Below are 72,089 nucleotides of genomic sequence, written 5' to 3'. Positions count from 1 at the left end.
GGTCCAGTTGGCCTAACTATCAAATTAACTACTTGCAAAATGACCCTCTCTCTGCCCTTACCTCTTTCACACACACACAGTCTATTTTTGCTTCTACAGTGTTGCTCAAGAGCTGAGCAACAATTCCAAGTTAAACTGTTGGGTAACACCCCTTAACCGCACAAAAAACCATTAACCGCATCATTTGGACGTTCAGAGATTTCATCTGAGACTTTTTGAGCATCTTGTCCCCAGAACATCTCAGCGGACTGACTGTCCGAGTGCCTATTTCAGAGCACAGAACCGCAGCTACTCTCCAATATTTGGTTTTATTTACAAGGGCTGTATAAAGTTATCTAGGAATTGCCAATATTTCTAGCCTACACACAAATGGCAAATTAATGGTAAATTAAACAAGGTTAGATGTAAACACTCCAAAACAACCAGCCAAGTAGTGGGTCATCTCTCTCTCTGCATGTGGCTACTTAACATAATGTTGCTGTTGTTATTGTTGTTGTTGTTGTTGTTGTTGTTGTTTTTTACATAAAGGGGCCTTTTAGACATGCTATGGACATGCTATGGATCAACTACTCCTGGATTTATTTTCTAAATGTTCTATTTAGTTTTATGTCATTGAAGGGGCAATCTGGGATTAGTACATCAGTGTTTGGACTTTTAAATTAATAATATATAGCCATTGATTCTTGAAGAATATAACTTATAAATGCCTCATGAGTTTAGTTCAACTGTCTTTCCCCATCAGGAACCAAAATATAAGCTTTTAAACAAACACTGTATAGCTTCGAAAGAGGTTAAAACTATCATTTTGGTCTCATGGATGGTCAGACCTTGCATCTATAGCTCTGTCTATGAATTTGGGAGTCGTTACACTTCTCCAGCCCCAGCACTCAGCTGTTTACCAAAACAAGTGACAGGTTGACCGTTTTGTTGTTGTTTGAATCCCAGATTGCTGCTTTAAACCATATCCACTTTAAGCCATACCCACATTAAGCGTTTTAGTAGGTCCCCACAAATAATGTGTCTCACAAAGTCAGTTAGTCCCTCAGAGATCCCAAAGTGCACATCCAGTCTCAGACATGTGATGGTATGAATTTGAGTTAGAAAACCTTGAGGAGATACAATTGGAATGACAGGGAATGAGAAGCAAATTCCATGACATTTCTGACTATTGCAGCGCAGACCTCCACCCAGTTCTCCTCATTGCATTAATCACCATCATCTTGACAAAAAAAAGGGTCCAAAGATCCCATACACTGGTCGGTCAAAGCGTGTCTTAATTACCACTGGCGGTCGTGGTGCTATTGATTAGCATTTTCAAAATTAGCCCGCATTGTGCCCTGGCCCTGGAGCCTGGGTTAGAGAGGAGGGAAGGGGCGGGGGCGGGGGCGGGTGCGGGTGGGGTGCCATGCCACGTTCCACACTAGTCCGCGCTGAGCAGGCTAATCCTCTCTTTACGCTGCTCCAATTCTTGGCAGGCTTTGAGGATCTAGTGCAGGGCTAGAGGGGAGCGAGAGTGAACTGATACCTGACCCAAGAGCTCCTTTCTGCTATTTAGAAGGGCAACTGAGCTCCGACACCCTTTGAGCTTCCCCCTTTGTGAGATTGGTTACTGAGGGTCGGTTCCACACGGATGATTTTTATTACAGCTGTCCATAACCACAAATGTGAAAACTCATGTCAAAAACTACTGTATGCCTTAACTGTTGAAAAATATGTGATGAAAACTAGACTAAAACTCTCTATGAACTACCTGTTTGTAATGCATTGTTAACATTAACAGTTTTCATGTACATTTCTGCATCTATATAAGCTTTTCAAAGGAGCCACGAGTTGTCATAGGTGCCAATAGCCAGCCTCGGAATACAATGAGTGTGTTGGAGTGTATTGTAAATGCACAGTTGAGAGAAGATGAATTAAGTGTTATGAGGCAAATAGCACTAAACCAATGACCTGAGGATCCAGATGGACAGTTGTTGGCACAACTGCATAAGGCATGATGTCTATTAACTGCATTGACAACATCTCTTTGGTAGAACATCAGCATACACCAAATCAATATGGGAGACTAAACTAAACAAGCGCAGACACTCATGGAATTTGATAGAGTCACAATTTCCCTTCCAATCTCAAGGCTACACTGCCTTGCAGGTACACTTTGATGCAAGGGTATCTTAGCACATTTCTCATCGGATCCCAAACAAATTGTTTCTGAATTTAGACGGACAGGCCTTTGGCAGCACGTAGTGGAAAACACCAGGCTTAGGGTGTCATCTTCCCCAATGACATAATCGGCTTACGGGAGCTAATGCTGAGGCCTGGGGCTGCGGTGCACCGACGCCAAGGAAGAGCAGAAGAGCACAGAGAGGGTATAAATAGACTAGGTGTTGGCCATTGTGATGATGAGGATAGCCACAATAGAAGTTGGATGAGAAATCATGATTTATATCATCATGATGGCGATTGTGACCTTAAAGGAAAATTCCACCAATTTGTCACCATGACTCAACAGCAACTTATTAGTGGTCTTTGTTATCTAAATAGGTAGAAAATATAAAAAGATTTGAGCAAAGAAGCGAGAAATAGCCTTTTATCAGACCAGGAAGTCATGTGTCTGAATGAAGAACTCCATGAAGGCACATCTAAGCTATGATGCACGTTAGGAAACACAAGTGATAGATGTATATCCTAGTGCAGAGCTTATGGATGTAAACAAACCAGGCAGTAACTCAGAAACCAATTCTCAAACTAGCAATACCTAGCTTTTGATCTACAGAATACATTTGGAAGCTGTTTCCACATGCCGACACGTTCGTAAGGTGATCTGGACGATTTTGAGGTAAAAAGGAATTCAGAAATTGGTAACATACAAACATAATAATAAAGCACTGTTTATAATACAACATTGTTTCATGAGTTGGATAACATTGTAATTACTCCCTTAAAAAAATTAAAACGAAACATTGCAGAATTAAAGGTTGCAGAATAACCCTTCACTATAACGTAACAGTGTAAACAATGCACTTTGGTGGGGTAAATGCTGCTAACTAGCATAGAGAAAAAAAATGAATTTCCTTCATAAAATGACAAAACTGAACTGTTTTTGTTGCGGTGACTGTACATTTTATTTTATTTTTTTTACCTCCATTTTTAGTTCACAGAGACGTAAAAATCATCTGTGGCTCAGTTGGTAGAGCATGGCCCTAGCTATGCTAAGGTTAAAGGTTTGATTCACGCTGGGACCCGAACAAAAAAACATACAAAAAACGATGCACTCACTCCACTGTAAGTCTCTTTGGATAAAAGCATCAGCTAAATGGCTTTATATATATTATATAATAAAAATCGCTAAATCTCATAAGTTGCACAAAATAATGTTCTATTTACAAGATTGCGTCATAGTGAAATAGGGTTATTAAGGGCTTTAAAAGGGCTTTAAAACAATTCTCTCTACAAGCATATGTAACATTGCAGTCTCATTTAATGAGTTTTGCATTCCTTTTGCATTGTCAAAATTGGGCCTTTTGAATAGCTGGCTGACAGATGTTCAATAACAGTTGCATTAACCGTGTCGGCACCCTGTATTATTATTTACCATTTCATGCCTTGCTTTCCTACAGTGGCATGAAACTGTATTCCTGCCGAGGGTTTGTACTCAATACACAAGAGGACGGCTACCTGTCCAAGGAAGGTCTGAAGTGGATCCAATTATAGTCAAAGGGGATTGCTTTGGCTAATTACCTCATTTTTCAAGAGTGACCTTATGGCATTAGCTTGGTAAACAAGGCACTCAATGGACTAACTTCACACCTACATACAAATGCTGAAAACTCTATGAATACAAACACTGAAACATGCCACCACTGAGCCTTGCATTAATTCTATTTGCATAATCCTGTTGAAGCTGTCTGGTGCTACTGGTTTACTCACATTCCTCTTCCATTGTCAAGACAAGAATAACCACGTCAAAATATGTGACCTGACACCTAACAAAAAACCTTGAACATGTTGAACCTTAATGATTGTGACCTTGAGGGCACCAACGTCTATGCTCACACAGAAATCTCTCTCCTATAGAATCCTTATTCCTCAATGATGCATCACTATGAAGCCATTCATCAAGGTTTCTTTCTCTTTCCCAGAGAGCTTTGCCTATGCAGGTTTGTAAAATGGACACAGCTGATGAAAGTGCTCCTACGTTGGGAACTGTTTTCAAACTGACAGGGGTTCTACAAATATAGCCAAGATAGTCTGGGATCTTCTCCATAAATAAGCCAAATAGCACCAGTGTCCATAAGTAACCACCTCTACCTACCACTAGTACAGTATGCTGTGTGGTGCCTATCACTCTAGCATGCGGGATGCTAATTGATTTTGACAAGCATAGGGCAAGTGCATGGATGGATCATCTTTGCCTTTGAATAATCAGCTTAGGTGTCTGGAGTGATAGCTTTGGTACCAAGGAAAGGAGGTTCAGAGCACAGTTCTAAGCACAGTGTCATTCCCTTAATTGTCAACACATCATATTGACTCCTCTAGATTCTTCTAGAGTCAGTGGCTCTCATTCATCAAATGTGTTATTAAATAATTGGTACATTTGCTCTTATAAAACAGTCATACGCAAATCCTATGTGAGATTCAAGGAAAATGTGTACATATACATTCGTACTTTGATCAGTCTCATTGGTTCTTTTGTGGGACGTTTGTCCATGATGAAGGTCATTACCTTACAACGCGTTTTCCCATATTTAGCACGTTTGAGTTTGCCATTGGTGGACACTTCTCCATGAAACTGCTAAATGCAAGGGTTTTTACACTGATTTTTTAAAACCAGAGTTCCAAGCAGCCATTTATTCCGTTTTGTACATTCAGCCACAGTTTTAGTTAAATTAATATGTCATGACTACATGTACCCAAAATGATGAAACTGACAGATTTTCATTCTTGTGAAAAACAACTTGTTTCAAGGGAGTGTCATGGATTACACAGGCGCAGTTTCCCACAGCTCTGAAACTTGACACCACCGCATCATTCTCCCATGGATGCTATTGGCTAGCAACCACTATGACACAGCTTACAAGCGTGATTTTCTATTGGAAAGTACAGCCAACTGTAGACCTTGTGGAGAAATGAGTGGTCTCAAGCAGTTGTAAATATTGTGCAGTCCTAAAAACAAATTAGAAATAAGAAAACATTGATAAACCTGAAATGTTCTTGAAATTAGAAAATTGGAATTGGAAGCTTATGAACAATAAACGGTCAAATGTGTGCATTCACGCATTTGATGAATGAGACCCAATGTACTGTAATCTAGTTTATTTTTTGACAGCATGAAAGTGGTGAGAGTCAAATCAACATACTTTTATGTTACTCTGTGAGGAAATTATTTTCAAATGAGTTTGCAAATGCAACAATTTCACAACTGATTCAAGCATTTTGTAACTGCACCATTACATTAAACACCAGTAAGATTGAGGGCAGAGTTCTGCTGGATATATTGATAAGAATCAAACAAAACAGAAATCGCAACAGGTACATCAAATAGAACAAGAGCACAATCCACGTTATGAACGGTGTAGATCTCCATTTCCTCATGTGTGTGTGATACGTTTTATTACACATATTTGTATGTATACATGTTTAGCTTGTTTGCATGCACATGCCATGTCTGCCTGTTAAATTAATACGTGCAGCATCTGCACCGTAGAGGCTCCACCCACCTTTGAGATGAGCTCGTCGTGGTTTGCCAGGTGTGCCCGACAGTGGATGCAGCTGTAGGTGCGGTGGCAGCTGGGCAGATAGGCCTGGAACGTCTTGGATTTGGTCATCTTCACCATGTCACTGGGGCAGGGCTCTTCGCTGGTGTCAGGGCTGGCACTGGAAGAGTTGCAGCTCTGCTGTACTTGCTGACAGAAGAAACACTGGAAGATGCAAGCAAAAGCCGTCGTTGTTCTGGAGTGGGTGTGTGGCAGGCTCCACACAAACACCACAGGAGAAAATGACACCTGTGGAAGACAGGACAAGACACCGGTTACGTTAGTGAGCAGGACATTTTTCTTTAAAACACTTGAGGTCAGTTTCCCTGACCAAGATTGAGCCCAATACTGGACAATTAAGCATTTCCATTGGATTTCTCCATTCGAAGTGAGATGTAGTGCAGGACATAATCTGTGTCCGGTACCCTGCCCCATGAAGTTTCGCTGACTGATCAATCAGAAGAACCCTTTACCCAAGCAAGTGCAGTGGCAGCATCGGTAACATGTCTGAACATTACAAATCGCTAGTATCTCCACTGGAAGTCTATCCATATAGGATAACAGTTGTGAGCAATGTTTTGATAAGATTGACTTTGTACCTGAAAAGCACAATGGATCCATGAACATGGCCTTTTCAAGTGAAATTCACAAGGAAAATAATTTTCCACAGAATGCTCTGATAAAGTATTTGTCCTATCACATAACTCAGCAAACTTGCATCTCTCCCATGTTTTTCCTTGATTAAAAGGCGTGTGTTTACCAAGAGGAAACGAGTCGAATCTCATCCAGTGTGAGGGTTCTAGGGAGGGGAGAGAGGATATGACTGCCTAGGTAACAGTCTAGAACAGTCTAGTCTTTTCCAACCAGGTAGGACTATTTGAGAGTTGTTGCCTATGCTAACATTGAAGAAAATGGAAGAAAACCTGAATTCTGTTTTTTTTGGAGCTTCACCCCAGCAAGGTATTTGATTGGTTTTATATTTGGCGAGGCGTCACTCATTTCAAATGGGTTTCCGCCATTTTGTAGCTACTTTCTGCAAAGGATTTTCTGAACGAGGAAAGCCTGATCTCAACAAGGTTAAGGAACATGCATCTCTCTTTAACAGTTTGTTTTCCCCTTTAAAACATGTGCAATGAAAGGCACTGCATCTAGTGGCAAAGAAGGAAACCCTAACCCAAACATCTGAAACAGTGAAACTGGAATGCTCGATTCAGGGACAGATAGACTACACAGGAAGATCAGTGTGCAGACTGAGACCACAAACCAATCACAAAAACAAAGGAGCTTCCGCAAGTGAACAGGAAGCAGACATGAAGCGTGCTCCACTCAACGGCAAGACAGGGTTGTGAGCATCAATGGATGCAAGGAGATTTCTTGCAAGGAGTAATTGTGACTGCACACCCAAAGTCTTAAGTGAGCCAACAATAGGTGTTCCAACACTAGCCATTACTGGTTTAAGGACGTAGGCCTATGGTGATCGAATTTACACCATTCATCATTCATAGTTGAACTAAACATCTCCAAAAAGAAAACGTTTCAAACATTCCATAGCAGCAGGTCTCTGTGCTTAAACAGCAAAATAACAAGCATTGTTTACGGTCACAATATTCTATCCTGTTGATGGTGTTCCATAGAATTGAGGAAAAGGCATCTGCCCCCTCCAAGGGGAATACATTGCAGAAACAGTCATCATGATGTTAGACAGACATTTGGATGCAAGTACTGACAGTCTGTGACGTCAACATGGGAATTTGAAGGGAATGGGGATTTGAAGCCTAGTCTACAGTGTTTGTTTATGTTACTGTTACTTGTAAACATTAGGGTTCAACAGACATGTATTTTGGGTTATGATTGGGTTGTATCATGAGAATCAGTAATATTTTCCAAGAAACAATGAGAATATATCATAAATGTATAGATCTAAAAACTAATTCACAAATTACAGATTGTGGCTTTAAGGACATGGAAAGTAGATAGCCGATAGAAACGATAGCCAAATCAATGTAAACTTTACAATGTGTAATTTTTCATGGTATTGTCTGTTCACTGTCGGTTAATCTGCTGCTATTTTGGTCAGGTCTCTCTTGTAAAAGACACTTTAAAGTAAGTTTGTCAGAAATCTGCCACCTCTGGCCACCGCAGCAAAATTCAGTTTGGAGATCCAAACAACAACATCCTCCATAATACTAATATAAACCCCACAAAATGGACTCGCAGTGTCAGACATTAGCTGTTGCACTCCGTTCTTTTCAATTTAAACCAGAGACAGAAAGGTGAAAATCAAGTCCATTCCCTTAAAACACCCCTGGCCAGTAACAACATGTTTGTATACACACCGAGTATTGGGCAGGACACTCTTCTACCGCTACTGATTAAAGGTATAAATATAACATCAAACCAGAGATTGTATATACCAGAGATATGCTACTCTTACTATTGCTATGATTTACTATTGGTTTTGGCAATTAACACACAGTTACGGATTAGCGTTACTGACAGATGCTAGGATTGTGTCTTTCTTGCACCGTTTCCCCTTGCAAAACGTGTGTATGACTAGAGTGGGAGGCCAGGACAGAGCCAAATAAAGTGTATAGCCATTTAAGCCATTACAACTTTTAATGATCAAATGACCGCATCAGTGATATAAAAAAGCGATAAGGAAACATTGCTAATCTGTATCATTCTGGTGTAAGTGGAGTTTTTCCATTTGGATATGTGGCCAGGTATCAGAATTTACGCGTGTCTAAATAAAGCTAGCCATGTGGCCAGCTAGTTATGTTTATGCCTCTCCACTTTCTTTTCTGCTCAGCAAGGACCCCCTGGACACCTCCAAGACATACAGCCTTCTAGAGCTGTTCCAGTGGTTTTTCAGTGTGCGAGTGATGCAGACCCTCTGTGCAAACACCAACGCGAATGGGGCCAGAAAGGGGTAAGAAAACATCTTGGTTGCCTGTGTCAGGCCTGTACAGTTTCCTGAGTATGGTCATCTACATGGGGCTACTGAGGACCAGCGCTGTCCGTCTCTACTGGAGCCAGCACGAGCTGTACAGGCTGGCCGAACTCCCTCAGTAATGGCCAGGACCAGGTTCAAGGCCATCAGTTAGACCATCCACATGAATGACCCCACGGAGGATGTGTTATTTCAGAGAGGTTTGGAGGGCTTTGGGACACCTGGGTCAGAGTTTATAAATAACCTAAAAAAAAACACTCAAAATAATATTTTGCTTCCTTCATGCCTATGTTGGTGATATATTCAATAAAATACTTAACATTATAAGTCGTTTTTTTTGCTTTTTCTGTCAATTGTTCTTGTTAATAACATAAGACTGCTCAGACATGGGTAGTTTTGTATTCACTAGTAACAATCAAACATTCATTACTTTTTGAAATATTGACATTTATGTAAGAATAGTAAAACCAGGTGGAAATGGCCCATAGGGGACATGGTGTGGAAAGGGTTAAAACTTACATCTGAAACTAGGGATACACCAATACCACTTTTTCATTGCAGATACCGATTCTGAGTTCTGAACTTTGAGTATTGACTGATCCGATAAAAGGCTCTTTTCTTTTCTCACACTGTGTGTGGATGTGCTATTCTTGGCATCATTCTTGTCCATCTAAAAACAGTAAACACTATGCTCAAGCTGGGAAACGTTAATATATTGATTAACTTTGCATAAGAAGAACAACATGACTAAATTATGCCATTCATATGCATTCTGCTTCTTTTTAGCACTTGCCTGAGTGAACTCGTGCTCTTTAATGATTGAATGATGATTCTTCAAGTGCTTAATTAAGTTGGTTAAATTCCGATATGCTGAGAGAAAAAGGCAATTTTCCACATAAGCAACTAACAGAAGTGTATGGAGGTGTACGCTCAATACAAATGTGTAACCTCACCGCAGGTTTGCTAGCGGCAAATATGAATTAGTCTGTCTGCCACACACTAAGGAATTAGTCTATCAGGCAAACATTAAAAACCACAAATGGCTTAAAATGGTTAATATAAACCATAAAGTGTAACAGTTTCAGGTCAAAAGGTTTGACAACTATTCCATTTAAAATTCAAGATAGTTGGGAACACATTGTTGATATCCCAATACTATGTATCATGGCATCGGGTTTATGAATATGAATTAACAAACAAAACAACAATTGACACAGCACTCCGTTCTTTTCAATTTAAACTCTTACAAAATTCTTGCTACAAAAAGAATCCTCAATAACAGCCTTGACTATATTGTTGGTCAATCTGATGGACCAGGCCCACTCATTGGGAAATATGAGTCTATTCATAGGTATAATATTTATTTTTTTAGAAAGCATGCAAGCATTGCTATCTGATAGAATTTAAAATTATATTGACACATTTTCTGCTGATAAGTTGATTTATTTATTTATTTTAAATTTTAAAGCGGGTGGTGTTGAAATGTGAAATGCTACTGTTACCCCTCGAAACACTCGCGTTGCAAATTGAGCAACAAGCTGTTTTACTGGTGTCTGTCTCAAGTGTGAAGTAAGACCGTAGACATGTTGTTATTGTTGACCACATTTCCATTGAGGCCGCGTCGCTGTGATGTCTCTGCACGTACTATACATGCTTGTTCATCACCAAACTATTAAATTGTGATCAGCTGCATACATTTAGCCGTATATGAGTGAAGGCCCAGTACACAGACTTCACTCTTTCTCCCATTTATTCTCTATAATAATACTTCTGGTACCAGCGCGTCATACCAGGTGGGTGGAGACTTCGGCTCTCTATTATCTAGCTAGCTAACTCATTGACAAATGTTTTTAGGGCGAAATTGAAGCATTGCACATGTACCAATATCTCTGCGACTATTGGGACTGGTGGGAAAATAGAATACCAAAGACATGCGCAGTGCGTGTAGAGCGAATCACGGCTCACGTGTCCCCAAAGTGTGTCACGATACAAAATTATTTATTTTATAGTTTCAAGCAACGACTGGCACCTAAAACTGAAGGAAGGTCGCTGAGTTACAGCTTTTGCGGAATTACCTAACACAAACAATGACAATGCGTAGGATGCAACGGACACTTTGTTTTCGAAATATTCAACCGATAACAGATTGATGTAGACTTACTCGAATTCAAAACAATGATGCATATTTTAGTGAAACGGCGGACGCAGACAGTGATCACTGATGTGAATTAATTAACACCCCTCCTTGTCCTACACAAGCTCGCCAGATGCGTGTGACAAACAAAGAAATATAGCAGTGTGTGATTGCGTCTCTTTTTAGACATGAATGGATGTTTGTGTAAGCTATTTGCCCTGAATACCGAGCCCCATTGCCATATATGACGGGATATAGTTGAACACTGTATTTGATTTCTTTGTCTGAGGTTCCTGTCTGAATGTTCTCCCCTTGAAGAGCATGGGAACCTGAGACTTAACTGGAGAACATGCACCAAGTGTCTCACATGGCATTCCCAAAATGTTTATGGCAATAAATGAGTATGCGAGATGATAAGAAAAATATAGTCCACGGCAAACAGGGAAGCGTCGGGGCTAATGTAGGAAATTCTAACAAAAGCGCACGCAACAACGCAGCTGTGTTCAAAACAAAGGAAGGCTACTCCGCGTGCGTCTTGGTAACCAATACAGGAAGGGAAAGATAAGAGTGGCCCAACTAGTCAGTGGGCCTAACAATAGATAGCAAACATTTTCTTCACATCTGAGCACACAAACTTATAACTAGCTGGTAAAACGTAAGTGGCCGTTGAATATATCTATATATTTAAAACATGTGAATGTATGTTTATACGGAGGGAGAGCGGGGGGGGGGGGGCAGCAGCAGCAACAGGAGACAGCTTTCACGACGACGTAGACAACAATCACAGATCACACTATGCAATTAACACTTCTTTCAGATTTCGCTCCAAATTGTGCTTGATTATCTCTTTCCTCCCAAAACAAACAAGCTAAAGCATGAATTATGGTCTCATCGTTGCTTTTGCTCAGGTTGTCAAGATAAGATATATAAAAAGTGAACATATATGTTTCAATTAACTTTGCCATGCACATTCCTTGCTTATCAATACTCACCACCTGAATCCGATCTGTTCAGAGGAAAGCTTGACATAAATTGACTGGTGTGCTTGATATTAATAATTTTCATAGCATGTAACGGTTGACCTCGTTTTATTGATTTTCACTGTGCCCAGCAGTGATGTTGACATAGATGATAGATCTACGACCCTTAAGTGTTGGTAATCATGTACATTTCCATCGTCTTTGTTGTTGTCTTTGTGTTCGAGAGGTTCCAGCCAGCCTGGTTACTTTGTGATGAAGACGTCACTGGGGGGACGAACCAATTATGATTGACACATACAGTTCCCAATACAAGAGGAAAAAAGGTGGGACTATGGCTGAGGTGGCCAGATACCCGGATGTGTAAATAAATACAAGACCATGGATATGTAATCATATGCAGTAACCTCTTATCTTATGTATATGCAATAATTACTGATGCTGCTTCATAGATTATACTTAAAACAAAAATGAATGTCATCCGATCAGAGAAAGCTAAAATGCACTCTGTGTTCACTGATATTAGCCCACATATGATAACACGCACAATGTTGACGTTAAGTGAGAGACTACATGAAGCCTTGCATTTTACATAAAATAATTTCTGACCAAACCCATTTTTAATTAGACCATCACAAACCTGTATGTGCAAGTGCCTATATATTCATGAAAAACACACTTTATTGACAGTTGCATAATCAGATGGCAGCGAATTATCGAGCCAACTCGATTACTCTCAAGGTGATCCTTATCTTGATCACATCTCTCCATGCGCACTTCTTCTAGGCCGATGCATACAATAAAGTCGCGGCAACCATGCATGAGACATCACCCTGCTCTGCTACATGTATACATTCATCGAAAGATATTGCGACCAAATTTCCCCCCATTGGCACGATCGATGCTGTGATGCTCTTGTTACTGCATGGACACGTCCGATCCATGCATGACTTGTTATGCAATTATGTTACTCAAACATATATTATATTATTATGTGTTTATATTATGGCATGTGGGAAAACTACACTTTTTGTCGTCGGATGAACTGCTGTGATAATACAACCTATTGCCAAATCATTTGTAAGAAATATGTAAGGAAAAGCAGCATGCTATGGGGGAAAGAGTTGAGCCATCCTGGTGATGTCATGTGTTTATATTCTGCGTCGATTCTGAAACGCTCTCTGAGCCACATCTCATGGCACTGCAGCTTAATATGCGAAACAGTGCACAGTGACAAGATAGATATTTAGCTGGATGAGCGCATGAAATTTGTTTTTATTGTGATTGATCAGTCAACCACCGAAGTAGCATAAACGCGATGGGACATTTGAAAGATATAGAGGCAAAACATGCCGAAGCATGAAACTTGCATCATGGGCCAAATATTTGTATAGGCTATAATTAAGACATTGGGATATAAGTGTCGAGCTCATACATCCAAGTTAATAAACTCACTATCACTAACACTAATACATAGTTTGATTAAAACTGTTTTTGTTTCTCAATTTATAGTAAGCTATGGCTACTTACCCAAAACAATTATTCCCCTTTGTGGAAGCGGAGAAAATAATTTTCTCCACTTGAGCTGTATCTCACATTCCGCTGCCACGGTCCCAAGACAGTGACGCCACTTTAATGTATTTTATTCATATTCCATGCGTTCCAGGACCCGACTTGGCAGGTAATTGAGTGAGACAGTGTCTATGGAATTTAGAATCTTGATATTGAAAAAGACAACGTCGGAAAAACAAGACCATGTGTTCCAAGCAAACTAGCTGTAAATTATCATCTCCAGCTTTATCTCTTTCAGCAAATCGTGCAGTCAGGAGAGATTATATAGAAACAGCGACCTAATACAAAAACAGGAGGTTACTAAATAAGTTGTAATTAGTTAACCAGTAGTCTGTGAGAAAAAGGTTTAAAGTCCAGAATGAAAGCTTGCACGGCTTAATTGCCAGTTTGATGATGTATATGTCCCACGTAGGTACTCGCCGACGTCAGCTGGGGTACGTTCAGCTGGTTGAACGTTTGGCAACGGTAGGCTACGCACTGAATGAGAAGGGTCTGGCTGCAGCGTCCGCTACAGCAGGGAGAGTAGTCTCGCGTAGCCATACCTCCAAATCGCGCTGTTCATCTCACGCCTCTTTTGGAGGTCTGGAATTTTAGATGAGCCGTTCTGGCTAGGTTTTAACTGGTATGGAGCGATGGGAGAATGTGCCCGCAATTTCATTGGATGTTAAATTCCAAGAACCCTCCCCCACATGGCCATGTTGTTTAGCCCCAATTAGTGACTAGACTAGACTAATTTCTGGATGCTGTAGAAGTCTAGTCACAGATTGCTAGGCACAGGGGATGCAGTGACTTAGCTTCAAAGGTAGCAGACCACTAAACGACGACTCACATCACGGATTTGAAGACATTTCTCAGAGTACAATCGCCTTGCATTATGGTTTTATCCTTTTGTTTTTACTTAGGGGACCAGTAAACTGTAAAGAATTACCTTGTCTTAGGCATTTCCCGATTTCAGTCCGGAATCTGAAAGATGGCCACTGGTAAAAAAATAAATACAAAAAAAACACTTGCATTCACGTAACCCAGCATTCACACCAGCTTCACTGTCATTAACATTATTTTTTCAAACTCATATTATTTATCGTCCTTTCAAAAATGCAATTGAATACAAGTCAGAAATGTAATAATCACAGCGCAGCAGTATGCACGGGCTGCATGAATGCAAGTGTTTTCTCCGGTCGGCATTTTTCAGAATACTGACTGAATCAGGAAATGCCTGAGACTAGGTAATTCTGTCCAGTTTACTGTACCATATTGTCCCCCTATTTCATGGCACCAAAAGTAATGGGACAGATTTATATAATGTCCAAATTAAGCACTAATAATAACATAATCCTTTGCATGCAATAACTGCTCGAAGTCTGCAACCCATTGACCCCACCAAACATTGTCTTCTCTGGCGATGCTCTGCCAGGCCTGTACTGCAGCCATCTTCAGTTGTTGTTTTATTTTGAGTTCTTTTGCCTTAAACCTTATCATCAGGAAATTAAATGCATGTTCAATTAGATTTCAATTAGATCTAAAGATTAACTTGTCCAGGCGCGAGCTTTCCAGTATTTGGTCCTATTCCCCTATTCCGTCTTTCCAATATTCATGGAGGGCACTGTAGATATAAGATTGGAAAGATAGAAGGTTAGATATATAGTATGTTAGAAGGTCATAGATAAATAGATAGATAGATAGATAGATAGATAGATAGATAGATAGATAGATAGAGTGGGTAGTATGGTGGATAGTTGGTTGGTTGAGTGGTTGAGAGTGGTAGAGTTGGTTGGTTGAGTGGTTGAGATTGGTAGAGTTGGTTGGTTAAGTGGTTGAGAGTGGTTTCAGTGGGATAGAACTGGTAGCCAAGAGAGTGCATTGTTGTGTAATCATTGTAAGAATGTGTTCTGCAGGTCTCCATGTTGTTTTTATTCAGTTGCAATAACAAGGTGGCTCTCAGAATGCTGGCCTAAATCAGCATCACACCATGTTAACCACATGAGTGGTTTTGGAATTACAAAAAGAAAAGTTGTAAGTCAGCTTTTATCTGATAAAATTCAAGAGTTTTTGGCACATTTTACAGTTGAAATGGTGTGTAATAGCTGTGAAAAGGTGTAAGAGCGTTAGTGCATCTTTTGACCTCCATGTAAAAAAGTGCACATTCATGTTTATATAGTTTAAAAAGTGTAATAGGTATCAAAACCAAAATTCATAGCAACACGAGTTAGACCTCTCTGCACGTTTTAAAGTTGGATTGGTTTGAATAGTTGAAGTAGTTTGGTCTGAAGTTGTAGGAGGAGTAGCAGGTGGAAGAATTGGAATAATAATAAGTATGTTGAAGAACAATAGTTAAACACTAATTAAGAAAAGTTAGCCAGTTCTAGTGGCAGCCATACATGCCCAAACCATAACACCCCCTCCACCATGTTTCACAGATGATGTGGTATGCTATAAATCTTAGGCAGATCCTTTTTTCTCTAAACTTTCTTCTTGCAATCGCTGTGGTACATGATAATATTCAACTCATCTGTCCACAGGACGTTTTTCCACACCTTCCAGAAGCCTCTGATGTTCAGCTGGTGATGTATTCTGCAGATGGTAGTCTCTGACACATTCACACCTACCTCCTGAAGAGTGTTCATGATCTGTGGGACTCCATTCTTTGGTCATCCACTGTAGAAGTCTTCCTTGGCCTACCACCCTGTTTGCGATTGCTGAGCTCACCAGTGTTTTTTCTTTTTCTTTTTAATGACATTCCAAACTGTTGATTTTGGCAAGCCTAAGGTTTTGGCTATATTTTAAATTCTTTTTCTTTTTTTTCAGCCTAATAATGGCTTCCTTGACATTCATTGACATCTCTTTGATCCTCATGTTGACGAACACCAATAGCAGACTCCAAAGGCAAATGCAAAGCCTTGAATCAATACTAGACATTGACAGCTCTCTTATGCCCGCACAAAGGAACATGCCTGATTAACCAGAAACACCTGTCAAGCCAATTGTCCCATTACTTTTGGTGCCCTGAAATAGGGGGACTGGTATAGAAAGTGTTGTCATTTTTAAATGGTGAAACCAATATTTACACAAATACCATAAAATAAAAAAATCTATTCTTTAACCTCATAGTAATTGTTTGATTTCAAATCCAAAGTTTTGGAGTATAGAGCCAAAAGAAGATTCCATTCACTGTCCCATTACTTATGCAGGGCACTGTATGTCATGTCGCTAGCTTTAAGAAAAAGAAAATTCTATATCAGAGTTGTTCCTGTTTGCACATGTGCACTGTGTCAACCGTTCATGAATATTCATATTGCTCTTGCCTTAGTGCTCACTGACTGGCTCCCTCATGAATACAGTTCAAACATGCAGCATCAACGACAACCCACTCTTAGTGAGAGACCTCATCTTGCATTTCCAGGAGCGGAGGTCCCCTCTAGGCGTTCTCAGCCTAGACCAGGAGAAGACCTTTAATAGGGTCATCCATGGCTTCCTGCAGAGGGTGCCTGAACTTCCCACAACACGTGCTCCACTGGACTGAACTCTGCTACAGCAACATCACAAGCAGAGTACAGGTAAACAACACCCTAACAGATCCCTTCCCCATCAGATGTACAATGAGGTGTACAATAAGGTTGCCTTTCAGCCCCTCTGCTGTACGTCATCTGCCGGGAGCCTTTTTACCAGGAGATCAGGACCACACTGAACACACTAGGCTACCAGCTCCCAGGTGCCCAGAGGGAGAGGCTCAGGGTGGTGGACAGAGATAAGAGTGAACTGTACCTATTGCAGAACTGGCAGGAGACCCTAACCACCCATCAAGCAACTGGGGGTCACCTACCAGAAAGATGGAGGGGGGAGTAGTTGGGGGGGAAACCATCCACCACATCAAACAGAAAATCCAACAGAAAAATCCTGGTCCTGAAGGAAATTGTTCTCCCCATTTTTCTATACACCGGCAGGGTGTTTACATGGAAAAGCTCAAGAGCCTTGTACAAAACAGTGGAGAATGGGGGGAAGGGGTTCCCAGACATCGTAAACATCATTAGGGCACAGGGACAACTTGGTCACCAACCTCCACAAAACAGACAGGAAAGCCAGCTACTCTGAAAGATACTTTGTCACCCCCATCCTCACACTAACAGTCGGTCTCAGCCACATTGACCACATTGTGCCCTACTTCTGATCCTGGGACACCATTACCACCCGTTAGCCAACACAGCTGTGGACTCCAAACAGGTATGGTTGAACATCAATCACAAATGCACAAACAACAAACAGAAAGAAACAGAAATCTCTTGGATGGCTGCTCATGGTTGTCTCCCCACTTGGGTTTTCATGTATAGACGGCACATAGCACGTACCGAGAACTGCCCCCAGGGATACACTGACACTGCACCTATTAACCATCTTTTCTTTGAGTGGTCCATGGCCAGGCTGGTCTGGGCACTGTTTGTTCCCTCTGTCTACCCCAACAGACTGCTGTCCCTACCCTGCTTGATGGCAGAGAACATCATGTATGGTCCTCCCATACTTTGCGCACTAGCTTATGGACATTATCCCCTTTTACTTTCTTGTTTTTAAAATTGTGGTCAACCATATTAAGAAAGATCAAATAGGAAGCATAATTAACATTAATAGGCTAATTAGGTTGGGTACACGGTCAGCCATCTTCATCGCCCCTGGAGCAATTAGAGGTTAAGTGCCTTGCTCAAGTGCGCAACAGCAGTGGTACGCATCTTAGATATGATACCAGCAACCAGCTCACATCTGGCTCTCTCCTGAGGTGGGGATTGAACCAGTGACCTACCGATTGCTGGCCAGCCTTGTATATGTCTAACCTCTAGGCTATGGTAGTATCTTTGCTGGAGAAATGCATTGGAATTGTACCACTCTATAAAGCTTAAATCAATTAAACTTAATTCACACTAGCAATGTCAGAATTCACTGTAAATAATTTTTTAAAAAAAAGGAAAAAAGAAGATGTTATCTTTAAGAAAGAATTAGAACATTTTCCTAAATGTATGCTGTTTTAGGAGACAAGACAAGATATAGAATTAAGTTTAATTGATTTTAGCTTGATATAGTGTTACAACTCCAATGCATTTCTCCAGCAAAGACACTACTTGGTCCATTTTAAGTCACCAACATTGTTATTGCTTCACAAATTATGTAAATGAGGTGTTATACACAATTGTGTTACTTGGAATCATGATCTGAAGAAAGGAAACATAAGGGGTGCAAATCCAACTTAAAAACGGATGACTGTCCCCATATCTGTCTCTGCAGTAATGTGGCTACCTTAGTAGCTAGTAAGCAGACAGATAAAATAATATGAAAAATACATTTTACATTTACAGAATAGTATTTTAAGAACAGTTTCTCATAATTTCCAAAGTATCCATATATTTCCAAAATATAGTAAATGACCATGGTTTGGTAACACTTCAGAAAATTGCAACCCCAGCTGGAAGAAAAGTAGAGCATATAGCCAGTAGCCCTCTGAATTGAGGGATTAGAAAATTACACAGTGGTCTCAAATCAATGAGTTAGGAAATGCAGTCCTCTAGTGGCCATAGTTTCTAATTGCATGTTATTATTAACTTTGGTGAAAAACTGCCCACTCTTTGCATTCTCCAGCAGGGGGTTTGCTTTTGAAATTGAGAATGAGCAATTAGCACTCATAAATTGTGTCATTCTCCACCCATTTCTTAGAACCAGCATTTTGTGTGTGGGGTAATTCAATCTAGTGATTTTCTAGTCAATGTCTGATGTCACACGTACAGTAGAAACAGGGTTGAAAAGACTGACTGGTTGCTGTTCACCGTCTCATTCACGTTCTGTCAATGGTGCTCTTGCCTCAAAAATGCCCGTAGTCAAGGCCATCCCGCTGCCACGGCAACCAGTCATCAGCTTCAGCAGCTCTCTCAGGCAAATGACTTTAAACAAATTTTCCTTTTGTTCCTTCCTCCTCCCCTTCCTCTTATTCTTCCCATTTCCCCATTTGTGCTGCTGAAAGCTTGTGGAGGACAGTTCTCCCGTTACCTTGCCAACCAAAACACTTGAATGGATTGGCGGCGGCCCTGTGTATATGGTGATATCTACAAGGGCACAGTAGCACATACTGTAACACCATCAAGGAGAAAACGTCAGACTTCAGACAAGGCAGGGCAGGGCAAGGCAAGTGTTGATACAGTGTTGAGAACTTTGCAGGGGTTCACATATTTTTTCTTTCTTGGATTGGAGCCTGGAATTCAAAAGCATTAGCCTACATTTACATTTTTCCACCAACCAATTCAGACAACATTCTCCACACTTTCAAAGTGAAAGTGTATCTTTAGAAATGCTTGAAATCAAATAAAACATTTACAATTGAGATGCGTTGTGTCAATAAATATGTGTGAACCCCTGAGTCAGGACTTTGTGAACAATTACAGCTTTGAGACTTTTCAGATAAGTCTCTGAAAAGACTAGGGAATCTTCACCCATGCGTATTGGTGAAGCCCAAGCGCTTTCAAGTTGGTTGGGGATTGTTGATGGACAGTATTTTTGTCTCCTCACACATGTTCAACTTGGTGTATGTTCTAACTGTAAATGGGACACACTACATTGAGTGAGAGGGGGATTTGCAAATACTATGATGTTATATGTGAAACCACATTCAAGAATCCTGTGCAAATTAGTCCAGTTTTCTTCGCTTTGTGTAGAGGCAGAACATATTATGTGTGTTTGTCTTTCAAATGAGACACTCCAGAGACATGAAATAGGATACAGTGTTTTTATTTTCTAGGTTACATGTCATGGTAGCGAGGCAAAATAATAAATTGCTATTGTTTTTTTTGTTTTTTTTAAATGGCAGTCAGTCTTTAACATCAGCAAATAAATGCTTTGTTCAAGTCAACTCCTTCACATGGCATAGCAAGATTAAAAGATCAATCAATTGAAACCATTTCTATGGCCTGGTTTTCCAGCTACTGATGCTAACAGAAACTCCAAAAACACAACCAAAAAGACATGAACTTGTTTTTTTTGTTTTGTTTTAGCTCATAAGTGAAATTCACAATTAAAGGTTCTACTAATCAAAACATACAAAGGACACAGTTCAATTCATGGAAACAACTCTTAAAACAAGATTAATATTCAATAGAAACATAACATTAATTTTACAATAAAAAAACATTTGCACAAAACATCAAAATAAAGAAACAAGGCAAAAAGGGGGGAGGGGGTAAAGCAAAAAATATAAATTTCAGTCTTCATCTTTTTGATACAGAATCACAATCACAAAGCTGCGGCAAAGTAACTTATTGTAAAATCACGTAACCATGAGAGTAAAGAGAAGAACGTGATTCAACGTGCTTATTTTTCATCATTTCTTAAGAATATACTGCAATCACAACTGATCCCCAACTAAACAAAGCTGCACATCAAATCTTGGAATTGAAGACTATTAAGAAAGGCACGAAAACACCAGACATGTTGCACATGGACTCTGCAGAAGCTCATCTTCCAAGGTTTTTGTGGTAGGTTTTCTGGCACGGTGCCCCCTCCCTCCCCACCTTCCTGGCTGCCCTTTAGTCGCCATCTACAGGTAAGTTAAGGCCCTGCAGGCACCTGATCCTGGGCTAACTTATGTCCGATGATGGCATTATAAGCAATATAAAAGCAAGTGCATAAAACCTTTGTCAAAATAGGATGTCAACTGACTTACTCCACGTGAAGTTTTCTCTGAGCATCTCAAGCAATGATCAAGTAGTCCAAGCACTAACTAATGAGTTGCCATTAAGCTAAACATACATCCATCGGGGCCAGTTAGTTTGCTTTGTTCATTTTTATGTTTTCCTTTTCACTCCCATAATAAATGATCTATAGTACATGTTTCCAGGGGATGCTGCAGTACACAGGTATGTCTGGTTAGTTGTATGAACAAGATAACCACTTTAGACATTGAAAACAGCTATGGCCACTGATGAACAAATCAACGAGGACTACTGAGATTGCAGCAGTAAGAAGCTGGCAGATATGGGAGTTGCAAACATATTGTGATGCAAACAGTGCCTCGCTTCTTTTGTTTGGGAAAAGTGCTGAAAAAACGCACAGACATTTTGTCACTTTTCGCTTTCTCATTAATCCAACTGTTGATCCCTTTGAGGGGTATACACATACACACTGTTACAGTATAAACCTCCATACAATTGAAACAGTTCCAGTGGACTGAATCTATAAATGTCTATAATTAAGTAAATATTCAACTCAGGCTCAGCAAAGTTGTCCATATAAACTGCTGAAGCACGCATGTATATGCTATGAGATTTTGGCTTCAATTTGAGACAAAATGTAGTTTATAAGACCAAGAATATTTTATCTTGTATAGGTGTGTTGAGGTTTAAAAAAAGTTGATCTGGCAAAAATGACCATATTCCTGCATAACCATTAAGTGCGTATCTCAATTGGTTCAATAATTTTTCTGGACCAATGGTCATGCATAAAAAGGAGCAAATTGTGTTTCTTGAGGCAATGAGATATCTTTCTTCTCCTAACGCAACAGTATGACAAGAGGTTTTAGCATGCAACAGAAACCTGTCTTGAAATCTCTGATCAAAAGAAGAGAAAACAAAACTGAAAAGACAAAAGCACACGCAAAAAACCCCAAAGCAAACCAAAAACATAGATTATAAGCACCCTCTGATTGAGAAGTGAGAGACCACTAAGGTAGAATAAGAAGAGCCCAGGCTTCCCAGGTGGAAGGCCCAGCTGAGTGGCACTTACATAGTCTTTGTATACAGAGCTTTTAACAGTCATGCAAAGGGCACAGTCTTATTGTTACAAGGCAAAAGACAGACCGACAGAGACAGAAAAATAGATAGATACCACAGAGGAAGAAAAGGAGGCACTGCACTTTTTTTTTTTTTCAGACATAACAAGGTTTCACGGTAATCAACTCATTAATGTCCCTAGATGGTGATATTCATTTGATAACAAACGTTATTTTGTGTCGTTTCTTACCACTGAGGAGAAACTGATGGGGAAGTCACCCGTATCGTAGAGGACTGACGTTTTCAATTTGGCAGGGAGTGGGCCACTGACTGACCTCAAAAACAAAACTCTCCCACTTACTAAAGTTCCCCACTATGTTAAATGATAATGAACATATCCTTTCCTGCCATCCCATTCATCAATTGATAAATAGTTCAATATGTCAATCCATCCATTTATCTTACCCTTCATTCCTCCATCAATTACCACATGTTAACAATCAGCTGTGATGGTGGACATACTCATGAGAGAGCCCTCATGTTGCGTCTGAGGCATTTGTGAGTGTGTGTGTGTGTGTGCGTGTGCGTGTGTGTGTATGTGTGTGTTAAGGTTTTGAAAAAGCCCACAAAAGGCTTCTTGATAGAACAGAGCTCTAACAGTGTTTATGCTTATGAAAAACCGTTGGAGGGCATTCTTCCCTGTGTAGTCCGTGAATGATTGTGTGCATTCATTGCATAAATGAGTTGATTTAATTGCGGGGTCTTCCAGAGTTCACACCTGATCATGATCATGTCCCTGATCATAGCTTGGCTTAAGTTAGAGAATAAAACGAGCTATAAAGATAATTCACATAAGCCGTTCACTCCAAAACAATCGTCTACCGTTGCTTACGCAGGGTAGGAATAATGATAACCATAACAACAATTGCACTAAAAACACAACAGCAAAATCTATCACTGTTATTTGACTTGAGAGACAAAGGTCTGATTGAACAGGAATCGCCAGAGCCAAAGCCTTTGAGACACAAAAACCTTTTGTTTATCTTGGCTTAAAACACACAAGCACCTCCACACTTATAAGCCAACATGTGACTCCTTCACCCCATAGGCATAAAGGGGGGAAGGTGACATATATATAGAAGAGCACGCGCGCCCGAGAGAGACAGAGAGACAGAGAGACAGAGAGAGAGAGAGAGAGAGAGAGAGAGAGAGAGATTGATTCCTGACGCCATTCCTGAGCAATGTGGACTGACGGGAGAGCCAGGGAATACAGGCGATGCGCCAAAGACAGAGAAAACCACAGCAACACAGTGGAGGCAGAGAACAGCAGTGGCGGAGCAGAGGCGAGTCCAGAGAACAATCTGGGGGAGAGAGGAAAGCACCGTGAAAGACCATCAACAGGGAAAGAAAGATCACGAACAGTTTTAATTTAATTGCTCTTAGTAGTCTATTACTTGTTCCATTTGTATAATAAAAGCTGCTCAACTCCATATTTAAACAATATGCTGGAAAAGGTTGATGTTTCAGCATATCCAGGACATTGGACCAATACAGCTCTTCAGGAAGATGTATCTGCTTCTATAAAAACATTAGAAGCACTGCTAAATCAATGTTGCTCTTGCTAAAGGTAAGTTTAATCCCAAAGAAAGCGTCCAGTTTCATTGTTTACATGTATCCATTCCAGGAAACTGTACATTTCATTACATTCCAGCGATAAGTTGGGCCCCTAGAGTTGGCGGCAGATTCATCTCTAAGCAAAGGATGACTGTGGCCGAACCACTTCAAAGTAAATTCCAACTAAGTCAGAGAGTTCATTTTAGTTGATTTGGCCATGCAATTTAGAAATAAGATGTTAATGAACCATATGACTATAAGGTGTCAAATAGTGAACTTTCCCTTTAAATGACCATGGATTTACCTGTGTGGGAGGTTAGGATCTGAAGGCTTGTTGGAAGCGTGCAGTTTCTTGAAAGATCAGATCTTTCAGTGTCTCTTTGGGTAGATCATCCAGCTCCATGTCAAACTTGAACGGAGCCTCAGCTACAGGCTACAGGATCATCGAGAGAGGGCATTTTAATGTCAGCACACCTGAATTCAGTTCATTGAAATGTTCAATTTAATAACCACAGATCATAACATTCAACATAGATCATTTGTGAGAGAAATCAAAACATTAACTCAAACGAAGAGGAAAAACTTGGAAAACGTAACGTTTTGCACATGCATTGTTACACAGAGAAGTCATGCGACACAAGGAGACCTTCAGAATGGGAATGTGTTGAGTTTTAGACACAGGCTCTTTGATGAGACTCTAACCCTGTGGAATGGACCATAACATTTCCACTGGTGGAGGACTCACCTCATCTGTAGGGTCGTAATACTGTTCCAGGTAGGGGTGAGCCAGGGCCTCCTCCACCTCAATCCTCTTGTGGGGGTTGAAGGTCAACATCTTATCCAATAGGTCCAGCGCTGAAACACAAACATGGACAGGAGGTGGTGTTAGGATTGTGAGGAGTGAGAGGGGTGACTACTTAAGATTAAGATAAGTGCTGACTGACAAAAGAATCATCCCTAGTAGCCAAGACCTGACTAATTGCTGCTTTGAGATGACATCTACAACTAGACTAGCTGACAATGTTAAAGATTTTTAAACAGATTTTTAGAAATGTCAGTACATTTATTAAAATTGAAATACAGAAATACATCATGTACAAAAGTATTCAGACCCTTTGCTATGACACTCTCAAAATGAGTTAAAATGCAAAAATGCCATCAACAAATCACTCAATAAGTTGAATTGAGTCCATCTTAATGCAAGGATAGTTCATGTAATTTTGAAATTAATATCTTTGTTTTTATAGGGTCTCTGATTTGCATAGGAATCAATTACACACTGTGTATTTGATTAACATGCATTAAATGCATTAACACGCATCCTGTGACTGAATCAGGCATGCATGATCTGATAACAGTCAGATTTGGCCAGTTCGCATCTAAACCTTGCATGAAAATGTGGTTAACGACCTCTGTGTCCAGATTGCATTTACAATCTGCGATTCGGCTACAATGCGACCTTGTCCACCTTTCGCAGTGTGTCTTTTTTCCATTGACACCTGACTTTTCCTGTGGACACAAATCAGGATACGGACAGTATCTGGATACAGGATGCATTTTAATACAAGGTGTAAGTGGGGTCGAAGTGACAAAAGTTCAACATCCCTTTAAGGATTATTCATAGTCATCAGCACACGGCATGTTTTATTAGTTTCTCCTGAAGACCTGCAGCTTCAGATAACTTTGCATAAAACTTGTGGAAGAAAATAAAAGGACAGTGACAACTTCTTTGTTTAAGGAATCATTTACTTGTATCAGGCAGCAGAGCAAGTCCATACTCTGGGTCCAGCAGTGTGGTCTGAACCAAGAACTGAGTTTTACATCAGCTCTTGTAGTGTCTTAGACTTTGATACTGAAGTAGTATACAGAGCATTAACATCTTCATGCCATATCAACCTGTATGTTGTTTGGTTTGATAGTTCTTGTCACACTTAACTTGATCGCTCACCATCACAGGATGTTGTGAAAACCAGTTCCAAATGGTTGGCCTGATTAGCATGTCTCCTAACAGTCTAAATCTTACACTTCCCACCTAACAGTGAGAAAATTAAGAGTTGACCTCTCACCTTTGGGGTCAGCGTTGGGGAAGAGGCGGTTCCAGGGCACTTTGCAGCGCAGTGGGAGGGACAACAGGTAGTTCCTGGCCTTGATGTTGATGATACAGTTCAGGTCCTCCTGGGAAGGGGAACCCAGGATACCTGAGACAGACAGACAGACAGTCAGAGAGAGAGAGAGGGAGGGAGGGAGAACACAGAATGCGTGTGTGTGTGTGTGTGTGTGTATGTGAGAGAGAGAGAGAAAAGACAAGAGTTTGTGTGAGAGAGTGAGTGAATGTTTTACAATCGTGTTTAAACATTGATCTCTAATTCATCAATTCTAAAACGTGTATACCATCAGCAACAGTAGTATCTGAACATACAATTACAATTTCTAATAACGGCAATGACAGGTACAGTGTAACTTCTACTCGAATATGCACTACGTACCACTATGTACACTTTGAAACACATTGGCAGGAGCAGACCAGTATGTGTCAAGTGGCTGTTTCGAGGTTTCATCATATCAGTAATATCTCTGACTCAACATCTGACTGACAGGATACAGTTGCGGGTAAGTCAGCACTTTAAGTTTGATTAACATCGATGGAGGAGATATGGTTTAGAAGAGTTGTGATATATTGACCCTTTATGGTGGGAAATCGCTAAACATTTAGCATCAAAGTTGAAATATGTCGCTTTCCCCCATTGAAGATGTCACTAAATAACCATGCTCAATCATTACATATGATGCATCGGCAGTTTGTTACAGTGCGTGCACCTGCCAAGACCCTGTCCTTCTGTTTGAATTTGCTTTTCCAGAATGTTTGGGATGTTTCTGGGCATCTACTGTACCACTTGCCGTGGGCATGTAACCTGCAACTTGCATATTGGCTACCTGCTGGCTGAGATGCAAGCAGGCATTTGTCAGTGCTGGAAGCCAACCAAAGCAACTGAAGCTTTGGGTGAAAAAAAATGTTTTCTGATGATTTTTCAGAGTAAATGTCCTGTTTGACATTACAGTCTTGTTTTGTTTGGGGAACGAGGGGATTCGTTTGTAAGTTTGGGTTTAGCGGAGAGAAGTTCACACAGTCAAAAGCAGATTTAAGACAGGAAGCCGCTGGCTGTCAAAGAGACCAGTATCTGATCTGATCAACCGGTAAAGTTCTCACCACAATGTGAGAAGCGTCAATGAGATAGCAACGTGTTTTCGGTAAGTTTTCCAATGCATGTGTTTACGATTGTTGCAGCAAAAGACAACAGTCATCAGCTTGAATATCTTGCATGCGTATTGGGGGTCCAACTTAGGCAAGAGGGAAGGGGTAAGGTACTACAGTATGTATATTCTAGGGACTCGGTTCAATTTACAAATCAGTATCCTCATTTGTAAATAAATAATTAAACAGTTTCAAATGTTGCATGTAAAATTGTGAATGGTGATTTACCCAGAATGTGATTGAGCTGATCCAGATAGTGTTTCCCAGGGAAGATGGGTCTGTTGGAGAGCATCTCAGCCAGGATGCAGCCTACTGACCAGATGTCAATGGACTTGGTGTAACCCTGACAGTGACAGAGACAGTGACAGTGAGAGAGAGAATTAACATGACAGAAACATCATTTTGTTTTAATTTATTTTTTCTTTCCATTTGTATCTCTGCTTTGGCAATCTCTGCTTTTTAGCTCTGCTTTGGAGGGGTGGGAGGCTTGGAGGGCGGGGAGAGTCTCAGTCAGTGGAAACGCACACCAAATACGCACAAAAGATCAATCAGATTTCAATGGAACCCACCCACCCACAAACCCACACACACACCCCTAAGAGACATCAGAAGACAGAAACTCATACAGTAAAGCACATGCGCGCGACACGCACGCAGGCACGCACGCACGCAGTAACAGATTGGATATCAATGAGCTTGATATGGCCTTGAAAGCAAAGACCCGTTGTTGCTATGGTGACAATAGCCCAGCGGATGGATGCGAGAATGCAGCCTGTGACTCACCCACCCCTTTATGTCCTATGCTATCTGGCAGCTTCCCTCATGTGCCTGATAGGGCCCGCTCAGACAGGATTTTCTTGTCAGACAAAAGCTGATTTTGTCAGTTTTGTCAAATCTATTTGTTTTCCTATGGGGTGGTCATATTGACAGATGACTGACAACCAGCCACAATTTGTTTGTCCGAATTTACATATGTGAAAAGTTGGTAGATAAACATACACAACGCAAACACATTTTTGTGCATTTCATCCATCTCTGTCTGAATGCCTGTACTGTTAGAATACAAATCCTTAAACCACAACCCATTGGGAATACCAAATCAAAGATTGCTGTAGTCAGCAAATAGTAGTGAAAAATAGGAACAACTGGCACTAGGTGTTTGTTTAGATGGGCAGAATAAATGTAGCTCACCAAAACACCAGAGTGTGTGAATACCTATTCCCTGATTGGCTTCATAGTTGGGTTAGACATCCATACAGTATGTCTAACCTAACTACTGTCAACCAGTATGTCTAACCTAACTATTGTAAACCAACTGACCACATATGACCACCATTGTATGTCTAACCAAACCATTAAAAACAAACTAGTGCCAACCAACAGACCTTAGTGTTGCAGCTTTATAAATAAAATGCAACCACTGTTTCCTATGTGAAGCAATGAGTCTGACACATAAAACATATCCAGAAGCTTCTTTGTTTAACTGTTTACTTGAAAAGTAAAAGCAATACAAAGAAATATAATTTACACAGTCAAAAACTGTGTTGCTCCATAGATTCCTTCTTGCCTGCTAAGTAAATCAATGATGTCATGGCTATACAAATTGTACAAATAGATAGAAATATTATCTTAGATTTTAACATGAAATGTTATGTACATACACAATATGTACATACACAATAATATTAACTTAGAAAATGTTTTTTTTCTGAACTTTTTTGAGCTCTTACATTTATAAAACAGTATTGTTTCACCTAACCATTAAAAAACAAGCTACTGCGTCCTATCAGTTTTCACATAAAACAATGATGCATCTGTCCAGGTTTGATCAGTGTTATTATCTGTACAGTACATGTGCAATCAATTAAATGTTTTCCTGTTGTCAGCTACTCCTTCAAGTAGGAATATAATTAGATAGGTTTAAATGATACACTTTGTTATATCGAAATTCAAGTGTCAATAACATAAACAAAAGACACTTGTAAAAGAGCAATGTTTTATCCACAAAATTAGCAGTTGATACATTTGCCCTGTTGTAACCTCCCTAGTTGTGTGACAGCACCCAGTGAGTTGACAAATAAACATCCGCCTAATTGCTGTTGCCAGGACATAAATCCCTAAAGACTTTGAGTTCCCATGATTCACGATGCTAAGTAAAAGCGCCGTCTCTGGGGGTCGTGATTACTCTGTCCCCGGGAGAAAATCAGCTTAGCATCGATTGGGCCGTCCGTGTGGCCAATCGTGGTGTGGTACTGTTCGTGACTCAAGCTTGTCCTGGCAGTGACCGTGCATTTGTTTGGTCGGTAAATTTATCCTGTGTTGTCATGGTCGTACGCCAATATCCCCAAAAGGACTTGGTCAAAATACGTGCAATTATTACACAAAGAGGTTTGCTCTCTTTCGATCTCTCTCTCCTTCTTTCTCTCTCCCACACACACACACACACACACACTATGCACTAAATCAAATATGAACATAGTATACATGACAATTTATGTACTGTCCGCCGGACTCCTGCATTTTAACGTTAGCCTACCAAAACCATGGCTTTCATTGACGATGGCGACACTATTTCAACTCCAGGCTTGAGGACTCAAAGCCTTCAAACAATCAAAGATTTTCAACAAAAACAGAAATAGAACGACTACTATTGTGGTGCTTTGGCATACTGGGTGGTGAGTTTGAGTTGAGCTTTTGGGCATTGACAGCATTAGGCACTGACACCGTTGGGCACTGACCTTGGAGTTAAGCATGATTTCAGGCGCCCGATACCAGCGTGTGGCCACATACTCCGTGAGGAAGCCAGTGTGATCGTGGTCGGGGTCCGCCACACGAGCAAGACCAAAGTCACAGATCTGTGGACAGAGAATGAGGAGAATTAGAGAACAGGGTCCACACTCACCCAACGGGGGTTAATTGGGTTAATTGTTTCATAACTTTGTTAAGATTATCTGATATTTATCATAATATTGTTTACATGGTCACAGTGACAGTTTAAATCATGATGATTGAGGTGATATTATGGTGATATTAGTTAATATCGCCCAACCCTACATTGACATTAATGGGCAACATCGCTAGCATACTTTACTAATAGTGCAGGGTTTTTCCTGCATAGAGAATCAGAGAATCTTTGGGAGGCCCGCCTTAATGTTTTTTCAGCCTGCCAAGGAAAATGGCTCAAATTTAGCTAAAAAATATATTTAAAAATGCTCCCTATTTACTCACGTAAAGACACATTTGCATGCAATGTGGTTATACAACCAGGAGGGCGTGATTGGCAGTAGAGTGCGTAGTTGGAGTGTATTTGCTCCGTAGTATTAGAAAGAACTGAAGAAGATACCTTGACAAACACTCTAGCAAACGGTAAGACACAACTGTGGTGGGTATTGAGGGGATACATTCAGAGTTGCAGTAGATAATATAAACACTATGAATCTGTGGTATGAATCTCCCGTTCTACCACATCCCAAAGGTGTTCTATTGGATTCAGATCCGGTGACTGGGAAGGCCACTGAAGAACACTGAACTCATTGTCATGTTCATGAAACCAGTTTGTGATGACTTTTGCTCTGTGACATGGTGCATTATAGCTGGAAGTAGCCTTTAGAAGATGTGTAAATTGTGGCCATGAAGGGATGCACATGGTCAGCAACAATACTCAAATAGGCTATGGCATTCCAGCGATGATCGATTATTAACGGGCCCAAAGTGTGCCAAGAAATTAGTGTATGTTAAATGCAATTACAATTATTTTGAATGTGGCACCATTAAATCACTGTAGTCAGCAGCAAGTTAGAGCTAAGCAGCAGGAAACGCACAGGCTCTGGAGGACCGACAGAACCAGAGAGAGGTAGCAGAGGAACAGCAGTCTGAGGCTGAGTCTTAGCCAAATGAGGGACGGTGGTGAGCTAGCCGGATAGCATCCTACTCTATACACTCCTATGGACAGAGAGTTGGAGACTTTGTTAGGTATTGAAATAAAAATGACGCTGATGAAAAGCAACAGTTGTAATAAAGTCCTTCTTTCACTCACTCTGATGCAAGTCAACTTCCAACTCAGGATTTAGTCAAAGTTAGCTCACTGTCTCTCTTTACTTGCTATTAAATTACTTTGCAAGATAAATTTGGCGAGCTTGATGCCCGTCAAAGGGGACAACCACTCGATGAACCATCAGAGTCCGTGAAAGAAGGATTTTATTACAAACTGTGTCTTGGCGGGGGTCATTTTTATTTTGATACATGACAAAGCTTCCGACTCTATCTGTCCATAGGAAAGAGGATAGTATAGAGGAGGATGCTATCTGGCTAGAGGTGAGCATGAGGGTTGGAATATGAATGCATGTATTGATATTCTGATTAATCAACATCAATGTTGATTTATTTTTCTTTAATCAACTAGCTGGGAAGCATAGGCCAGCTGACTACTTTTTGTATACAGTTCGGCTGGGATAGGTTATAATTCAGGTTATTAGTCATTCTTTTACAGAGATGTAAAACCAGCTTCCAGGAGGACCACCTTGTTATTGTGTTTTGAGTGTATACGAGCCAACTTCATGTCAATCAAATTGTCCTTGATTCAGGTCCAGCATCCACTTCAAGCCACCAGAATTGACCATTTAACAGCTGTCTCCTAAAAAAATCTTCACGGGACGCATGCCCCCGGACCCCCCTAGCAGCCGTGACTCCGCTCCCATGCTCCACCCCCCATCTAAGCCCTTTTTTGAGCCAGGAAAACATCATTACCCTGTAACGACGTAAAGAAATTCATAAAGTTCATGGCAATTATTATCACCTTGAGATCACAGGTGGTGTTGAGCAGCAGGTTGGAGGGCTTGAGATCTCGGTGCAGCACATTGGCTGAGTGGATGTACTTGAGGCCTCGCAGGATCTGGTACAGGAAGTAGCAGATGTGATCGTTGCTCAGGTGCTGGGTCTTCAGGAGCTTATACAGGTCTGTCTCCATAAGATCCTGGACAATGTAGCTAGACAGCCAGCAGTTAAAGCCTCATTTTGTCAAAAGCCGGGTGTAAAGTCCCCCTTCATACAGTATGTGGGGAGTTACTCTTTGTTTTAGGTCAGCCGGTTCAACTGTTATGCTGATTGGCTAATGGTGAGGGATATCATATGAAAGTAACCAACACACCTTGTAAACGAGAGGACTTGATATATTCATGAGTTGTGATGAATCTCTAGTCTTTCCTTGGTTCTTTGTGTCCTCTCTCCTCACCTACTTTTCTAAATGCATTGGAGGAGGAGGTTAGAGGGGAGATGCCTTGGTTTTTCTCCTCCAATGCATTTTGAGTAGGAGGGAAGAGGACGCAAAGAATCAAGGAAAGACTTTTGAAATTCAGCCTTGGTCATCCTCAATGTAAAAGGAAGGAGTTGCATCCTGTCTATTTTTGAATATTCCTCTCTCTCAGATTATCAATGTTCCTTTTCTGGCCCGAAGCATAGCTCAAACTCATGGAAGTGAGTTCTGCTTTAGCAACATTTACACATACACGCATCATGCCAATAAAGCCACTGAATTGAATTGATGAATCTGAATGAAAATTGGCAAGCTGTAGTGTTGTAACTGCACAAGAGAGGGTGTGTGGGGGTCAGGTAAACAGAAGACTGTCATGAAGGAAAGGATACACATCTTTCATCTGGTCGATGGTTGGTGTGCGGATGATGTCGTTGATGCCGATGATGTTCTCATGTTTGAAGCGCAGCAGGATTTTGATCTCCCTCAGGGTGCGCTGGCAGTACGTCTGGTGCTCAAATGGGCTGATCTTCTTGATGGCCACGCGTACCTTGTTGTCCCGGTTATAGGCAGAGCTGACAACACCAAACAAGAGACAAAATTAGTTGAGAGTCAATCACGGTTCAAACCAGAGATGAGATGAGGACTCTTAGCCTGTTGTATCGCGTGCACGCACGCACGCACGCACACACACACATACATACAAACAAAGAATATGTTGCTGCAGTGGAAGAGACAGAATTGCAGGGAAAAGCAGGCCAGTCTTCTGCAAGGGCGATTATGAGTGACCTTCTCTCACACTCTAATCCACTCCTCCCAGCCCTACAGAGAAGTGTGTGGGAGGAGAGAGAGAGCTCTCACTGTGCAGATTCAGGACCAGTTTGGATATTCTAGCTCACAATGGCAGAGGTTAGGAGTGCTTGGGTCAGGGCAGTTCCTGAACCTGATATGTAACTCACCCACACAAACAAGGGGGTAAGTGTGTGGTCAATCAATGAGGGTACATTACAATCCACAGTAATGAATTAAGGCGCACTGAGCACTACCACATTATGAAACTGACCTGACTTTTTCTAATGAACAATATAACACCTCAATAGCACATACCAAACCAGTAATAGATTTAAGGTGAATAAATTCCACAACATAGGCGACTTTACACTTTTGCTCACCAGAATACACAAAAGTCAGTCAGTGTATCTATCCCTTTCTGTAAATGTCATGGTCACCACCAGTATAGTACTAAATAGAGTTGCCATTAATAGTCTGACATAATTATCAGAGGCTTCTCAAGCACTGCCCATACGCAACAATGTTGTATCGTTCGTGGTCTGACCCCACGATTGATTTCAATTAATTTAAGTTTGTGTTGATTAAATAAAAATGTGATATTCTTAAAGAGGTGATTAGTGATGCAATGTGCAACCTCAAAAACAGACCCAGTGGTAGCTAAGCTGAAGAAGGGTAGATTTGACTTTCCCTCCCTTTCCAGTTCCCCTCTTACCAAGAGAGATAAAGCATTCAAACACATCCTTATGTAACAGAAGCCTCAGGCAGTCACAGCACAAACACGGTAGGAGGAGAGAAAATAGGAACTACTGTTGCAATCATGCCATCTCACCCCATTTGTTTTGCACTGCACTCTCACTTGAAGAGGATGTTTTGTAATTACGTGGGCTGCGTACTTGTCTTGAAGACGACCTCTCATTCACAGGGGGGTGTTGACAAGCAATTCTGTGCCAAGCAGACCAGGAGGTAGTTATCAAGCATAAGTGGTGTCTGTTTGCTAAATGGATAACAAACTGACTGTACAACTCAAGCCCACTGTATGAGGGGGAGAACTAAACAGCAGTACTGAGCTCCTGAAAAATGATCTGTTATCCAAAGCGACTTAAATGGTTTTCATTCCAAACTGAATTGTACTATGCTGGCTCAGATATTTTCTATTTACATTGCATTTCCGGCATGGCTTTGCTCCTGAAAGGAGAACTAAACTTGCCCAATAACATATCTGGTGTGAGCTGTTATAAGTTATATGTCAAAAGAAAGCAAATGCAGACTGGTGCTATGCTTACTGAAAGGAGCATGGTTTAGGAGAGAATGATATCAAAGACACATGGCCTATGCAAGCGTGGTAATAAAAATCACAAATTCCTGTATATTTATATATTACAACACTGAATGGCATTGATGGGGCAAAATGACACATGGGGCATCCATTCAACTCACTCTTGTTTTTAATTCTGAGGGGGAAATAACCCAGCCAGAAAGCACTGGTCGGGCCGCTGGTGGCAACAGAGTGGCTCACCAGCCAATACTGTCTTACATTTATTATTCAAAATGTTTGGCCTTAAATTGTCTTAAAGACGTCCTCCGGAGGGCAAACATTTTTTTGTTTGTCACGTGGTATACCTGCCGAAATAAACTTGTCAGGTAACTCGACATTCTAATGAATACGCAAAACAGTGGGCGACAACGACCCCCTATCCCTGGTCACTGGTCAGACTGAGATGATCCTATCTTCAACAGTGGCCTTTGTAAAATGTATTCCATCAATCAGAGGGGAGGATCAGCCTCAGGCAGAGAGAGAGAGTGTACGTTGGAGGAGTTGTGTAGCACAAAGGGAGGCGGCTCCCGCCTCTGTTCATTCATGGTTCCAGCCAAGCTTGCATGTTTTACAGCGCGCTCTGCAGTGGTCACGTTGGGTCAGGGCGATTTGATCATTGTCAGGTTGATTGGGCATCCTTTAGTAGCAGGTGTGTGACGCGTGCAGACCTCGAGTGGAATCACACTCTTGCGGAAGTAACTTTCTCGGTCAGAGGCACACACCACCGGCTTCTGCTCTCTGTCCCTCAGCAACATTGTTCATTTGTTAGCTAGCTAGCTAGTTAATTAGTTATTAGTTAGTTAGCTAGCCACCTTGATCACAAGTAACAGCAAATAAGGCCTGAAAGTGTTAAAATGGCTATGGCAACAGTTCACCAGCTACCATAGCGAGGTGAAAATTCAATGAGAAATGGTTAAAGAACGGTGTGATTGGTTGAAGCCAGTGAGGGGAGGGAGGAGTCTGTCAAAAGGTATGGCATCTGAGGTTGCTCCCTGGAACACTGACATAACATGAGACAGGCAGACTACTGTTGTCATTGTGCTTGTTGAAATTTGAATATCATTTACATTTCAGTGTTAGTATGCAAAGCTGCCTCTGTTGCATGTAAATAAACAGATATGGACAAAATGTCCCAAAACAAAATGTCCCTCAACTGTCAATTGATAGTTTCAACTCTGAAAATGTATATTTTCAATTATATTTTATATATTATATTTACTTTTTTGAGCTGTTGGCCCATTGTAAAGCCGACAGCTTTTGTTGATAGAGGCCACTACAAGCTTGCTAGCTAGGAATCAACTGACAATACGGGAAGGGCAAGAGAGGCACAACTCAAATATTACCAGACGTCTCTGCACATTTCCAATACTGTGAGTGATTGTCTGGGACTGGGTAGGGGGCCAAAAGTGCTTGGCGTCTCCTCACCTTGCGAATGTTGTGGGGGCTTTGGCTATGCCAATTAGCCTTAGTCACGCTCCAAGCTGCAATATATCTCACCATATATGCAGTGGATGCAATTATCACCTACCTAGGTAATGGCTGCCATTTAGTGACTTTTGTTTTTGGTCGTTGACTTGCTACTGATGGAACTCTACTTGTTGAATTGCACTCAAGTAAGTTGAAGTCATTTTGAGCTGAATCTGTTCTGTTCCAATCTGCATTCCCAGTTCCTCTGCCTCATGACTGCTTTATGAGCATGCTCAGTGCCCAGAAAGAGAGAGAGGGGGGGGGGCTGTTTCCATGGAAACGGACTACAAGGCTTTACATATATTGCAGCCAGTGTGGTTGGTTATACAACAGGCTGTTGCCATGCCGATGTGAAAGGGGCGGGGGGGGGGGAAAGGGGGTGAGAGGGAAAAAGCTAACTATGCCACTAAAGGCACAATCTGAGATTTGTGCTGCTGTTCAATGGTCATTTCAATTCAAGATATATACCCATTGATTTTAGAAAAATATAATTTATAAATTGTTTGGTAAAACTAAATAAGAATAATAATATTACATTTTATTTGTATAGCACTTTTCTATAACTCAAATACACTTTAGGTCAGGGAAAATAGAGAACAAGAAAATAATAAACACAAATAAACAAAGAAGGAGCAAGATAAAATAAAATATGAAAAGCTATTTTAAAAAGGTAGTGTTAAGGGAGTGTGGGAGAGTGGGAGCATCCCTAAGTTCCCTGGGGACAGCTTTTCAGAGGCGAGGAGCCACTATACAGAAGGCCCCTTCCCCGCAGGCTTTGAGCCTTGCTCTGGAAGTGGAGACCATTAGGTTGGCCTTGGCAGACCTGAGGCTGTGGCAGGAGGCTGGGTTGTGGGTTTGGAGCAGTGAGGCGAGGTAGGCTGGGGCCAGGCGGGAGGGTATGAAGGCTTTGTAGGTGGTGAGGAGGAGTGTGAAGTGCATTCTGTGCTTGATGGGTAGCCAGTGGAGTTGTTGGAGGAGAGGGGTAATGCCAGAGTTTCCTAGGCTGGTCTCCATGCGTTTGATGAGGATGGTGTGGTTGAAGGTGTCAAACACTGCACTGAGGTCAAGGAGGATGAGGATGTTGATGGCACCAGAGTCAGAGGAAAGTAGCAGGTCATTTGTGACTTGATAGGGGCTGTTTCAGCGTTTCTGTGCTCGGAAACCGGATGGAAATGGCTCATACAGGCTATTGTTGTCCAGGTGGATTTTGAGTTGTGTGGCAACAGTGCGCTCCAGTATTTTGGACAGGAATGGAAGATTAGAGATGGGTCTGTAGTTGTTGGGGATATTTGGGTCCAGTCCAGGTCGGATGAGACATGAGCAGTGGCAAGGGAGGTGTTGACACTGTGCACAATGAGGGGGCAGACGGTGGGAATGCAGACCTTGACTAGGGTGGAGGGGACCGGGTCGAGGGCATTAGTGGAGGAATTCACGCCTGAGACTAACTTTATGATAGCAGAGTTTATTTCTGTTAAGTTGGTGAAGGAATTGTTGGTTAGTGTCTGGCTCAGGTACAGTGGTTTGGGTGGTGAATGAGGCCAGTTGGTTGTAGACTTCTTCAACTTTGACGTGGAAGAATGAGAGAAGGCGTTGCATTTGTCCGCAGTGAATGAGTGAGAGGTTGAGACTGGTTGGAGGAGTTTGTTGATGGGAGTTTTTTGAAAATGTAAGGTTGTTTGTTCATAGTTTGTAAATAATGTCTGTCAACAAACAATAGCCTATGTAGTATTTAAATATGTAAAGCTATAATTTCAATATCAGGACTGTAAGTCCTTGTATCCAGAGCTCTGTCTAAGAATTTTAGAGTGGTCACATCTCCCTAGCCAGATCTCTCAACTCATCTCATACCAAAACAGGTGGCAGGCCAGCCATTTGTCTATTACAGTAGCTCCACCGTGGATGACATGTTCACCATCTCATGAAATGTCATGTAGTCTAATAATACCTACATATCCAAGCAATCATTACATATCTGACATAAGTTCTCACTTGACAGAGCAATTGAGCAGTTGAGGCTTGACACAAAAACCTAAATACAGTGCTGCTACTGCCTTGGCTTCAGATTTTTTGTAGCTATGAACATCAGACATACTGTATGGCTTGCTGATTAAAAAATGTGTCCTAATCGTATCCTCCCAATTCAAGCAGCTCCTGAATTGGGGTGAAGCCTAATAAAGCCCTCAAACGGGTTGAGCTGGACCTTCAAAAGAGGACCTGTGTGTGTGCAGCAGGGTTGTGAGCGTATGTGGTGGGTTTTTTTCCCTCTTTCCTCCCACAGATATCAGGCCGATAGTGAGGGTTCTTTTCTACCTCAAGAGACATGATGTACAGGAACATTGGGATTGCTGCCATGTAACCGAGAGCTCTCAAAGGCTTCAATGCTCAGAGCCTGAAGCTTTGCTGAATATAGAATGCAGCCATGCCACAATGTTTTCTCATACAGCCTAAGAGAACTTAATCTCTTATGGTCTCCAGTATGTGAAGGCATGCAGCGTAGTTAAGCAACAGAATCACTACAGCAATTAGCTCGGTGATATGGACAAGAAATCCACTATAATAATCTAAACAATAATCTCAATGACAACATGCTGGACAATGCGAGGAGGGTTATAGGGCTTTTGAGTAGTGTTATGAATAAACCAGGGCCATGGACACGGATTGCATTTCTAGGTAAATCTCAACTGGTTAATTTCCTGCTTTAGGCCTACACACTGAATCTCTCACGTCCACAGGGACTCTTGATCACTCACGTTATCACATCCCACGTTATCACATCCTAACTGTACTGAGGGGGAGTTCAGTTGTCCTCCAAATAACACAGAATGGTGTGGACTACATAGCTCTGGGTGGGGGGGGGGGGGGGGGGGATCAGGGATTGTTCTTTCATCCTGTTTGACTATTGTTGCAGAGTTTGCTGTGCAAACATCCATGACCTGACGAAGATCCCAGCGGGATCAAAACCTTTTCTGTTTGTGTGTCTACAATAAATCACTGGGGAACATTACAGTTATGGGCATTACTTTTTTCATTTTAGAAAAACTGACGTTGCAGTTGATGTTGTCTGTTGGTTGTATCGTTGTATATCCGTCATGTGGTTCATAGGAGCCAGTCCAGGTGAGGACAGGCATGGGGAGGGAGATGCCTCCACAGGTACAGAGGGACAGACTGCCTCTCAGGCAGGTTAACACACACACTCTCTATATCATTGTAGCTGAGACTGAAAGAGACTCGAACACTACTTGGATGTTCCACTCTAGTTACATTGCATAGTGTTCTAACACTAGTATTTGAAGTGGTACACCACCCCAGACAGTTTTTACATGCATTGATCGTATATATAAATTCTCAATTTCTGTCTCAATTTATGTCTGACTATTTCAAAAAAGTCCACAACACTCAAACTCAACTCTGAAATACTTTGTCAACAGTAATATATAATGTAAAGCCCGACAGATATCGGAACACCAATATTATCGACCGATATTGGCCTTTTACAGAAATATATGTATCGGCACATATTCCCCTGATAATGCACAGATACAACACCAAAGATGCGTGTCAGCCTCACATTCCGAAATTATAGACAATTAGTTTAATTGTTTTTTTCCAGAGCAAAATATATACATATATGGATATTTATGAATTAATGAACTTGTTTATTGGCGTTTGCTGTTACTGGAGTGCCTACTGAAGTGGCTGAATTTAGAAAAGTAACGTTAGGTCTTTGCAGTCAATTAACACAGTTGCTAACTAAAAGGATGTTGACTGAACAAGATCGGCATAAGGAGTCACATTCTAGCTAACTTGTCACAAGCAGCTTGGTGTGTAGTATCAGCATGGCTGCATGACACAGGTTTGTTTACTCAAGAAGGGAGCGTTATTTACCACTTTGATAAAGTTTGTCTTGGAGAGAGGGAGGGCTGGAATAAACCATTACTGGAAATTACAGTGGTTGGCAACCAGCAAGTCCAGGGGGTAATTTAACAGTTTTTTTTAAAGAATGCTTTTCACTGTGCAATTTTGTATGTTTTTGTAAATGACATACATTGTAACTGAGTATAACAAAAATTCTGTGGATAAAAATTCTTTGTCACAACAAGTTAGATTGAACAGCAAACCACTGATATCAATATGCAGTGCACTGAACACAAATTCTCATTTGGCATAGGAACTTTTAACATAAATAAATGTTGCTCTATTTATCAATGGAGATCATTTCAGGTCATTATTGAGATATATATTTTTGCCTAACCAGCATTAAGAGCATCTTTTTGCCATTGTCTGTAAAAAAAAAATATATATACATATCTGCAGATCAGTTATCTGCAATTTTTGGGGAACAAGTTAAAAAGTAATTCATGAACTGCAGAATTCTGAAGGAAAGGACGTTCAATTAATTGAAGTGGAATTGGCAATGGGCCTGCCTACATGTCTGCCAACATAAGGCAGACATATACCTGAACACAGATCATTTAGAAAGAAATATGGGAACTAAATGGCCATCGGGTAGTTTTTAGTGTCCTTACCCTCTCTGTACCAACCACTACTACTCACACATACAGTACTCAGCTCCAGACTCTACAACACAGCAGGGCTCCACGCTGCATTCCAGACTCCTTACATCACCACAGGACACACATATACACATATACACACACACACACACACACACACACACACACACACACACACACACACACACACACACACACACACACACACACACACACACACAGGGTTTATGAGGGTGCAGAATTGGGCCCATTGTTGATATAAGTCCATGTGAAAAAGAGGATTTCTGGGTTGGCTACCTACACACCAAAACCAACAGTTGCCCACTTTTTTCCTGTCCAAAATTTGCAGTGGGGGAAAAGGTATTTTTTCATGTGCCTGCACAGAGCATCAGAACAGCTATTGAATGATTAGGGAAAGGGAGGTGTAGTGTTTGCATAGTGAGCTGAGAGGCTGGTAAGGGCAGGCTGGAAAAGTCAGGAGAATGCCAAGTGGAGACATGTTGCTCCAGCAGCTCCATGTAAAAAGACCATGAGGACCAAAATGTGAAATTCATCAGAGCATATCAAACTGGGTATCAAATGAAAGCTAAGAGTCTATATTCAAAGGCTTTGACTTCTGGTCAAACATATGGAAAAGCGTCAAAGAAAACATCTACCAGAAAAAGTATTTAAAAAGGTGTTTAGAAAAACATCAAACCTCATTAATGTTACATTTTAGACCCCAGTCAACTAATATCAACACTTAATGTTTTTAGGAAATGGTTTGGCTTCTGTAAGTTTAAGAATCATTGCCCAGTCTATGGGTCATTCTTTTACCAAAAACCCACATCTCCCTCATGAGGAGTGAGGATAATGAAAGTTAATGAAGTATTGGTATTACCGAATACTTGTAGTGTTTTTACTGATATTGATTTACAGTGCCCTCCATAAGTATTGGAAAGAGAAAGCATTTTGTCTTCTTTTAGCTCTATACTCCTTGGATTTGAAATCAAAACAATTACTATGAGGTTAAAATAAAGATTCTCATCTTTAATTCAGTTTTCTTTTTTCAGATTGGTTTCACCATTAAGAAATTCCAACCCTTTTTATACATAGTCCCCCAGTAGTATTGGAAAATTGGCATGACATGTGTTTCTGGTTAGTCAGGTGTGTTCCATCACATAATTCGTGCAGGCATAAGAGAGTTGTCTAGTATTGATCCTAGCCTTTACGTTTTCCTTTGGAATGGGTTCCATTTAGGACTCTTTTCACAGAGGGCTCTACATGGAATCCTAAAGGGTTCTACATGGAACTTAAAAGGGGAATAAAGTAGTAGTTACGAACAACTGCATCAAAATCCTCATCTCATGCTCCAAATGGAGATTTCATTGTTGTTGAGTAGTGGTGAAAGCAAAGCCAGCAATCACACAAATATGTAGCGCAAATAACTGCCATTGAGAATAATGACATATGTTGCACACTTCTACAAAAAACACTCCATCATTAAAGAGCGCACTGACACAGTGTGGTGAATGAGAGACCACTGACAACGATAATTAATGAAGTTGCTTAACCATCTCCCATAACTACAGTGAAATATATAGTTGTATGGTCATACAATATAGCTTTTCACCACATTGAGATGACAGATGAGATGTTACAGAAGACATATTATTTTAGTGCAGCCCCAGCTTTTGAAATGTTAGTGAATAACTACACTTTCTCATAAATAGCCTAGATGGATTTGTAAACAGCATGAGGTTCTTCTATATCAGGGTAGAAGCAAAACATTTAGGATGTCACTTGGACATATTCGGCAAAAATGTCATGCTAATGCTGACTGCAATGATATTTTTCATTTTGAATACAGGAAATGACAGTTGGTGTTACTGAGAAGGACTGGAACAGCAAAACTAGCCAGCTAGAATTCATTGGTTGAGTTACTTTTAAAGCCATCTTTACACTGGTGGTCCACCATAAAAAGCCATCACAGTGCCGCTCTAATTATAAAAACATTATATTTCTGCAATTTAAGACAGCATAACATCTTTCCACACAAAAACTAACTGCGGGAAACAATGCATCTCTCGCACACACTCTGATGTAGGAAGCTGATGTTGCCAGTGGTTGAGATTGCAGTGGTTGAGGATTTGTTCTTCAAAAGGTAAACAAAAAAAGAGTCACAATACAAATTCTGGTACAAGGGGTTGAGGTGCTTCAGAGATGCCTTTTTTAGGACACCTTTTCATCTTTCCACAGAATTATATGATGGTACATGATGGTCTCTGTATATTATGTATATTACTGAGATGCCCAGAATCAGCTTCTTCAATAGTATGCTTGTAGGCTCCAACATGGAAGTGGTGGCAGACAGTAGGCAAGCGTGGACTTCATGAGTTTCATAAAATGTGAAATTCAAGTGTATGTGCAGGTATATTACTGCAACGTATGGTAAACAGGTAAAACGCATAATAGCTGTTACTTTATCAAGGAATAAAGCATGGCTTTGAATGTCTCTCGGCCAATCACAATGCTTGATCAAACCATTATAATTACTATTTTACCCTAGTGGGAGGCGTGCATGTTGAATGTGGGTGGAACACTCAGTTCTGCATTGTTTCAAAAAAACGTTAGCTTAAAGGGTGCTTAAAGCCAAGGAGAAAATCTATATTACAATACAATACCAGCACTCACTTTGTTTCAACTACTCACTATTTTAACTACATCATCATGTTACATCCCGAAATTATACATTTCTGTAGGGGACCCATCTAATCATTCTGATACCGTCATTCTATTACCAGATGTAAATCCACTTCACTTACTGTAGTTCAACACCCCACTCTTTCTGCAGACATATTTGAAACTTAATTTGGAGCAAATATTTTTTTCAGTTGAAATTGTTAAAAGTAGTCCTTGTGCATAGAGTTTGTTAAACTTTGCTATCAAGGGTTTTTGTTTGGCATACGTTTGAAAGTGAAAAATCTTGTCATTTTGTTACCGTGGAATTGCCCATTAGCAACCCACACTTGCCTATAGTAGACCACTCAGCCAGTCTGGCTATGAATAAGACATAGCAGTCCAACAATCGAAGGAATTAGAGACTTAAAAAATTAAATAGTGGACATACAATTCAGAGAGGCATACTAGTGTGTTACAAGTTGGATTGGCATGTTTGTAAGTTGTTTACTACAGTATATTAAGAGAACTAGGCTAAATATCCAAATGCGATCTTGGGAAATAGACCACAGCCGAGGTACTTAGGTGATATCATGTTCGTTTGTATTTTGAGTAAACTACCCCTTGTAAAATGTATGACTTTGTGGATTTTTGTATACTGAATGTCATCCATAATGGATTAAATAGATTGCATTCAGTATACAAAAATATCAAGTTGTGTTTCATGGCTACTTGGCTTGTGTCTTGTGAGGGGGAGTGCAAGAAGTGATCTCTAATTTCCATCAACAAAATCGGTGGCAATGTCCTGTATAGGCTATACATGTGCTTGCATTGCCCTGTTGTGCACAACCAGAGATGTTATTTCACAACCTTGCTTCAGCAACCGCACCCACGCAAAGAGTGTGTCAGTGCCACACACTCACTCTCACTATCACCAAGCAGTCACTATATATTTGAACAAGACAGCTATACTATGCTATTTTGTAGTAGTTTGACTTACGAAAGGTAGCCCAACATCTGGAGCCATGTTAATACTTTTATTTTTGCATGGTTTCTAGGCCTAATTGTTATTGGTACACAATAATTGTTACTGAAACAATTGAATGGAGTATAATTTTTCCAGTCACCAGGCAGTAGACATAATTCACTCAATTGACATCAGGGTAACATAGCCTACTCTACTGCACATGATTCAGTGAGAAACGATAGAGCAACAAACAAATATGATCAACACACAGGAATATCAGTCAAATCTATCCATCATAACCCAATAAGGACTTACAGCATTGTTTATGTTTTTGTTGTTATCGGAGATTTTGTAAACTGCTGTATATGTATGCTGTATAAGCGGTATATGCTGCTCTTATGGAATGTAATTAATTGAGTATAACATTTTCCCTATTGTTTACATTTGTTGCTGACCCTGCATACCGAAATCAGTAATGGCTATAAGGACTTGACCCAGGCTGAGCTGGCCTAGCATAACAGGTGAAAACTAACATCAGTAAACATAAAAAGTTGTAGGAAAAAACAAAAATCACTGAGTCAAATGGACGTTGTTTTTGCCAAATATAATATTTGCGCGTGGACTACGTTGAAATGCATACACTGTCTACTCAAATTCCCAAAAGATCAACAAGTATCCACGTAATGTTAACAAGTGCCTTAACTGTGAACTACATGGCAGACGTCAAATCACCAGCCAAACAATTTCGGGTTACAATGTAACAGTGCCGGAGACGTAACCAACGTCAACCTTCTGCAGCAGTGACCATATTCCAACACTATAGTGATTACTTACCACACCATTCCATAAGCGCCCTCTCCAATATATGAAAGGTTGCTGTAACGAGGCCCAACGTCGAAGGCCTGTCCGCGGACCAACTCAGCACCCGAACCGGGGTTGGGGCCGCAGCCAGCAGTGGCAGATACCGCAGCTGTCGCCATTGTGAAAACTCCACAACGATAAAGACAATTACGAATAGGCAGACACCACACTTACACCACGTTATAAAATAATGTAAGGCTTTCTTAATTTAAATGACGCCTTCAATTATGGCTAAAGCGGTCAGGGAAAGCGAGTGGGCGATACGAAAATTACTTCCAGTTTCCTCGCCCCTGTGTATAAACTGGCCACAATGACTGCAATATTCTACAGCAAAAGCAAGTAGTAGGCTACTGCAGGAAGCTCCGTTCTGGCAGCAGCCCGAAATTATGCTGGCAGCAATAACTCTTCCGGTTGCCTTCAAAATAAAATGTCATATGCAACCACAAACTAATGGGAATTGCAAGTCAGTATTTGAGTGATTCTACTGCAGTGATAGTGCAAACATTTTGGGGAAAGACTACTTTGAAACATATTTTTCTTCCTATCTTCCTATCTATCTTTCTTTCTCATTATAGCATTAAAACTCACATTTAGTTGAGACGCTTTGTGGGCCTATTGCTGACACTTGGACTAAAGTTTATAGATAATATTTTATTCAATATATGCTTACATGTAGGCAATTGTACATATTATACATTAAACATATTTGTTTATTTGATTAGATTAGATCCGTCAAGCTGTTATTTTTTCTTTCAAAAAGTTTTATTGTCACAATATCAGTTTTACAAGCCATCATTCAGATAAAAACACAGTTACATTTCTATGCGCATTATTTACCATCCATAAAACCATTCTTCAATTAAAAAGTATCTGAAACCATGAATAAGTGCAATAAAATGTTTTGGAATGTTTTAAAAGGATACAAATAAAATGGTTACAATGATAAAAGGGTTGGATTAGTTAAAACAGCATAAAATTTGCGCAGTCAGGGCTGGACCTCTAGCCCCCCAGGGTCTCGACGGCCGCAGCTACCACTGCCTGGGGGGTGGTCTCCACGTGCTGCAGGAGGTCCATAGCGCTTCCTTGAAGCATGTCAGGGTGAGCAAGAGTCTGGCAAAGTCGGCCGGTGGTATGTTCCTCCGGCTCACCCCGTAGAGCACCAGTTGGGCATTCAGGACCTCCTCTGCTGGCAGGCACGGGTATAGTAGGGGGCCAGCAAGTGCCCACAGGTGACACACTGACTCAGGGGCACCACATCCTGGCTGGGGCAGGTGGGGGACGCCAACATGCCCCGGGAGTGCATGACGGCCCGGACTACCATCCACGACAAGTTCAGGTGTCTGTTCAGGAGAGCAGGGTGGGCTACACTGCGCCAAACAGTGGAGGGCTTGCCAAATGCGAGCCCGCGCACTGGGCTCACTGATTCCCGTTGTTGCACAAGAGAGAGAAGAGAGCGGTGGTTAGTTAAAATAGATACGTCCTCATTCTCCACATTAAAGCACTTTAAAATTCCCTGATAAAAGTGTATGCTGGGGGAAGATTAAAAGACACAGGTGCTTCCAGGTCAATAGGTACAATTTTCAGCCATCTCAGGTAGGACCCCATCCAGAATCGTGCCGTGGGGCCAAGGCGTATGTTATGTGCAGTGTTGTATATCGGCTGCCTAAAAACAGGTGGAGATCTGGGAGTCCTTTCCCTCCATTCACTGGGGCTCTGTACCCCCTCACAACCTCCTTGTCTTCGAGGAGGGAACAGTTCAGTTTCCACAGACCTCTTCCTACAGTCACACCCGAAGAAAGTGACAGGGTGCATGTAAGCATTGTGTGGTCGGAAAAGAAAACAGGGGCTAATCTAGCATCAGTTGGCGGGCAGTCCCAGGGAGAGGCTTTGGTGCCATCACCATTGAACCAGGTGAAGCCATCCTCTCTTGGATGCACATTTTTTAAAACAGTCGGTGAGATTAAAATCCCTACATAAACTGTAATACAACCGCTGTCTTGTCACCTTAAAACCTTCCCCTGCTCCTTTCCTGTCTTTCATAAATAAAGTTCACAGTTAAAATCCCCTCCTACCACTAGGGGAGCCCTACCTAGCATGTGGGACTGCAAGTCCTGTAAAAGGTCATACCTGTTGTTTTTGTCATTAAAACCATACACATTAAGTACATTCAAATATTTTCCTAAATATGTCAAGTGTGCTAAAAGTGCCCGACTGTCAGTCACCACAGTGCTGCCCTTCACCAGCACCTGAGGGTTTACACCAGGATGGCCACTCTATCGGAGCGGTTGTTGTTGGACCCGCTCCAGATGGAGGGTCCATGGGGCCACTTTTTTTCCCACTCCTGGTAAGATTTAAAAAAAGGTAAGGCACATTCTTGTAATAAAAACACATCTGACACATATGTACATAAAAAGGTTAAAACAGTTTGGGCCCTCACAGCCGACCTCACGCTCCTTACATTTAGGGTGGAAACTGTGAAGGCCATTAAGAATGATAAAAACAACAGGTAACACGTTAAAAGTAGTTTAAAAGCTACAATATTACAATTCCTATGATCTGGCCTCTTCTAGGATTGTAGTCATATGCCTCCTAGGAGCTTTCTCTCTAGGAGTTGATGTTAGTTGTAGGTTCAAAAAGGAAGTCTGATTGGGTGAACTAGAGGAGAAGACTCTCATCTAAGGATGTCTCAAATGGCCGGTCAGCTCTTATCAGTTCTCATCAGCTTCGGGAGAGAATTTTGCAGTTCTCTTCTTTCTTTGTGGCTGGACGCTAGGGAGGAAGGGGCTCTCAGATTCACTCTCTGTCCTCACTCACTGACCCTAAAATATCATTCTGTCCTGTCTCTGCACTCTCACTCACTTCCTGGCTGTTGTTTTCTCCTTTCTTTCCACTCTCTTCCTGATTTCCACTCTCTCCCCGACTCCACCCCGTACCTCAACTGGCTCCCGCCTCTCCCCTGTCCCTCCTGTTCCTTCCTCTGCTTTTTCACCCTTTCTTTCTTGTTAGTTTTAAGTTTGTTAGCAAAGGATTGTGGGCAATCTCTGAAGAGATTACACTTTCTGCCATTGGTGAAGTTCTTGGCAAGCTTTCGCCAGGTGCCTATGCTTTCTACACTTGTGGCATAGCTTGGCCTGACCCTGTTAGTGAATGTAGCCCCTGTTCTCACCAAGGACAAACATGGATGGCAGTTGTTTCAGGCCCTGGAAGCCCTGGGGATCCTCCAGTTGTTGGATGGGGACCCGCCAGGAGCAATTCCAAATAGCATCTTCATCTGTAACCTTCATATCTATGCTGACCCTTTCATTGAACATTCTGAAAATGTCAATTTTTGTGGAATTGTCAGTAAACTTCTCAACAGTGAACATAGAACGCTGTGTGCCATGACTAATTCATATTCACACTGGCAGTGTGGGTAAAAAGCATGTTATGGAAAATACATTGATAGAACTGTTTGAAGAACATAGACTTCCATATGACTGATACAACTTATGTAAATACTGTGATTTCTTCCTTTTTTCCTTTCTTACCACACCTCTAAAGTTCTATAGCCATTGTTTTGAGAAACACGATATGATTACCAGATGGATAGCTGTGGTTCCGGAGTGAAGGAGGAGAGAGAACAAAAGGACAGACACATATTGCCGACAGGAAGGAGGATAGGTGTGAAATGTTGAACGCTGATTGATCAATAGGATATGATAGGAAGTCTCCCCATTGTTCTTTCTCTCCCGTTACCTTTTGTGTAAGCACAAACCAGCCAGGTGATAGACTTTGTGGCACCCACCATTGTTGTTTCATCTCAATAGAAGATAAACTTGAGAATTGCCTCTTCAGACTTGCGCTAAACATTCCCTCGGATTTACACTGGGCTGCTGTTACGCTCTTGTCTCTCGTTTGCAAGCAATAATTAATACTGGACTCAGATATTGTGGCTACCCAGGTCTTTATTTCTTGAATCACATCTCTGAAGTATAGAGTGGTAAAATTGAAGTGGTAAGAATAGGAATTACTTCTCACTTGACCAAATCGATTTGGAGGCAACACTCCAGGATCCCCGCTTGACAGATCTCGGCGGGTTCAAGGTTCGGTTCCCAGCACCTTTTCTTCACAGATTAGCAGTCTCATGTGAGACTATCAAAAATTGTCAAAGACAACTGTATTTCAAGTCATCCCGACGGGGTATTGGGTTAAGTTTTCAACTAGCAATAATCACACCTCAGGTAGACTTCATAGGTTACGATATTGCCTCTGCGAAAGGATGACTAAACGGCGTATCACCATTTTGAGGTCAATTCCCAGCAAGGCGGCATGGCTAACGGTGTTCTTTTAAGGTTTCGCGTATCTAGTAGAATGTTCCTTGAGTTTTTCAGTTGGCTTTTGCTTGCAAAATGATACAGAATTCCAAGAAAGGTGTGAAGAAATGAAGGCAGAGTACAGTGCAAGTTTTCAGGGGTCACGACTAATTCATATTCACACTGGCATTGCAAAGCACTGTGGGTAAAAAGCACCACTAATCCCAGCCGTGGGAAACTGAAAGGGTTCGAGGCCCATGCCATCATCGCCTGGTCGAATCCCACTTGACAGAGACTAGGAATTCCTTCTCACTTGACCATATGGATTTGGAGGCAACGCTCCAGGATCCCCGCTTGACAGATCTCGGCGGGTTCAAGGTTCGGTTCCCAGCACCTTTTCTTCACAGATTAGCAGTCTCATGTGAGACTATCAAAAATTGTCAAAGACAACTGTATTTCAAGTCATCCCGACGGGGTATTGGGTTAAGTTTTCAACTAGCAATAATCACACCTCAGGTAGACTTCATAGGTTACGATATTGCCTCTGCGAAAGGATGACTAAACGGCGTATCACCATTTTGAGGTCAATTCCCAGCAAGGCGGCATGGCTAACGGTGTTCTTTTAAGGTTTCGCGTATCTAGTAGAATGTTCCTTGAGTTTTTCAGTTGGCTTTTGCTTGCAAAATGATACAGAATTCCAAGAAAGGTGTGAAGAAATGAAGGCAGAGTACAGTGCAAGTTTTCAGGGGTCACGACTAATTCATATTCACACTGGCATTGCAAAGCACTGTGGGTAAAAAGCACCACTAATCCCAGCGGTGGGAAACTGAAAGGGTTCGAGGCCCATGCCATCATCGCCTGGTCGAATCCCACTTGACAGAGACTAGGAATTCCTTCTCACTTGACCATATGGATTTGGAGGCAACGCTCCAGGATCCCCGCTTGACAGATCTCGGCGGGTTCAAGGTTCGGTTCCCAGCACCTTTTCTTCACAGATTAGCAGTCTCATGTGAGACTATCAAAAATTGTCAAAGACAACTGTATTTCAAGTCATCCCGACGGGGTATTGGGTTAAGTTTTCAACTAGCAATAATCACACCTCAGGTAGACTTCATAGGTTACGATATTGCCTCTGCGAAAGGATGACTAAACGGCGTATCACCATTTTGAGGTCAATTCCCAGCAAGGCGGCATGGCTAACGGTGTTCTTTTAAGGTTTCGCGTATCTAGTAGAATGTTCCTTGAGTTTTTCAGTTGGCTTTTGCTTGCAAAATGATACAGAATTCCAAGAAAGGTGTGAAGAAATGAAGGCAGAGTACAGTGCAAGTTTTCAGGGGTCACGACTAATTCATATTCACACTGGCATTGCAAAGCACTGTGGGTAAAAAGCACCACTAATCCCAGCGGTGGGAAACTGAAAGGGTTCGAGGCCCATGCCATCATCGCCTGGTCGAATCCCACTTGACAGAGACTAGGAATTCCTTCTCACTTGACCATATGGATTTGGAGGCAACGCTCCAGGATCCCCGCTTGACAGATCTCGGCGGGTTCAAGGTTCGGTTCCCAGCACCTTTTCTTCACAGATTAGCAGTCTCATGTGAGACTATCAAAAATTGTCAAAGACAACTGTATTTCAAGTCATCCCGACGGGGTATTGGGTTAAGTTTTCAACTAGCAATAATCACACCTCAGGTAGACTTCATAGGTTACGATATTGCCTCTGCGAAAGGATGACTAAACGGCGTATCACCATTTTGAGGTCAATTCCCAGCAAGGCGGCATGGCTAACGGTGTTCTTTTAAGGTTTCGCGTATCTAGTAGAATGTTCCTTGAGTTTTTCAGTTGGCTTTTGCTTGCAAAATGATACAGAATTCCAAGAAAGGTGTGAAGAAATGAAGGCAGAGTACAGTGCAAGTTTTCAGGGGTCACGACTAATTCATATTCACACTGGCATTGCAAAGCACTGTGGGTAAAAAGCACCACTAATCCCAGCGGTGGGAAACTGAAAGGGTTCGAGGCCCATGCCATCATCGCCTGGTCGAATCCCACTTGACAGAGACTAGGAATTCCTTCTCACTTGACCATATGGATTTGGAGGCAACGCTCCAGGATCCCCGCTTGACAGATCTCGGCGGGTTCAAGGTTCGGTTCCCAGCACCTTTTCTTCACAGATTAGCAGTCTCATGTGAGACTATCAAAAATTGTCAAAGACAACTGTATTTCAAGTCATCCCGACGGGGTATTGGGTTAAGTTTTCAACTAGCAATAATCACACCTCAGGTAGACTTCATAGGTTACGATATTGCCTCTGCGAAAGGATGACTAAACGGCGTATCACCATTTTGAGGTCAATTCCCAGCAAGGCGGCATGGCTAACGGTGTTCTTTTAAGGTTTCGCGTATCTAGTAGAATGTTCCTTGAGTTTTTCAGTTGGCTTTTGCTTGCAAAATGATACAGAATTCCAAGAAAGGTGTGAAGAAATGAAGGCAGAGTACAGTGCAAGTTTTCAGGGGTCACGACTAATTCATATTCACACTGGCATTGCAAAGCACTGTGGGTAAAAAGCACCACTAATCCCAGCGGTGGGAAACTGAAAGGGTTCGAGGCCCATGCCATCATCGCCTGGTCGAATCCCACTTGACAGAGACTAGGAATTCCTTCTCACTTGACCATATGGATTTGGAGGCAACGCTCCAGGATCCCCGCTTGACAGATCTCGGCGGGTTCAAGGTTCGGTTCCCAGCACCTTTTCTTCACAGATTAGCAGTCTCATGTGAGACTATCAAAAATTGTCAAAGACAACTGTATTTCAAGTCATCCCGACGGGGTATTGGGTTAAGTTTTCAACTAGCAATAATCACACCTCAGGTAGACTTCATAGGTTACGATATTGCCTCTGCGAAAGGATGACTAAACGGCGTATCACCATTTTGAGGTCAATTCCCAGCAAGGCGGCATGGCTAACGGTGTTCTTTTAAGGTTTCGCGTATCTAGTAGAATGTTCCTTGAGTTTTTCAGTTGGCTTTTGCTTGCAAAATGATACAGAATTCCAAGAAAGGTGTGAAGAAATGAAGGCAGAGTACAGTGCAAGTTTTCAGGGGTCACAACTAATTCATATTCACACTGGCATTGCAAAGCACTGTGGGTAAAAAGCACCACTAATCCCAGCGGTGGGAAACTGAAAGGGTTCGAGGCCCATGCCATCATCGCCTGGTCGAATCCCACTTGACAGAGACTAGGAATTCCTTCTCACTTGACCATATGGATTTGGAGGCAACGCTCCAGGATCCCCGCTTGACAGATCTCGGCGGGTTCAAGGTTCGGTTCCCAGCACCTTTTCTTCACAGATTAGCAGTCTCATGTGAGACTATCAAAAATTGTCAAAGACAACTGTATTTCAAGTCATCCCGACGGGGTATTGGGTTAAGTTTTCAACTAGCAATAATCACACCTCAGGTAGACTTCATAGGTTACGATATTGCCTCTGCGAAAGGATGACTAAACGGCGTATCACCATTTTGAGGTCAATTCCCAGCAAGGCGGCATGGCTAACGGTGTTCTTTTAAGGTTTCGCGTATCTAGTAGAATGTTCCTTGAGTTTTTCAGTTGGCTTTTGCTTGCAAAATGATACAGAATTCCAAGAAAGGTGTGAAGAAATGAAGGCAGAGTACAGTGCAAGTTTTCAGGGGTCACGACTAATTCATATTCACACTGGCATTGCAAAGCACTGTGGGTAAAAAGCACCACTAATCCCAGCGGTGGGAAACTGAAAGGGTTCGAGGCCCATGCCATCATCGCCTGGTCGAATCCCACTTGACAGAGACTAGGAATTCCTTCTCACTTGACCATATGGATTTGGAGGCAACGCTCCAGGATCCCCGCTTGACAGATCTCGGCGGGTTCAAGGTTCGGTTCCCAGCACCTTTTCTTCACAGATTAGCAGTCTCATGTGAGACTATCAAAAATTGTCAAAGACAACTGTATTTCAAGTCATCCCGACGGGGTATTGGGTTAAGTTTTCAACTAGCAATAATCACACCTCAGGTAGACTTCATAGGTTACGATATTGCCTCTGCGAAAGGATGACTAAACGGCGTATCACCATTTTGAGGTCAATTCCCAGCAAGGCGGCATGGCTAACGGTGTTCTTTTAAGGTTTCGCGTATCTAGTAGAATGTTCCTTGAGTTTTTCAGTTGGCTTTTGCTTGCAAAATGATACAGAATTCCAAGAAAGGTGTGAAGAAATGAAGGCAGAGTACAGTGCAAGTTTTCAGGGGTCACGACTAATTCATATTCACACTGGCATTGCAAAGCACTGTGGGTAAAAAGCACCACTAATCCCAGCGGTGGGAAACTGAAAGGGTTCGAGGCCCATGCCATCATCGCCTGGTCGAATCCCACTTGACAGAGACTAGGAATTCCTTCTCACTTGACCATATGGATTTGGAGGCAACGCTCCAGGATCCCCGCTTGACAGATCTCGGCGGGTTCAAGGTTCGGTTCCCAGCACCTTTTCTTCACAGATTAGCAGTCTCATGTGAGACTATCAAAAATTGTCAAAGACAACTGTATTTCAAGTCATCCCGACGGGGTATTGGGTTAAGTTTTCAACTAGCAATAATCACACCTCAGGTAGACTTCATAGGTTACGATATTGCCTCTGCGAAAGGATGACTAAACGGCGTATCACCATTTTGAGGTCAATTCCCAGCAAGGCGGCATGGCTAACGGTGTTCTTTTAAGGTTTCGCGTATCTAGTAGAATGTTCCTTGAGTTTTTCAGTTGGCTTTTGCTTGCAAAATGATACAGAATTCCAAGAAAGGTGTGAAGAAATGAAGGCAGAGTACAGTGCAAGTTTTCAGGGGTCACGACTAATTCATATTCACACTGGCATTGCAAAGCACTGTGGGTAAAAAGCACCACTAATCCCAGCGGTGGGAAACTGAAAGGGTTCGAGGCCCATGCCATCATCGCCTGGTCGAATCCCACTTGACAGAGACTAGGAATTCCTTCTCACTTGACCATATGGATTTGGAGGCAACGCTCCAGGATCCCCGCTTGACAGATCTCGGCGGGTTCAAGGTTCGGTTCCCAGCACCTTTTCTTCACAGATTAGCAGTCTCATGTGAGACTATCAAAAATTGTCAAAGACAACTGTATTTCAAGTCATCCCGACGGGGTATTGGGTTAAGTTTTCAACTAGCAATAATCACACCTCAGGTAGACTTCATAGGTTACGATATTGCCTCTGCGAAAGGATGACTAAACGGCGTATCACCATTTTGAGGTCAATTCCCAGCAAGGCGGCATGGCTAACGGTGTTCTTTTAAGGTTTCGCGTATCTAGTAGAATGTTCCTTGAGTTTTTCAGTTGGCTTTTGCTTGCAAAATGATACAGAATTCCAAGAAAGGTGTGAAGAAATGAAGGCAGAGTACAGTGCAAGTTTTCAGGGGTCACGACTAATTCATATTCACACTGGCATTGCAAAGCACTGTGGGTAAAAAGCACCACTAATCCCAGCGGTGGGAAACTGAAAGGGTTCGAGGCCCATGCCATCATCGCCTGGTCGAATCCCACTTGACAGAGACTAGGAATTCCTTCTCACTTGACCATATGGATTTGGAGGCAACGCTCCAGGATCCCCGCTTGACAGATCTCGGCGGGTTCAAGGTTCGGTTCCCAGCACCTTTTCTTCACAGATTAGCAGTCTCATGTGAGACTATCAAAAATTGTCAAAGACAACTGTATTTCAAGTCATCCCGACGGGGTATTGGGTTAAGTTTTCAACTAGCAATAATCACACCTCAGGTAGACTTCATAGGTTACGATATTGCCTCTGCGAAAGGATGACTAAACGGCGTATCACCATTTTGAGGTCAATTCCCAGCAAGGCGGCATGGCTAACGGTGTTCTTTTAAGGTTTCGCGTATCTAGTAGAATGTTCCTTGAGTTTTTCAGTTGGCTTTTGCTTGCAAAATGATACAGAATTCCAAGAAAGGTGTGAAGAAATGAAGGCAGAGTACAGTGCAAGTTTTCAGGGGTCACGACTAATTCATATTCACACTGGCATTGCAAAGCACTGTGGGTAAAAAGCACCACTAATCCCAGCGGTGGGAAACTGAAAGGGTTCGAGGCCCATGCCATCATCGCCTGGTCGAATCCCACTTGACAGAGACTAGGAATTCCTTCTCACTTGACCATATGGATTTGGAGGCAACGCTCCAGGATCCCCGCTTGACAGATCTCGGCGGGTTCAAGGTTCGGTTCCCAGCACCTTTTCTTCACAGATTAGCAGTCTCATGTGAGACTATCAAAAATTGTCAAAGACAACTGTATTTCAAGTCATCCCGACGGGGTATTGGGTTAAGTTTTCAACTAGCAATAATCACACCTCAGGTAGACTTCATAGGTTACGATATTGCCTCTGCAAAAGGATGACTAAACGGCGTATCACCATTTTGAGGTCAATTCCCAGCAAGGCGGCATGGCTAACGGTGTTCTTTTAAGGTTTCGCGTATCTAGTAGAATGTTCCTTGAGTTTTTCAGTTGGCTTTTGCTTGCAAAATGATACAGAATTCCAAGAAAGGTGTGAAGAAATGAAGGCAGAGTACAGTGCAAGTTTTCAGGGGTCACGACTAATTCATATTCACACTGGCATTGCAAAGCACTGTGGGTAAAAAGCACCACTAATCCCAGCGGTGGGAAACTGAAAGGGTTCGAGGCCCATGCCATCATCGCCTGGTCGAATCCCACTTGACAGAGACTAGGAATTCCTTCTCACTTGACCATATGGATTTGGAGGCAACGCTCCAGGATCCCCGCTTGACAGATCTCGGCGGGTTCAAGGTTCGGTTCCCAGCACCTTTTCTTCACAGATTAGCAGTCTCATGTGAGACTATCAAAAATTGTCAAAGACAACTGTATTTCAAGTCATCCCGACGGGGTATTGGGTTAAGTTTTCAACTAGCAATAATCACACCTCAGGTAGACTTCATAGGTTACGATATTGCCTCTGCGAAAGGATGACTAAACGGCGTATCACCATTTTGAGGTCAATTCCCAGCAAGGCGGCATGGCTAACGGTGTTCTTTTAAGGTTTCGCGTATCTAGTAGAATGTTCCTTGAGTTTTTCAGTTGGCTTTTGCTTGCAAAATGATACAGAATTCCAAGAAAGGTGTGAAGAAATGAAGGCAGAGTACAGTGCAAGTTTTCAGGGGTCACGACTAATTCATATTCACACTGGCATTGCAAAGCACTGTGGGTAAAAAGCACCACTAATCCCAGCGGTGGGAAACTGAAAGGGTTCGAGGCCCATGCCATCATCGCCTGGTCGAATCCCACTTGACAGAGACTAGGAATTCCTTCTCACTTGACCATATGGATTTGGAGGCAACGCTCCAGGATCCCCGCTTGACAGATCTCGGCGGGTTCAAGGTTCGGTTCCCAGCACCTTTTCTTCACAGATTAGCAGTCTCATGTGAGACTATCAAAAATTGTCAAAGACAACTGTATTTCAAGTCATCCCGACGGGGTATTGGGTTAAGTTTTCAACTAGCAATAATCACACCTCAGGTAGACTTCATAGGTTACGATATTGCCTCTGCGAAAGGATGACTAAACGGCGTATCACCATTTTGAGGTCAATTCCCAGCAAGGCGGCATGGCTAACGGTGTTCTTTTAAGGTTTCGCGTATCTAGTAGAATGTTCCTTGAGTTTTTCAGTTGGCTTTTGCTTGCAAAATGATACAGAATTCCAAGAAAGGTGTGAAGAAATGAAGGCAGAGTACAGTGCAAGTTTTCAGGGGTCACGACTAATTCATATTCACACTGGCATTGCAAAGCACTGTGGGTAAAAAGCACCACTAATCCCAGCGGTGGGAAACTGAAAGGGTTCGAGGCCCATGCCATCATCGCCTGGTCGAATCCCACTTGACAGAGACTAGGAATTCCTTCTCACTTGACCATATGGATTTGGAGGCAACGCTCCAGGATCCCCGCTTGACAGATCTCGGCGGGTTCAAGGTTCGGTTCCCAGCACCTTTTCTTCACAGATTAGCAGTCTCATGTGAGACTATCAAAAATTGTCAAAGACAACTGTATTTCAAGTCATCCCGACGGGGTATTGGGTTAAGTTTTCAACTAGCAATAATCACACCTCAGGTAGACTTCATAGGTTACGATATTGCCTCTGCGAAAGGATGACTAAACGGCGTATCACCATTTTGAGGTCAATTCCCAGCAAGGCGGCATGGCTAACGGTGTTCTTTTAAGGTTTCGCGTATCTAGTAGAATGTTCCTTGAGTTTTTCAGTTGGCTTTTGCTTGCAAAATGATACAGAATTCCAAGAAAGGTGTGAAGAAATGAAGGCAGAGTACAGTGCAAGTTTTCAGGGGTCACGACTAATTCATATTCACACTGGCATTGCAAAGCACTGTGGGTAAAAAGCACCACTAATCCCAGCGGTGGGAAACTGAAAGGGTTCGAGGCCCATGCCATCATCGCCTGGTCGAATCCCACTTGACAGAGACTAGGAATTCCTTCTCACTTGACCATATGGATTTGGAGGCAACGCTCCAGGATCCCCGCTTGACAGATCTCGGCGGGTTCAAGGTTCGGTTCCCAGCACCTTTTCTTCACAGATTAGCAGTCTCATGTGAGACTATCAAAAATTGTCAAAGACAACTGTATTTCAAGTCATCCCGACGGGGTATTGGGTTAAGTTTTCAACTAGCAATAATCACACCTCAGGTAGACTTCATAGGTTACGATATTGCCTCTGCGAAAGGATGACTGAACGGCGTATCACCATTTTGAGGTCAATTCCCAGCAAGGCGGCATGGCTAACGGTGTTCTTTTAAGGTTTCGCGTATCTAGTAGAATGTTCCTTGAGTTTTTCAGTTGGCTTTTGCTTGCAAAATGATACAGAATTCCAAGAAAGGTGTGAAGAAATGAAGGCAGAGTACAGTGCAAGTTTTCAGGGGTCACGACTAATTCATATTCACACTGGCATTGCAAAGCACTGTGGGTAAAAAGCACCACTAATCCCAGCGGTGGGAAACTGAAAGGGTTCGAGGCCCATGCCATCATCGCCTGGTCGAATCCCACTTGACAGAGACTAGGAATTCCTTCTCACTTGACCATATGGATTTGGAGGCAACGCTCCAGGATCCCCGCTTGACAGATCTCGGCGGGTTCAAGGTTCGGTTCCCAGCACCTTTTCTTCACAGATTAGCAGTCTCATGTGAGACTATCAAAAATTGTCAAAGACAACTGTATTTCAAGTCATCCCGACGGGGTATTGGGTTAAGTTTTCAACTAGCAATAATCACACCTCAGGTAGACTTCATAGGTTACGATATTGCCTCTGCGAAAGGATGACTAAACGGCGTATCACCATTTTGAGGTCAATTCCCAGCAAGGCGGCATGGCTAACGGTGTTCTTTTAAGGTTTCGCGTATCTAGTAGAATGTTCCTTGAGTTTTTCAGTTGGCTTTTGCTTGCAAAATGATACAGAATTCCAAGAAAGGTGTGAAGAAATGAAGGCAGAGTACAGTGCAAGTTTTCAGGGGTCACGACTAATTCATATTCACACTGGCATTGCAAAGCACTGTGGGTAAAAAGCACCACTAATCCCAGCGGTGGGAAACTGAAAGGGTTCGAGGCCCATGCCATCATCGCCTGGTCGAATCCCACTTGACAGAGACTAGGAATTCCTTCTCACTTGACCATATGGATTTGGAGGCAACGCTCCAGGATCCCCGCTTGACAGATCTCGGCGGGTTCAAGGTTCGGTTCCCAGCACCTTTTCTTCACAGATTAGCAGTCTCATGTGAGACTATCAAAAATTGTCAAAGACAACTGTATTTCAAGTCATCCCGACGGGGTATTGGGTTAAGTTTTCAACTAGCAATAATCACACCTCAGGTAGACTTCATAGGTTACGATATTGCCTCTGCGAAAGGATGACTAAACGGCGTATCACCATTTTGAGGTCAATTCCCAGCAAGGCGGCATGGCTAACGGTGTTCTTTTAAGGTTTCGCGTATCTAGTAGAATGTTCCTTGAGTTTTTCAGTTGGCTTTTGCTTGCAAAATGATACAGAATTCCAAGAAAGGTGTGAAGAAATGAAGGCAGAGTACAGTGCAAGTTTTCAGGGGTCACGACTAATTCATATTCACACTGGCATTGCAAAGCACTGTGGGTAAAAAGCACCACTAATCCCAGCGGTGGGAAACTGAAAGGGTTCGAGGCCCATGCCATCATCGCCTGGTCGAATCCCACTTGACAGAGACTAGGAATTCCTTCTCACTTGACCATATGGATTTGGAGGCAACGCTCCAGGATCCCCGCTTGACAGATCTCGGCGGGTTCAAGGTTCGGTTCCCAGCACCTTTTCTTCACAGATTAGCAGTCTCATGTGAGACTATCAAAAATTGTCAAAGACAACTGTATTTCAAGTCATCCCGACGGGGTATTGGGTTAAGTTTTCAACTAGCAATAATCACACCTCAGGTAGACTTCATAGGTTACGATATTGCCTCTGCGAAAGGATGACTAAACGGCGTATCACCATTTTGAGGTCAATTCCCAGCAAGGCGGCATGGCTAACGGTGTTCTTTTAAGGTTTCGCGTATCTAGTAGAATGTTCCTTGAGTTTTTCAGTTGGCTTTTGCTTGCAAAATGATACAGAATTCCAAGAAAGGTGTGAAGAAATGAAGGCAGAGTACAGTGCAAGTTTTCAGGGGTCACGACTAATTCATATTCACACTGGCATTGCAAAGCACTGTGGGTAAAAAGCACCACTAATCCCAGCGGTGGGAAACTGAAAGGGTTCGAGGCCCATGCCATCATCGCCTGGTCGAATCCCACTTGACAGAGACTAGGAATTCCTTCTCACTTGACCATATGGATTTGGAGGCAACGCTCCAGGATCCCCGCTTGACAGATCTCGGCGGGTTCAAGGTTCGGTTCCCAGCACCTTTTCTTCACAGATTAGCAGTCTCATGTGAGACTATCAAAAATTGTCAAAGACAACTGTATTTCAAGTCATCCCGACGGGGTATTGGGTTAAGTTTTCAACTAGCAATAATCACACCTCAGGTAGACTTCATAGGTTACGATATTGCCTCTGCGAAAGGATGACTGAACGGCGTATCACCATTTTGAGGTCAATTCCCAGCAAGGCGGCATGGCTAACGGTGTTCTTTTAAGGTTTCGCGTATCTAGTAGAATGTTCCTTGAGTTTTTCAGTTGGCTTTTGCTTGCAAAATGATACAGAATTCCAAGAAAGGTGTGAAGAAATGAAGGCAGAGTACAGTGCAAGTTTTCAGGGGTCACGACTAATTCATATTCACACTGGCATTGCAAAGCACTGTGGGTAAAAAGCACCACTAATCCCAGCGGTGGGAAACTGAAAGGGTTCGAGGCCCATGCCATCATCGCCTGGTCGAATCCCACTTGACAGAGACTAGGAATTCCTTCTCACTTGACCATATGGATTTGGAGGCAACGCTCCAGGATCCCCGCTTGACAGATCTCGGCGGGTTCAAGGTTCGGTTCCCAGCACCTTTTCTTCACAGATTAGCAGTCTCATGTGAGACTATCAAAAATTGTCAAAGACAACTGTATTTCAAGTCATCCCGACGGGGTATTGGGTTAAGTTTTCAACTAGCAATAATCACACCTCAGGTAGACTTCATAGGTTACGATATTGCCTCTGCGAAAGGATGACTAAACGGCGTATCACCATTTTGAGGTCAATTCCCAGCAAGGCGGCATGGCTAACGGTGTTCTTTTAAGGTTTCGCGTATCTAGTAGAATGTTCCTTGAGTTTTTCAGTTGGCTTTTGCTTGCAAAATGATACAGAATTCCAAGAAAGGTGTGAAGAAATGAAGGCAGAGTACAGTGCAAGTTTTCAGGGGTCACGACTAATTCATATTCACACTGGCATTGCAAAGCACTGTGGGTAAAAAGCACCACTAATCCCAGCGGTGGGAAACTGAAAGGGTTCGAGGCCCATGCCATCATCGCCTGGTCGAATCCCACTTGACAGAGACTAGGAATTCCTTCTCACTTGACCATATGGATTTGGAGGCAACGCTCCAGGATCCCCGCTTGACAGATCTCGGCGGGTTCAAGGTTCGGTTCCCAGCACCTTTTCTTCACAGATTAGCAGTCTCATGTGAGACTATCAAAAATTGTCAAAGACAACTGTATTTCAAGTCATCCCGACGGGGTATTGGGTTAAGTTTTCAACTAGCAATAATCACACCTCAGGTAGACTTCATAGGTTACGATATTGCCTCTGCGAAAGGATGACTAAACGGCGTATCACCATTTTGAGGTCAATTCCCAGCAAGGCGGCATGGCTAACGGTGTTCTTTTAAGGTTTCGCGTATCTAGTAGAATGTTCCTTGAGTTTTTCAGTTGGCTTTTGCTTGCAAAATGATACAGAATTCCAAGAAAGGTGTGAAGAAATGAAGGCAGAGTACAGTGCAAGTTTTCAGGGGTCACGACTAATTCATATTCACACTGGCATTGCAAAGCACTGTGGGTAAAAAGCACCACTAATCCCAGCGGTGGGAAACTGAAAGGGTTCGAGGCCCATGCCATCATCGCCTGGTCGAATCCCACTTGACAGAGACTAGGAATTCCTTCTCACTTGACCATATGGATTTGGAGGCAACGCTCCAGGATCCCCGCTTGACAGATCTCGGCGGGTTCAAGGTTCGGTTCCCAGCACCTTTTCTTCACAGATTAGCAGTCTCATGTGAGACTATCAAAAATTGTCAAAGACAACTGTATTTCAAGTCATCCCGACGGGGTATTGGGTTAAGTTTTCAACTAGCAATAATCACACCTCAGGTAGACTTCATAGGTTACGATATTGCCTCTGCGAAAGGATGACTAAACGGCGTATCACCATTTTGAGGTCAATTCCCAGCAAGGCGGCATGGCTAACGGTGTTCTTTTAAGGTTTCGCGTATCTAGTAGAATGTTCCTTGAGTTTTTCAGTTGGCTTTTGCTTGCAAAATGATACAGAATTCCAAGAAAGGTGTGAAGAAATGAAGGCAGAGTACAGTGCAAGTTTTCAGGGGTCACGACTAATTCATATTCACACTGGCATTGCAAAGCACTGTGGGTAAAAAGCACCACTAATCCCAGCGGTGGGAAACTGAAAGGGTTCGAGGCCCATGCCATCATCGCCTGGTCGAATCCCACTTGACAGAGACTAGGAATTCCTTCTCACTTGACCATATGGATTTGGAGGCAACGCTCCAGGATCCCCGCTTGACAGATCTCGGCGGGTTCAAGGTTCGGTTCCCAGCACCTTTTCTTCACAGATTAGCAGTCTCATGTGAGACTATCAAAAATTGTCAAAGACAACTGTATTTCAAGTCATCCCGACGGGGTATTGGGTTAAGTTTTCAACTAGCAATAATCACACCTCAGGTAGACTTCATAGGTTACGATATTGCCTCTGCGAAAGGATGACTAAACGGCGTATCACCATTTTGAGGTCAATTCCCAGCAAGGCGGCATGGCTAACGGTGTTCTTTTAAGGTTTCGCGTATCTAGTAGAATGTTCCTTGAGTTTTTCAGTTGGCTTTTGCTTGCAAAATGATACAGAATTCCAAGAAAGGTGTGAAGAAATGAAGGCAGAGTACAGTGCAAGTTTTCAGGGGTCACGACTAATTCATATTCACACTGGCATTGCAAAGCACTGTGGGTAAAAAGCACCACTAATCCCAGCGGTGGGAAACTGAAAGGGTTCGAGGCCCATGCCATCATCGCCTGGTCGAATCCCACTTGACAGAGACTAGGAATTCCTTCTCACTTGACCATATGGATTTGGAGGCAACGCTCCAGGATCCCCGCTTGACAGATCTCGGCGGGTTCAAGGTTCGGTTCCCAGCACCTTTTCTTCACAGATTAGCAGTCTCATGTGAGACTATCAAAAATTGTCAAAGACAACTGTATTTCAAGTCATCCCGACGGGGTATTGGGTTAAGTTTTCAACTAGCAATAATCACACCTCAGGTAGACTTCATAGGTTACGATATTGCCTCTGCGAAAGGATGACTAAACGGCGTATCACCATTTTGAGGTCAATTCCCAGCAAGGCGGCATGGCTAACGGTGTTCTTTTAAGGTTTCGCGTATCTAGTAGAATGTTCCTTGAGTTTTTCAGTTGGCTTTTGCTTGCAAAATGATACAGAATTCCAAGAAAGGTGTGAAGAAATGAAGGCAGAGTACAGTGCAAGTTTTCAGGGGTCACGACTAATTCATATTCACACTGGCATTGCAAAGCACTGTGGGTAAAAAGCACCACTAATCCCAGCGGTGGGAAACTGAAAGGGTTCGAGGCCCATGCCATCATCGCCTGGTCGAATCCCACTTGACAGAGACTAGGAATTCCTTCTCACTTGACCATATGGATTTGGAGGCAACGCTCCAGGATCCCCGCTTGACAGATCTCGGCGGGTTCAAGGTTCGGTTCCCAGCACCTTTTCTTCACAGATTAGCAGTCTCATGTGAGACTATCAAAAATTGTCAAAGACAACTGTATTTCAAGTCATCCCGACGGGGTATTGGGTTAAGTTTTCAACTAGCAATAATCACACCTCAGGTAGACTTCATAGGTTACGATATTGCCTCTGCGAAAGGATGACTAAACGGCGTATCACCATTTTGAGGTCAATTCCCAGCAAGGCGGCATGGCTAACGGTGTTCTTTTAAGGTTTCGCGTATCTAGTAGAATGTTCCTTGAGTTTTTCAGTTGGCTTTTGCTTGCAAAATGATACAGAATTCCAAGAAAGGTGTGAAGAAATGAAGGCAGAGTACAGTGCAAGTTTTCAGGGGTCACGACTAATTCATATTCACACTGGCATTGCAAAGCACTGTGGGTAAAAAGCACCACTAATCCCAGCGGTGGGAAACTGAAAGGGTTCGAGGCCCATGCCATCATCGCCTGGTCGAATCCCACTTGACAGAGACTAGGAATTCCTTCTCACTTGACCATATGGATTTGGAGGCAACGCTCCAGGATCCCCGCTTGACAGATCTCGGCGGGTTCAAGGTTCGGTTCCCAGCACCTTATCAGCTCAAGATGGCGGCGCGTGCACACGCAGCGACCACTCGCGCTCCAGAGAATGCGGTGTTTTGTTTGTTTAATAAGTGTTTGCCCGAAAGTTTGTCGTGTTCGTCTCGTCTGTCTGCGTCGAAATACAAGTACAGTCGACAGGCTCTGCTAGACATCTGCGAGAGCAAGATTTACAACGTTTTGGACACCACAACAGAGACACTCAAAGAGCTCGGATTACTTCGCCGGCCCGCGACTACTCGACCCGACCCGACTCGACTCGACTCGACTGCCAACACTCCCCCGGAAAGGAGAGGTCGGAAGCGGTGCGCGAGGAAGCAGAAGAGGGGCAAGCGCGGAGGTATCCGGGCTAGGCTAGTGGCTAGTCCAACTCGCCCAGCCATACCATCCATCATCCTGGCCAACGTACGATCCTTGGACAACAAAATGGATCATATACGACTGCTGAGGTCAGCGAATCGGACAGTGAGTAACTGCTGTGTACTTGTTTTCACTGAAACATGGCTGAACGACAACATCCCCGACTCCGCTGTACAACTTGAGCAGCTGACATGCTATCGAGCGGACAGAGCCCTCGTCAACGGAGGTAAACAGCGTGGCGGCGGAGTTTGTGTTTACATTCGTGATGCGTGGTGCCGGGACGCTGTGGTAGTATGCAGACACTGTTCACCACTGGCGGAGTTTATGATCATAAAGTGCCGTCCTTTCTATCTGCCGAGGGAGTTTACTGCGGTCTTGCTAGCCGCAGTATACATCCCTCCAACCTCCAGCAACAGTGACAGGAATGCGGCACTTTGTGAACTGTACCAGGCCATCAGTGAACAACAGACGGCACACCCAGATGGATTTACCATCCTCGCTGGAGATTTTAATCATGCTGACCTTAAGACTGTCCTACCAAAACTCCATCAGCATGTCAATTTCCCAACAAGAGGGGAAAACACCTTGGACTTGGTCTACACTTCTCACAAAGGAGCATACAAGGCCTCCCCCCTCCCCCACATCGGACTCTCTGATCACATCACTGTCATGCTAATGCCAGCATATAGGCCCAGAGTGAAAGTCGGAAAACCGGTCCGGAAAGAGATAACTGTGTGGCCGGAGGGGTCCAGGTCTGCTCTCAAGGACTGTCTTGCAACAACAGACTGGGACATGTTCAAGCAAGCAGCCACACAGAACAACCATACGGACAATGAGGAGCTCACAGACACTGTCCTCTCCTACATCCGTAAGTGCTCTGATGATGTGACCCACAAAAAGACCATCATCACTCGGGCTAACCAGAAGCCATGGCTGACAGGGGCAGTCCATCGGCTGCTGAGGGCCAGAGACAAAGCCTTCAGAGCCGGGGATGAAAATGGCCTAAGAACAGCGAGAGCCAGCCTGTCCCGTGGCATCAGGAAAGCAAAACGGGACTACACCAACAAGATTACCTGCCACTTCAAGGACAGCAGAGACACGCGGAGCCTGTGGCAGGGCATTCAGACCATAACGGACTACAAGCCCGCGCCACAGACCTGCGACAACAACATCTCTCTGCTCAACAACCTCAACAGCTTCTTTGCACGGTTTGAAGCAACAAACACAACAAGCCCACAGAAAACCCCACCCCCCCCCCACGATCAGGTCCTGTGCCTGTCTGCTGCCAGTGTGAAGAGGACACTCTCTACCATCAACCCCCGCAAAGCAACAGGCCCAGACAACATCCCAGGCCGTGTGCTGAGGGACTGCGCAGAGGAGCTTAAGGATGTCTTCACGGACATCTTTAACACTTCTTTGCGTCAAGCTGCTGTCCCATCACATTTCAAGACCTCCATCATCATACCTGTGCCAAAGAAATCCGCTCCATCCTGCTTCAATGACTATCGCCCTGTAGCACTGACCCCCATCATCATGAAGTGCTTTGAACGGCTAGTCATGTCTCACATTAAGTCCATCCTCCCCCCCACCCTGGACCCCTTTCAGTTTGCATACCGAGCAAAACGTTCCACAGAGGACGCAATCTGCTCTGCTCTCCACCCAGCCCTCACCCACCTGGAAAAAGCAGACTCATATGTGAGAATGCTTTTCATAGACTTTAGCTCAGCATTTAACACCATAATCCCGCAACAACTGATCTGTAAACTGGACCAGCTGGGGCTCAACACCTCCCTCTGCAACTGGCTGCTGGACTTCCTCAGCGAGAGACCACAAGCAGTACGAGTCGGCAACAACACCTCGAGCAGCATCACACTCAGCACAGGGGCCCCCCAAGGCTGTGTGCTCAGTCCCCTGCTCTTCACCCTGCTGACTCACGACTGCACATCAACCCACAGCACCAATCACATGGTGAAGTTTGCGGACGACACAACTCTGGTGGGTCTCATCTCCAAGAACGACGAGACCCACTATAGAAAGGAGGTCAACCTTCTGACCACGTGGTGCAGAGACAACAACCTCCTGCTGAATGTCAGCAAAACGAAGGAGATTGTGGTCGACTTCCGGAGAGGGCACACCGAACACCCACCACTGACCATCGATGGTGCTGCTGTGGAGAGAGTGAGCAGCACCAAATTCCTGGGGGTGCACATCAGTGAGGACCTCTCCTGGACCACCAACACCGCATCACTGGCGAAGACAGCCCAGCGGCGCCTCTACTTCCTCCGCAAGCTGAAGCGAGCGAAAGCTCCCACACCTATCCTGACAACATTCTACCGAGGCACCATTGAAAGCATCCTGTCCAGCTGCATCACTGTGTGGGGCGGTAGCTGCACCGAACACAGTAGGAAAGCACTGCAACGCATTGTGAACACAGCTGCTAAGATCATTGGTGCCCCACTCCCTTCCCTGCAAGAGACTTACTCCACCCGCCTCACCCGCAAAGCTACCTCGATTGTGAGCGACGCAAGCCACCCCGCACACAGTCTGTTCAGCCTCCTGCCTTCTGGAAGAAGGTATAGGAGCCTCCGTGCCCACACCACCAGACTCACGAAAAGCTTCATACCCCAAGCTGTCAGGAAGCTAAATTCTCTCCCCTCACTTCCCCCAGCCACATCCTCCAAGCTGTCAAGAAGCTGAAACCACCACCCCCCCTCCCAACCCTTCAGCCCCCCCCCCCCCCCAAAAACACTACGGACTCTGGACAATCCACTATTCTATTGCTACAATGCACTATTGCACTATTATATTTTTTTTATATACAGAATACACAGTATTTGGCTGCTACTTACTGTCTTTACTGACTGCTCTTTTTGCACTGTTTAAATTATTTTTATTGAATGTTTTACTTTTAGTATGTGTTATCTGTTGTGCCTGGGCACTTTATCTGTCTCACCGTGGGAGAGTGAGAAACGTCCTCTCGATTCCTTTGTATGTCTTGACATGTGAAGAATTGACAATAAAGCCACTTTGACTTTGACTTTTGACTTTGACTTTGACTTCTTCACAGATTAGCAGTCTCATGTGAGACTATCAAAAAGTTGTCAAAGACAACTGTATTTCAAGTCATCCCGACGGGGTATTGGGTTAAGTTTTCAACTAGCAATAATCACACCTCAGGTAGACTTCATAGGTTACGATATTGCCTCTGCGAAAGGATGACTGAACGGCGTATCACCATTTTGAGGTCAATTCCCAGCAAGGCGGCATGGCTAACGGTGTTCTTTTAAGGTTTCGCGTATCTAGTAGAATGTTCCTTGAGTTTTTCAGTTGGCTTTTGCTTGCAAAATGATACAGAATTCCAAGAAAGGTGTGAAGAAATGAAGGCAGAGTACAGTGCAAGTTTTCAGGGGTCACGACTAATTCATATTCACACTGGCATTGCAAAGCACTGTGGGTAAAAAGCACCACTAATCCCAGCGGTGGGAAACTGAAAGGGTTCGAGGCCCATGCCATCATCGCCTGGTCGAATCCCACTTGACAGAGACTAGGAATTCCTTCTCACTTGACCATATGGATTTGGAGGCAACGCTCCAGGATCCCCGCTTGACAGATCTCGGCGGGTTCAAGGTTCGGTTCCCAGCACCTTTTCTTCACAGATTAGCAGTCTCATGTGAGACTATCAAAAATTGTCAAAGACAACTGTATTTCAAGTCATCCCGACGGGGTATTGGGTTAAGTTTTCAACTAGCAATAATCACACCTCAGGTAGACTTCATAGGTTACGATATTGCCTCTGCGAAAGGATGACTAAACGGCGTATCACCATTTTGAGGTCAATTCCCAGCAAGGCGGCATGGCTAACGGTGTTCTTTTAAGGTTTCGCGTATCTAGTAGAATGTTCCTTGAGTTTTTCAGTTGGCTTTTGCTTGCAAAATGATACAGAATTCCAAGAAAGGTGTGAAGAAATGAAGGCAGAGTACAGTGCAAGTTTTCAGGGGTCACGACTAATTCATATTCACACTGGCATTGCAAAGCACTGTGGGTAAAAAGCACCACTAATCCCAGCGGTGGGAAACTGAAAGGGTTCGAGGCCCATGCCATCATCGCCTGGTCGAATCCCACTTGACAGAGACTAGGAATTCCTTCTCACTTGACCATATGGATTTGGAGGCAACGCTCCAGGATCCCCGCTTGACAGATCTCGGCGGGTTCAAGGTTCGGTTCCCAGCACCTTTTCTTCACAGATTAGCAGTCTCATGTGAGACTATCAAAAATTGTCAAAGACAACTGTATTTCAAGTCATCCCGACGGGGTATTGGGTTAAGTTTTCAACTAGCAATAATCACACCTCAGGTAGACTTCATAGGTTACGATATTGCCTCTGCGAAAGGATGACTAAACGGCGTATCACCATTTTGAGGTCAATTCCCAGCAAGGCGGCATGGCTAACGGTGTTCTTTTAAGGTTTCGCGTATCTAGTAGAATGTTCCTTGAGTTTTTCAGTTGGCTTTTGCTTGCAAAATGATACAGAATTCCAAGAAAGGTGTGAAGAAATGAAGGCAGAGTACAGTGCAAGTTTTCAGGGGTCACGACTAATTCATATTCACACTGGCATTGCAAAGCACTGTGGGTAAAAAGCACCACTAATCCCAGCGGTGGGAAACTGAAAGGGTTCGAGGCCCATGCCATCATCGCCTGGTCGAATCCCACTTGACAGAGACTAGGAATTCCTTCTCACTTGACCATATGGATTTGGAGGCAACGCTCCAGGATCCCCGCTTGACAGATCTCGGCGGGTTCAAGGTTCGGTTCCCAGCACCTTTTCTTCACAGATTAGCAGTCTCATGTGAGACTATCAAAAATTGTCAAAGACAACTGTATTTCAAGTCATCCCGACGGGGTATTGGGTTAAGTTTTCAACTAGCAATAATCACACCTCAGGTAGACTTCATAGGTTACGATATTGCCTCTGCGAAAGGATGACTGAACGGCGTATCACCATTTTGAGGTCAATTCCCAGCAAGGCGGCATGGCTAACGGTGTTCTTTTAAGGTTTCGCGTATCTAGTAGAATGTTCCTTGAGTTTTTCAGTTGGCTTTTGCTTGCAAAATGATACAGAATTCCAAGAAAGGTGTGAAGAAATGAAGGCAGAGTACAGTGCAAGTTTTCAGGGGTCACGACTAATTCATATTCACACTGGCATTGCAAAGCACTGTGGGTAAAAAGCACCACTAATCCCAGCGGTGGGAAACTGAAAGGGTTCGAGGCCCATGCCATCATCGCCTGGTCGAATCCCACTTGACAGAGACTAGGAATTCCTTCTCACTTGACCATATGGATTTGGAGGCAACGCTCCAGGATCCCCGCTTGACAGATCTCGGCGGGTTCAAGGTTCGGTTCCCAGCACCTTTTCTTCACAGATTAGCAGTCTCATGTGAGACTATCAAAAATTGTCAAAGACAACTGTATTTCAAGTCATCCCGACGGGGTATTGGGTTAAGTTTTCAACTAGCAATAATCACACCTCAGGTAGACTTCATAGGTTACGATATTGCCTCTGCGAAAGGATGACTAAACGGCGTATCACCATTTTGAGGTCAATTCCCAGCAAGGCGGCATGGCTAACGGTGTTCTTTTAAGGTTTCGCGTATCTAGTAGAATGTTCCTTGAGTTTTTCAGTTGGCTTTTGCTTGCAAAATGATACAGAATTCCAAGAAAGGTGTGAAGAAATGAAGGCAGAGTACAGTGCAAGTTTTCAGGGGTCACGACTAATTCATATTCACACTGGCATTGCAAAGCACTGTGGGTAAAAAGCACCACTAATCCCAGCGGTGGGAAACTGAAAGGGTTCGAGGCCCATGCCATCATCGCCTGGTCGAATCCCACTTGACAGAGACTAGGAATTCCTTCTCACTTGACCATATGGATTTGGAGGCAACGCTCCAGGATCCCCGCTTGACAGATCTCGGCGGGTTCAAGGTTCGGTTCCCAGCACCTTTTCTTCACAGATTAGCAGTCTCATGTGAGACTATCAAAAATTGTCAAAGACAACTGTATTTCAAGTCATCCCGACGGGGTATTGGGTTAAGTTTTCAACTAGCAATAATCACACCTCAGGTAGACTTCATAGGTTACGATATTGCCTCTGCGAAAGGATGACTAAACGGCGTATCACCATTTTGAGGTCAATTCCCAGCAAGGCGGCATGGCTAACGGTGTTCTTTTAAGGTTTCGCGTATCTAGTAGAATGTTCCTTGAGTTTTTCAGTTGGCTTTTGCTTGCAAAATGATACAGAATTCCAAGAAAGGTGTGAAGAAATGAAGGCAGAGTACAGTGCAAGTTTTCAGGGGTCACGACTAATTCATATTCACACTGGCATTGCAAAGCACTGTGGGTAAAAAGCACCACTAATCCCAGCGGTGGGAAACTGAAAGGGTTCGAGGCCCATGCCATCATCGCCTGGTCGAATCCCACTTGACAGAGACTAGGAATTCCTTCTCACTTGACCATATGGATTTGGAGGCAACGCTCCAGGATCCCCGCTTGACAGATCTCGGCGGGTTCAAGGTTCGGTTCCCAGCACCTTTTCTTCACAGATTAGCAGTCTCATGTGAGACTATCAAAAATTGTCAAAGACAACTGTATTTCAAGTCATCCCGACGGGGTATTGGGTTAAGTTTTCAACTAGCAATAATCACACCTCAGGTAGACTTCATAGGTTACGATATTGCCTCTGCGAAAGGATGACTAAACGGCGTATCACCATTTTGAGGTCAATTCCCAGCAAGGCGGCATGGCTAACGGTGTTCTTTTAAGGTTTCGCGTATCTAGTAGAATGTTCCTTGAGTTTTTCAGTTGGCTTTTGCTTGCAAAATGATACAGAATTCCAAGAAAGGTGTGAAGAAATGAAGGCAGAGTACAGTGCAAGTTTTCAGGGGTCACGACTAATTCATATTCACACTGGCATTGCAAAGCACTGTGGGTAAAAAGCACCACTAATCCCAGCGGTGGGAAACTGAAAGGGTTCGAGGCCCATGCCATCATCGCCTGGTCGAATCCCACTTGACAGAGACTAGGAATTCCTTCTCACTTGACCATATGGATTTGGAGGCAACGCTCCAGGATCCCCGCTTGACAGATCTCGGCGGGTTCAAGGTTCGGTTCCCAGCACCTTTTCTTCACAGATTAGCAGTCTCATGTGAGACTATCAAAAATTGTCAAAGACAACTGTATTTCAAGTCATCCCGACGGGGTATTGGGTTAAGTTTTCAACTAGCAATAATCACACCTCAGGTAGACTTCATAGGTTACGATATTGCCTCTGCGAAAGGATGACTAAACGGCGTATCACCATTTTGAGGTCAATTCCCAGCAAGGCGGCATGGCTAACGGTGTTCTTTTAAGGTTTCGCGTATCTAGTAGAATGTTCCTTGAGTTTTTCAGTTGGCTTTTGCTTGCAAAATGATACAGAATTCCAAGAAAGGTGTGAAGAAATGAAGGCAGAGTACAGTGCAAGTTTTCAGGG

At 42.9% G+C, this 72,089-nt stretch overlaps 2 protein-coding genes across 4 annotated transcripts in view; both read right to left on the bottom strand.

Moving 5' to 3' along the window:
• The window catches only part of LOC310806673 (protein yippee-like 1), a 19,212-nt gene extending 7,118 nt beyond the window's left edge, over positions 1–12,094 (bottom strand). Inside the window, exons 1-2 of the mRNA XM_083672863.1 lie at positions 11,830–12,094; positions 5,718–6,002 (exon numbers count right to left, since the gene is read on the bottom strand). Of these exons, the coding sequence (XP_083528989.1) occupies positions 5,718–5,834 (117 nt within the window). The 5' untranslated portion in view covers positions 5,835–6,002; positions 11,830–12,094. The remainder of the gene's footprint in view (positions 1–5,717; positions 6,003–11,829) is intronic.
• Positions 12,095–20,129: 8,035 nt separating this feature from the next.
• Positions 20,130–45,097, bottom strand: mapk1 (mitogen-activated protein kinase 1). Of its 3 annotated transcripts, none has more exons than XM_083672631.1 (9): positions 44,784–45,097; positions 32,629–32,811; positions 31,784–31,973; positions 29,727–29,843; positions 27,217–27,331; positions 25,802–25,933; positions 24,481–24,590; positions 24,040–24,168; positions 20,130–23,699 (listed from the first exon to the last, which is right to left on the bottom strand). In XM_083672631.1, the coding sequence occupies exons 1-8, from the start codon at positions 44,927–44,929 to the stop codon at positions 24,052–24,054; spliced, it is 1,110 nt and encodes a 369-aa protein (XP_083528757.1). In that variant the 5' UTR covers positions 44,930–45,097; the 3' UTR covers positions 20,130–23,699; positions 24,040–24,051. The 3 variants fall into 3 exon arrangements, with proteins under 3 accessions (XP_083528757.1, XP_083528758.1, XP_083528756.1); XM_083672632.1 differs by having other exon boundaries at positions 20,130–23,696; XM_083672630.1 differs by having other exon boundaries at positions 20,130–23,482.
• Positions 45,098–72,089: the final 26,992 nt, after the last annotated feature.

Source organism: Argentina silus (genome assembly GCF_951799395.1).
Source record: "Argentina silus genome assembly, chromosome: 7".
Classification (NCBI taxonomy): Eukaryota; Metazoa; Chordata; class Actinopteri; order Argentiniformes; family Argentinidae; genus Argentina; species Argentina silus.
The sequence above is the reverse complement of the archived record's forward strand: the minus strand, read 5'-3'. Positions and strand labels throughout refer to the sequence as shown.

What these genes read in the sequence shown, in the direction of transcription:
- mapk1 (XM_083672631.1), bottom strand. Translation starts at nt 44,929, where the DNA reads ATGGCGACAGCTGCGGTATCTGCCACTGCTGGCTGCGGCCCCAACCCC. An exon ending in AAATCATGCTTAACTCCAAG is followed by an intron (nt 27,332 to 29,726) that starts GTCAGTGCCCAA and finishes TGTCACTGTCAG; the next exon opens with GGTTACACCAAGTCCATTGA. An exon ending in ATTACGACCCTACAGATGAG is followed by an intron (nt 24,169 to 24,480) that starts GTGAGTCCTCCA and finishes ATGATCCTGTAG; the next exon opens with CCTGTAGCTGAGGCTCCGTT.